General features: G+C 44.2%; 1 protein-coding gene across 1 annotated transcript; it reads left to right on the forward strand.

Moving 5' to 3' along the window:
* Positions 1-1,310: 1,310 nt before the first annotated feature.
* On the forward strand, positions 1,311-54,744 carry ATO (splicing factor-like protein). The gene is made up of 12 exons (XM_086518093.1): positions 1,311-1,609; positions 50,274-50,387; positions 50,826-50,930; positions 51,776-51,930; positions 52,216-52,312; positions 52,394-52,552; positions 52,665-52,736; positions 52,819-52,947; positions 53,040-53,117; positions 53,201-53,329; positions 54,008-54,154; positions 54,337-54,744. Exons 1-12 carry the CDS (start codon positions 1,436-1,438, stop codon positions 54,481-54,483), a joined length of 1,506 nt encoding a protein of 501 aa, XP_086374219.1. The 5' UTR covers positions 1,311-1,435; the 3' UTR covers positions 54,484-54,744.
* The last annotated feature ends 17,345 nt before the right edge of the window (positions 54,745-72,089 follow it).

Here is a 72,089-nt window from a genome sequence, read left to right on the forward strand (position 1 = left end):
TTAGCGGTGGTGATGGAAGATATAATAGCAAAAGTGAATGCGATAGTCGAGCAAAATTTATAGAAGAGATTATGATGGAGATTGTAATAGACATGATCAATATGATGATGGGGATCATGGTAGAAAACATCATGGAAGTAGTGGTGATGGTAGACATGATAACAGAAGTGAACGTGACGATTGACATGATGACATAATTCGTGGAAGAGATGATGATGGAGATTGCATTAGACATGATCGACACCATGATGAAGATCGACGTGAGACAAGGTAGGAAAGACGAATAGAGCATGCTAGAGAAGATGAATATAGAAGGGATTGTAGCCATAGAGATGGTGATTGAAGGACTCAAAGGGAGCACGATGATCGCACGGATAAATACAAAGGATATGCTGGCATGATGATGTTGATACTAGATGCAAACACCGAGGTAGGAGGAATTGAGATGGTAGCTCTTCAAAAAGGCACCACTCACATGAACTTGAGCAAGCTTTACTGATAGTTTAATAGTAATAACAACCTTTGGTCCCACTCCTACTTGCAATAGGCTCAATCATGGGTGCACTGCTCACTTGTTAACGACTCCAGCTTGACAATATTGCAAGGTTCATTATCTGTATGCAATTCCCCATGCCTATGCATTTGCTCGGTTCAACACATAAATCCTATGGGGAAGGGCATGACTTTCGTTTCTTATAATTTATGGAGAGACCACAATGCCGACTCTCCACCATACTTTTGTATGGCAATTCTCCATGACATGCACTGTCTATTTAGCATTTTCACTCTGTGACACTTCATTGAAAGACAAAATGTTTAACTATTTATATTGCTTTATGTAGCTTGACACAAACATTGTCCTTCAGCTTGCACAATTGAATGAAACCTGTACATGATTATCAAGTCGTTAATTTCTATAGTCTTTTGATGCTTTTTGTAATTTTTGAGTTTGTCAATGCTTCCTGAAGTTAATTTAGAACTCCACTCAAGAATCTATCGGAAAATGTACGACAAAGAGCAGTAGTGCCTTCGTCTCATTGCTCAAACAATTGTAGAGAAAGCCGTGAAATTGGACCATTTTACATATAGCTATAGAGGTAATCAATCATCATATCTGGAATTGTTTTCTAAAAGTTCGTTGACGCACTCTGTAAATGTTCACGTTAGTGCTAGATGCTTGATGTCCATGTGTATGTTTCATAGAAATTCAATAGCAATGCCCACCAAGCAAGACTACGACCAAGCAAGACTACGACCACGATTTGTAAGGCCAAACAAGTAATTTAAATTGGGGCCAAAATCCAACACCGTGTTAGAGGTAAAAGAGTCCCTGCCACATTGGCACACGTTTTCGATCCCCGCTCTGCGTATTTGCAAGGACCTGCTAGGGCTTCGGGATAGCGAGACTAGGCAGGTTTCCAAGCAATTGTGCGCCATGTCGGGAACACTCTTGGAACAGACGCGAGCTGACCACGAGGACGTAGAGCGCCTAGAACGGCTAATTGTGAAGGATTTGCAGCGGGATGCTAAAACACACAAGGAACGCCTGCACCAAAATCACAGAGTGCGCAATATGGTGGACTCAATCATGAATTCTACCTCCCGTCTTGTAAGTTTCCTATTTATTGCAGTGTGTAAGCTATGTTTCTGCTACACTTCTTTGGAACCTTTCAGTGGGTGCTTTGTTGTTTGGTTTGTGCCCGTATACAACATGCTGACTGGCTAGTAGGTTTGGCAAACAGCCTATTAGACGTTGCCCTAGCTGTGAAGCTCTATGTGCTTCCTGCTGAGAGCCCTTAAAACTTGCCTACTGTCTGGCTTTACTTTGTGATGTGCACTTGGTAGACCATGCATCGTACATACAAGAGTCCTTTTGGCTACTCCTGAGTCCTTGGACAATGTCTTTTGGCCACGTGCAACATGCGAGGGCTAAGAGAGCAAGTTTTTGCTATGATGGATACAACGGGGAGCTGTTCATGTTCATGTTCATGGGCACGGTATGGTATGTCTCTGGCCTTTAAACATTGATTAAATATATCCTATATACATCGTTACTTTGGGACTAAGCCTCATTGTGTAGGCTATTGGATTCTCTTTATATTATTTTTGGTTCTCACATAGACTATGGCACCACCCAACATTTCAGCACCCCAAGGCCAAGAGAACCAAGGCCAAATTCTAATGCAGGCTTAGTCTTAGATATCCTTGGAATCAAGGAAGGGAACGAGTCCTTAAACTTAAGTAAAGTTTGTGGCGACATAGATGAATAGAGACTGATTTTAGAGTTTTGGAGGTTACTCCATGGTTTCTTGTCTAGATCTAGGGAGAGAGGGCTTCTTTGTGGTTGTGCCAGACCTTTTGAGGATTCTCTAGTGCCTAGATGCCATAGACTTCGTCTGTCTTGACCGCCATCGCTATTTCTGTCCAGCGTCTCTTCATATTCTCTCATTTATGGGTCATGGGTTGTTTGAAGGGAGTCAGGTAGCCAGTGTGCACCCGTTGTATAGGGGAGTAGGGGCTTCCCCATATCTGGCATGTTTGCAAAGCATTGTATCCTCTTCTTAAAGAGTTTTCTGTGGGGCTTGTGCACATTCTCTCTCTCTCTCTCTCTCTCTCTCTCTCTCTCTCTCTCTCTCTCTCTCTCTCTCACTGCACTTTGACATAGTATTAGAGCCATGGCATCGACAATGCCGGCCTTGCAATTGGGAGTGCGTGAAGGGATGCATAAGTTGCAGATTTTCAGCCAGAAGGAGGGCGACTTGTTGCTGCTTTTCAGTCGCTGAGATCCCCCCCACATCTGCGTTTTTGCATTGAGAGGGGGCCGCGTGTTTTGCTTCGATTTTGTCACGAAGAACTTATAAGAACCTGCGTTTTCAGTAGGTAGAGGACAGAGGAGTGCTGCTGTGTTTTTAAGTAATGAGCTGGATGTCTTTACAGCATTGTTTTGAAGGCAAGAGGGACCTCATGTGCGGTAGTTTGTGCCTGATTTTGGCCTGAAACCTTTACTGATTTTCAGCCAGCCATTAATAGTATTTGGTGCGGCAAAGGGGGTTGTTTTTGGATCTATTTGAGGCGGCCCTTGTCCCTTGCAAGGGAGTCTGGATCTTCACGGGAGGTTGCTTGTTGCCTTGGTGGAGACGACATGGTTGATGACACTTTTGATGATACCTTGTCACAAGTGAGGACGTGGCACACATGGCGGCAAAAGAGGAGAGATTGGCAGTTGCAAATTATGACGTGGTTGGCTGTATGGTGCTGATGTGGAAGCCCGAGTTTTGTGATGCAATTTATGGCCTGCCGTATAACGATAATGTGGCAACTTTTACACAGTGTGAGCACCTTGGGCATCAATGTTTCTAGCAATTGCTTTTTGGGGCTAGCGCCAGCTTTTTGTACTCTGCTATCAATATAAAAAGAAGTACCAAGAGGGGCTCCTGACTTTTGGACGAATGCATTTGAGAGTGGAACTTTGCTACGTCATGTTGTGATTACTTTTGGTAAGTTCAAGTTCTTACTTCTGTTTGCGAGAAGAAGGATCGGATTTCCTGATAGCAGAGAAATCAGCTTGGCTCTGATACCTCTGTAACATACTTGGACACCCCAAGTCTAGAATGTGTCACGACACGAGAGAGAGATTCACTGAAAATACTTCACAACTTTAAATCACAATTCAATTCGAGACGTCATGGCCCGGCGTAGTTCCGTGCCCAGAGGTATGGGCCCCAAAACTTGGTGTTCCTTTCGGTAATCTTTATTATATTAAATCTTGACCAAAGTACAACTCCCATAGGGGTCCTCTGCTCTCAGACTCTGTGTCCAGATGCTCTGAGAAGTGAGGCCTCTAAGGGTCCTTTTATTCTTACAAGGGATGCCAAAAGGAGAGCCCCAAAAGTAGTTAAACTAAAAGCCATTGGATCCTAAAGCAATGAACCCCAAAAGCAATTGTTCCAAAAGCAAATGATCCCAAAAATTGCCAAAAGCAGTCAACACAAATTTTGAAAATTTTGTACAGTTGTCAGCGTGATTTACAGGTCTGTCTGTACAGTCTTCCACGTTAGCATGTCAGTGGAAAATTCGGGGGTTCCGTACTACTGCCACGTCATCATGTTTGTAAGTTCTGTTGCGTCATTTGTCCCGCCCGGGGTGGTCATGCCATGTCATCACTTTGTGACACCTAATCAATTTCTTTGTCAATGGCGTGTGCTGCGAAGTCTGACCAGATCGTCCATGGAAGAAGAATTGAATGAAGCTCTAATACCACTGCGACCGGCTTGGCACTAACAAGGTAGTAATCATAGGCACATGGATTCCGAAAAGAATCAGACGACTCTATCTGCCACCTTCGAAGTGGGAGGTGGTACGGAAAATTCAAGTGGATTAGCAGAGAACGAGTACGGGCCACCTCGACCTTGTAGTATCAACTCATGGAGATGCAACGTCAACAGCAGGTTGAGGAGTGCGCAAAGCACATGCTTTAGTTTGCCAAGGATCTACGGTATGCCAAATTTTTGACCCGGCACCCGATGGATGAAGTGCGTACTCATTGGCAAAAAGCCATGGAGTCACCATTAAAATCGGCAATCAAGAAACCTCTTGTCCCAAGGATGCTTACTACTGAAGATGAACTCGAGGACATTGTCAAAAAATGAGTCAACCAACTATTTGGGTCAAAGGAGAAGCAATTGAAGAAACGTAACAAGGGAATTGACTTCCTTGGTTATTGGGGCCGAAAATCCTCTTTTGAGAAAGCAAGAAAACAGAAGAAGCATGTACGCTTCGAAGCATTGTCCTCATCTTCTTCCGACAGCTCGGATAGCTCATCCTTTTTTGACTCGAGTGATGAGGACAGAAAGGGAAGAAACGACGAGCAGATTATACGTTTTATTAAAAAAGGAAGCACTTTTACAAAAAGGAAGCACTTCTACAGAGCCAATCAATATGATTTTCTCAATGACAAGGGCAAGAAGGCCAAGGAATTTAAAGAAATTGGACAAGTAGTAAAGTTTGAAACCTTTTCAAGGTTTCGAGATGCTCCTAAGGCTCTAGCCTTTATCCAACAGTTTGACACAACATTTTTTGGAGGCCCCTATACAGAGCACTCCTAGATTAGACGGGCAACATCCTTTCTGAAAGGCAATGCACGGACATGGTGGTCTACTCTTTTGTTACGGAAAGAAGCACTGACAGAATGGTTGAAATTCAAGAAACTCTTTATTTCTTTATGGATCACTCAAGAGTATGAATGAGATGTGAGAACCGATTGGAACCACCTTCGGATGATCAAAGGTGACACTTTGGATGATTATTGTGAAAGATTTTGGGATACTTTCCTTCCAACCTCTTCTTTCAAGAAGACAAGTTTTAAGGAGCAGATTGAGAGGTTTTGTTGTGGACTTCGCAAAGAAATTCGAGACTACTGTCTTGAAAAGAAGTCAGAGTCCATTCAACAATTGATGGGACATGCTAAGCAGGGATTCACTATGCATTCGGGTAACTTGACTTACCCACTAGACGAACCTTCGACAAGTTTGAACAGAAACAGACGACAGACAAATACATGAACTCGATTGATAGAAGATTAACTTACTTAAGATCAGAAAGATGAATATTTCAAAGCAGAAAAGTGTTTTGAATGTGGACAAGGACATATCGTTGCAGAGTGCCCCAACAATGCACAAGATAAGGGTGAGTGACATAATGGAAATACAGCGGGACGTGGAGATACTCGTTCTAGACTAGATTTTTGATAGAACATTATGGATGAATTAGCATTAATTTATGAAATAAGACTTTTCAAAAGAAGATTTTGAATTTTTGGATGAAAGCAATGTTGTATGGAAGAACTTGTTATTTGTGAGTATATAATACGATTATGAATGAGATGATGATGACGGCTCTGGAGCGGTGATAGCTCCCGGATGAACTTGAATTGAAAATGAGTGAGAAGATACTCGTTTAGGAACAGATACTGACTTTACAAGACAGGAAAGAGAAAGGTAAAGTGAACGGTCGTTCTTAGTTAAGCGAATTGGACGGAGGAGGAGGACTACCTGATACTCCTCAGATTTGGAACTTTACCTTGACGCTTTTGGTCTATCTATGGCTATTCCAAGAGTTCCCACAGATCAGTGATGAGGTGGCATGACCATCGGACAACTGTTGACGTGGCAATACGGACGTCTGCAAATCGCGCCACAAATTGCGCTGGCAGCATGTTGACGCAGTAGAACTGTATGGAATTCCGTGATTCGCGTTGGCACAAACTGGTGACTTGGCAGGCTTCCAGACACACACACAATGACCGCGGCAAAAATGCTATGTGGTAGTAGTACGGATCCTTGCATAATGCACTGGCAGGAGGTTGACGTGGCCAACTGTACGGAATTCCGGAAATTGCAGCGCAGAATACGCTGACAGAGCTGACGTGGCATTTCGTACGCTGGCTGATTTACGGCAGATGTTGGGGCTGGATGCTTTAATTTTTGAAAGCTTTTGGACAATTTCTTTTGAGTTTAAATGCTTTTGGGGCTCTGCTTTTGATCATCCCTTGTACCTTTAAATAAGTGGGCAAGGCCTCACTTCTCAGAGCATCTGGACATAGAGTCTGAGAGTGAGCACCTACCCGCTCTCATGTACTTTGAACACAGATTAATACTAAAAGAAATACCGAAAGGGGAGCCAATCTTTGGGGCCAATACCTCTGGGCATGGAACTACGTCGGGCCGTGTCAATTTTGTGAATTGTTTTGAGGTGAATCTCTATTGTGTCACGATAGAATCTTGACTTGGGGTGTCCAAGTTTGTTACAATGATATCAGAGCGCGGCCGATGTCTCTTCTACTCGGAAATCCGATTCTTTTCTTGCGGCACTTATGGATCATAACAAAAATCAGTCGACTTCTTCTACATCTGTGAATGCGGGAGGAGATCACAAAGAAGATTCTCATGAGCAATCAGAGGAAGAGTACGGCCCACCTCGGCCTACTCAGTTTGAGATTGAAGAGATGGAACGTCGACAATTGGTTGACGAGGCAACAAAGCAGATGATTAAAATTGCGAAGAATCCAAAATTTGCAAATTTTTTGTCTCAGCAATCCCTCGAAGTACACACCCAGTGGCAGAAGGCCACAGAACCACCCATCAAACCGGCAATCAAGAAACCTCCTTCTCCAAGGATGCTTACAGAGCAAGAATTACGAGAGGTGGTTCAGACACAGATTAGCCGGCTTTTGGACGCAAACAACAAATCCAAAAAGCATGAGAAAAAGTATAAGAAGGAACTGACTTCCTGGGTTATTTGGGTCGTAAATCTTCTTTTGCATCGGCAAGAAAGCAGAAGAAGCGTGTACGATTTGAAGGACTACCTAGTTCATCTTCTTCTTCTTCTTCTTCTTCTGACAGCTCTTCTAGCTCTTCGGACTCGAGCAAAGAAGACAGAAAAGGCAAAAAGCGAAGCAAAAAGCAAAGCTTTGGAATGGGCAAGAAAAAGGCAAAGAAGCCTAAATTTCGCCCAGTTTCTGACAGTTCTACAGAGGAGTCATCCTCAGACAGTTCGGACTCTGACGATCACATGTTTTATGCAAAGAAGAAGCATTTTTACAAAGTCAACCAATATGATTTCCTCGAAGATAGAAACAAGAAAGTAAAAGAATTCAAAGAAGGTGGACAATCAATTAAGTTTGACTCTTTTTCTGGATTTGGAGATGCTCCGAGGGCTTTGGCCTTCATACAACAGTTTGACATAGCTCTCTCTTCTGGGCATTACTCAGAGCACTCCAAGATTAGGAGGGCTACATCTTTCTTCAAGGGAAATGCTCGAACATGGTGGTCCACTCTTCTTCTGAGGAAGGAAGCTCCAATTAAATGGTTGAAATTTAGAAGGCTTTTTATTTCTTCTTGGCTGACTCGGGAGTACGAACGAGATATATACGAACTGCTTGGAATCATCTTCGGATGACCAAGGGAGATTCTCTGGACGCTTATTGCGAGAGATTTTGGGACTCTTTTCTACCAGCCTCTTCATTTAAGAAGGCCTCGTTTAAAGAACAGATTGAGCGTTTTGCTGCAGACTGCTTACAGAGATCCGAGACTATTGCTCGGAACAAAAGTCAAATTCTATTCAAGAATTGATGGGTCATGCGAAACGGGGTTTTGCGATACATTCGGGCAATTTGACTTACCCCATTGATGAGATCTTGACTCAGAGAACCCAACAGACTTCTAACAATGAAAGTAGAAAGAGAGAGTTCCCAAGAAAAGAAAGACAAGGATTCACGACCCCCGCTCACTCTTCGAGAGAGGGCCAACTACATCAAAGAGGGGAAGTGTTTTGGATGCAGGGAACATGGGCACGTCTCTGCGAAGTGCCCTAAAAAGGCATAGCAAGAACAAAATGAAGACAGGCTAGAGAGTTCGAGAGCAGTAGAGGAACGTGGCAAAAAAGGCAAGATGAAAGCACGACTGGTTCCAGATTGCATGGGTGCTGACCCAAGCAAGATTGATGAAAGTACAGAACTTTGCCGAGCTTGGGGCAAAGTGAAAGATCAAGAAGCCCTGATTTTCTTTGTTCGAGGAGCCAAGGCCAACTTCATTTCAGCTGAATTGGCGGCGCGACTCGAGATTACACCCGATCAGATGGGACCACAAGCAGAGTCAGTTCTAGCGTCACCCGGACGAGACATAGCCATTACACCTGTCATTAGCAAACTTCGGTTGCATTGTCAGGGGTATTTGGGGCACGAGAACTTTTACATAATGCCCTTGGAAGGTTGTGATGTCCTCCTTGGAGTCCCTTGGTACCATAAGAACAACGTCGTGATCGATTATCGGGCGAAGAAAGCGACATTGATGGATGAAAAGGGTCGAAAAATTGTACTTGATGTGAAACTGAAGGGCAAGTCTGTCCCTATTGTATTGGCTTCGACCGTTTCGAAATTAATGAAATCCAGTCTGTTTGTTTACTTGATCTATTTGAAAGAGTTAAATGATGAACATAGGAAAGAATATGTCTGAACTTGATAAAGAACGCCAAGATTTTCTCCACACTCATGCCGATTGCTTTTCTGAGGGCCTCTTAGGCGAGTTGCCACCATCTTGTCCTGAGGATCATACTATTTATCTGTGAAACCGGCCCGTGGGGTGGTAGGCTTTGGCTTTCACCCGAAATTCTTTACTTTAGACACACACAGAGAGAACGTGCAAAGGAAACTTGTGATGGGAATTAACACTTGAATACACACACGGCTCGGAAGCTAGAATGCCCCGAGCAGACGCCAACAACCTGTAGGCCCCAAAATTGGCGCCCCTTTCGGTATCTCTTTGTTCTTTGAGAGGGAAATTACAAAGTAAGGTCCTGGGAATCCTTTACCTGTATCACACTATATACTACCCGATTTGGCCAAATTTCGGCAGCATAACAGCCCCAAAACTTGCGCAAAATCGGTTCCCCTGCTGGATCTCACTTGCACTGGCGTAAACCCTCTGATTCCTGCCCAAAAACAGTAAATTCAGCTCGCTGTATTTACTGGTTTTTGCCCTGTTTCTAGCCCTAAACAGTCCTCGAACTGTTCTCTGCCAATGGAGCACGATTCCCAAAGGTTCTGGCGTCCGTATGGCTGAAAAACAGTCAATTTTCTGCGCATACACAGCGCTGAATTTGCACTTGTACGGTGAGGTTATGACCCTCACCGGTGCCGGCTTTGGAGTAGCAGCTAGCTACCCCTGTTCCTGCTCAAGGAGGCTCTTGCTTCAGCACAAAAGCATGAAACCACACAGCTGTACATCAGTCAAATGAAGAGCCCTCTTGTGGGGCATCACATAACTGCACGTAGGGGGGAGAGAGAGCAGTGTGTAGTGTGCAGGGATTCACTCCTAGCACCACACTCTACATGGGAGGGAAAGAAAGCACTCCATAGCTCTTAACCTGTGACAAAAACCCAAATGAAGCCTCTCCCAGCTTAAAAATCAGCGCCCTTTTTTTTGCATGAGGCAAGTTCATGAAAAATTGCCACTTGCCGCATTTACAAGCTTTTGCCCGTTTCGGGGTTGCAGCCTAAAAATCTCCCGACTGGTCGCCCAGTTGACTTTGCGGCAGAGTTGTAAAGTGTTCCCCTGGTCATACCGGATGTAATGACGCGAACACATTTCGTTGCCCAAAATAGCAGTTTCCTAAATTTTAGGAAATGATTCCGTTGGGCTCCCTGTGGTCATCTGACCATCTATTCTCATTGGGACCGCATCCAAAAATGCAATGTGGCCCAACTGTCGGATATTTTCGTTGGTAGTCCCACCTTGACTTTATGCCTTTATTGAGTTCACTTCCTAGTATCCACCAACTTGCTAAGTGCGACGGGGGGACCTATATGATCTTGCTCTGAGCCTAGACATCCTCTTACTATACGAATTCCAGTGCCGACCACTTCCCGTCTGCGAGTGAAACTACCGTTCACATTGGCCATACAATGTCCGATCGTTTGCTACTTCAAGAAGAGGGTCTCAAAAATAAAACAAACCCATTGGAAAGAAACCAACAACTAAAGTTAGCAGCTGCCACGTCCTCGTGACATAATTAACATCTGCCACGTCCTCGTGACAATCTGATACCTGGAAGCACACCGGCCACCTTACCGTGTGAGCGGAGCCTAGAATGAAGAGATTATGAACCAAGTGAAAGATGAAACCGGCTTCAATCCAAAAAGGGCGGTAGACTTTACTTTAAACCTTGATTTAGCTTTCACCCATTATTAGTTGTCTATTTTACCTGTACTTTCAAGACACAACAAAGGGGAGAGGGATACAGGCTGCTAGATTGCACCTGTATGAGTAGACGGACACCAGATTGGCCCCTAACTTAGGCGCCCCTTTCGGTATTTCTTTATTGTTCAAAAGAGGGAATAAACGCTGTGGTTCCCTACGAGCTGCCCCGCACAAACTCGGCTGAATTTCCACGGTTCCAGCCTGATTTCGGCAGCATAACTGTACTAGAACCCTTCACGGTCAGTATTCCCACGCATTGGCCGACTTTCCCGACGCATACGGGCACTTTGCAAAACCTGGCGAGAATCTGCAGCACGCTGAATTCTCTGTTTTCAGCCCTGAAAATGCGCCAGATCACCTGTACAGCGGTCCCCTTGCGTCCCCGAACCTCCTGGGGGTATAAGGGTCCGTTTAGGGCCAAAACCCTAAACCTGCAAAAATACACAGCAGGCTGTAATTCACTGTTTCGGGCTCCGTTTCGCGTGCCGGTCGCATCCGTAGCAAGTCCTCGAGCTCCCGCACCTGTAGGGCTACTTGCCCTTTGAATCGGACGAGATTTCTGGCGTGAAACCTCTCCAAATTCACATGTACCTGCGGGGGGATTAGCCGCTAGCTAATCCAGTACCTGTGCAAGAGGCTCTTGCCTCGGCAATCGCGCATGAACCCACACAACTGTACATTGGTCAAATGAAGAGCCCACTAGAGGGGCATAACATACTGCCAAAGGGGAGAGAGAGGGCAGTGCGTAGCGTGCAGGGCATCACTCCTGGCACCGCACTGTGCATAAGAGGGAAAGCAAGCACTCCATAGCTCTTAACCTGTGACAGGACCTTCTGTTGCTCTTCTGTTGACTGTACTAGAACCCTTCACGGTTAGTATTCCCACGCATTGGCCGACTTTCCCGACGCATACGGGCACTCTGCAAAACCTGGCGAGAATCTGCAGCACGCTGAATTCTCTGTTTTCAGCCCTGAAAATGCGCCAGATCACCTGTACAGCGGTCCCCTTGCGTCCCCGAACCTCCTGGGGGTATTAGGGTCCGTTTAGGGCCAAAACCCTAAACCTGCAAAAATACACAGCAGGCTGTAATTCACTGTTTCGGGCTCCGTTTCGCGTGCCGGTCGCATCCGTAGCAAGTCCTCGAGCTCCCGCACCTGTAGGGCTACTTGCCCTTTGAATCGGACGAGATTTCTGGCGTGAAACCTCTCCAAATTCACCTGTACCTGCGGGGGGATTAGCCGCTAGCTAATCCAATACCTGTGCAAGAGGCTCTTGCCTCGGCAATCGCGCATGAACCCACACAACTGTACATTGGTCAAATGAAGAGCCCACTAGAAGGGCATAACATACTGCCAAAGGGGAGAGAGAGGGCAGTGCGTAGCGTGCAGGGCATCACTCCTGGCACCGCACTGTGCATAAGAGGGAAAGCAAGCACTCCATAGCTCTTAACCTGTGACAGAGACTTGCAAAATGAGCCTCCCAGCTATAAATCACGTTTTTGCCTTCTCTATAAGTAGTAAACTGGCCTCAGAGTGCCAAGTGTCACTCATTTGTGCATTTTCCCGCTTTAGACCCTCGGGTCTAAAAATATCTCACCTGCAGCCTCTGTTGACTTGGCCACAGAGTAACAAAATGATCCCCATGTCAAACTGCACGTAATGACGCGAAGACATTTTCAGGTCCCAAAATAGCAGTTCCCTAAATTTTAGGAGATGCTGCCATTGTATCTTTCTAGGTCATCCGACCCTCTTTGTACACTGCGGCCACATCCAGAACTGAAATGTAGCCTCTGTAGCAAAGGATTCCACTTTGGCTAGTCAATGACCCCACTTGGCTAACCATAGTCCTTGTCCAACCTTAGTGCTCTCTTGCCCTCAGGCCTGGACTCCCTCTGGACAGTTCCACACTAGCTATGCAATGCAAGGCAGTTAGATTTCCCGAGGGGTGTTTCCAAAAAGTGAAAGTAAATAGATAATAAGAAAGAAATCAACAAAAAGGATAGATAGTAGTCACACGCTGGTGACAAAAGACCTCTTGGAAAAGGGTCTTATCCAGCTGAGTACTTCGCCCTATTGCTCTCTGGTGTTGTTGGTTTTAAAGAAAGACGGATCTTGGAGAATGTGCATTGAGTATAGAGCTCTCAATAAAATTACCATCAAGAACAGATTTCGGATTCCTAGAATCGATGATATTCTTGACAAATTACAGGGATCCTCTTGTTTCAGCAGGATTGATTTGAAAAGCGGATATCATCAGATTTGAATCGCGTCGGGAGATGTCTTCAAGATAGCTTTTCGGACGAGCTTCAGTTTACATGAATTTTTGGTGATGCCTTTTGTAACAAACCGTTGACGTGTCAAAGCCCCGAAGAATGGAGCCAACTTGCAGATGTCGGCCGAGGCGCCTAAACCCTAAGAAGAACAAGTAACAGAAGAAGAAGTCCTACCAACTAATGGGGACCCCGTTCGATGGGGCCCTAGTGACATAAAGAAACTAAAATAAAGCAGGATCCACACACAAAAACTGATGACGTGGCAGATTTTTGAAAATTGCGCTGGCATGATGACGTGGTAGGCTGTACGGATTTCCATAAATTACGCTGGTAGCTTTTTTGCTTTGCTTTTGGACCAGAAGCTTTTGAGTTTTGAAGGCTTTTCAATGTAATTGCTTTTCAGGGTAAAGATTCACAATCTAAGGAGTATCTGCTATGTTCTCCTCCTCCATCCACTTCGCATCCAGTGCAGGATAGTTCTTGAATTTAACCAAGAACGGCCTTATCACTTTACCCTTAATCTTTCTGTCTTTATGTGCCAATATCTGTTCGGGAACAAGGATCTCCTCGTTTTCTTCCACTTCGGGTTGTGCATCAGGCTCCCCATCTTCGGACACATCGCCTTTAAAAGGCTTCAAGAGACTCACGTGAAAAGCATTGTGAATCCTCCAAGTGTCGGGTAGCTTCAGTCTAAAGGAGACATCATTTATCTTTTCGGAGGTCTAGAAAGGTCCGTAGTATCGCATACTAAGCTTTGGAAAAAGCCTTTTTCTTTCTCAGGCGTGCCTTCTCAAAACTTAAAAGCACCCAATCGTTCTCCTTCAATTTCAAATCGCAACGATGGCGATCTGCTGCTTTTTTCTGTCTTTCTTGAGATTTCTGCAAAGCCTCGCGGACCTTGGCAAAAGCCGTGTCCAAGTCACGCGTGTACTCATCGGCTTGAAAAATCTTATCTTTCGTGCTTAGGAAGGGTGGAACCTTCGTAGCACCTTCAATAATCTCAAATGGCGCCTTCCCCATCGAAGAGTGTATCGTGTTATTGTAGGCAAATTCCACCCAAGGTAAATACTTTTCCCATTGAGTCTTCTGATCCGAGATGTAAGACTTCAATAAATCTAGTATAAATCTAGTACCACTTGCCCGTTAGTCTGCGGGTGGCAAGATGACGAGAACTGCAACTGCGTGCCAATGTTCTCCCAAATAGCCTTCCAAAACAAACTCGTGAATCTGGGGTCCCTGTTGGAGACAATCGTCTCGGGCATGCCATGTAATTTGAAGATGTGGGCCACAAACAGTCTCGCTAAGTGATGCGGCTTGACTGTTTTCTTCACTGGAATGAAATGAGCTTGCTTGCTAAATCGGTTAATAACAGTCCAGATACCATCGTGACCACTCTGTGTTCTTGGGAGATCAAAAATGAAATCCATTGCAATACTTTCCCAGGGGCCGGTGGGTATGGACAAAGGCTGTAACAATCCCTGTGCTTTATGCCTGTCAAACTTGACCTTCTGGCATACCAAACAACTGCGTACAAAATCGTCCACATCCTTCTTGAGTCTCGGCCAAAAGAAGTATCTCTCTACCCCTTTCAAGGTGGTAGTAATGCCGCGGTGACCCGTAAAAGGTGCACAGTGGCATTCGGTCATAACCTTTTCCCTCAACGGCTGTGTAACGCACAACATGGTTTTCCTCATCAAGTAGCCATCCCGAATGGAATATCCCTCTACTATCTCCCCATTCCGTATCCGAGTGAAAATATCTGCAAAATCTATATTTGTGGCATACTGCTCCTATGATGAATCGTGGAAATAGCCAGAACCAACGGCTTTTGGGACACAGCATCTGCCACCAAATTCTTCTGTCCTTGCACATGGATAATTTGGAAGTGAAACTGTGACAAGATGTTCGCCCTCCGCATCTGCTTTTCCGATAGCTACTTCTGTGACAAGAAGTAGTGTAAACTCTGATGGTCTGTGAAGACAGTAAAATCCGCTCCGAGTAGGTAATGTGGCCACTGAGTAAGAGCATGGATAACCGCCAAAAGCTCTTTCTCATAATTCTGTGCTGTCAATTCCGGCCTTGAGGACAGTCGGCTCTCGTAGGCAATGACATGGCCTTCTTGCATCAAGACCGCACCCAAACTACGACCACAAGCATCACAATATACTTCAAATGACTTTTGCAAGTCCGACAAAGTCAAAACTGGTCCTGTAGTCAATTTCTCTTTCAATGTCTGAAAGGCAGTCACCTTTGTGGGTCCCCATGAGCAAGGGACTCCTTTCTACGTCAACAAATGCAAAGGGGAAGCAACCGTTGCAAACTTTCTAATGAACCGCATGTAGTATGAACACAAGCCCAAGAAGCTTCTAACTTCATGGACATTCTTCAAATCGGGCCAATCACGGATAGTCTCTATCTTGGCCGAGTCCATCTGCACTCTTGCCGCTGACATAATGTGAAACCGGCCTGTTCAATCCAAAAAGGGCGGTAGACTTTACTTTAAACCTTGATTTAGCTTTCACCCATTATTAGTCGTCTATTTTACCTGCGCTATAGTGACACAAGAGAGGGGAATGGGATACAGATGCTAGAATGCACCTGTATGAGAAGACCGACACCAGATTGGCCCCTAACTTAGGCGCCCCTTTGGGTATTTCTTTATTGTTCAAAAGAGGGAATAAACGCTGTGGATCCCTACAAGCTGCCCCGCACAAACTCGGCTGAATTTCCACTGTTCCAGCCCGATTTCGGCAGCATAACTGTACTAGAACCCTTCACAGTCAGTATTCCCACGCATTGGCCGACCTTCCCGACGCATACGGGCACTTTGCAAAACCTGGCGAGAATCTGCAGCACGCTGAATTCTCTGTTTTCAGCCCTGAAAATGCGCCAGATCACCTGTACAGCGGTCCTCTTGCGTCCCCGAACCTCCTGGGGGTATTAGGGTCCGTTTAGGGCCAAAACCCTAAACCTGCAAAAATACACAGAAGGCTGTAATTTACTGTTTCGGGCTCCGTTTCGCGTGCCGGTCGCATCCGTAGCAAGTCCTCGAGCTCCCGCACCTGTAGGGCTACTTGCCCTTTGAATCGGACGAGATTTTTGGCGTGAAACCTCTCCGAATTCACCTGTACCTGCGGGGGATTAGCCGCTAGCTAATCCAGTACCTGTGCAAGAGGCTCTTGCCTCGGCAATCGCGCATGAACCCACACAACTGTACATTGGTCAAATGAAGAGCCCACTAGAGGGGCATAACATACTGCCAAAGGGGAGAGAGAGGGCAGTGCGTAGCGTGCAAGGCATCACTCCTGGCACCGCACTGTGCATAAGAGGGAAAGCAAGCACTCCATAGCTCTTAACCTGTGACAAAATCTGAAAATGAGGCTCTCCCTTCTTCAAATTCAGCGCCACTTCTTGTTGCATGAGGCAAGTGCACCAGAATGTGCCACTTGGCACATTTACAAGCATTTTCCCGTTTTGGGGTTGTCGCCTAAAAATATCCCAACCGGTTGCCCAGTTGACTTCACGGCAGAGTAAGAAAATGTTCCCCTTGTCATTCCGGAGGTAATGACGCCAACACATTTTCAGGTCCCAAAATAGCAGTTCCCTAAATTTTAGGAGATGCTGCCATTGTATCTTTCTAGGTCATCCGACCCTCTTTGTACACTGTGGCCACACCCAGAATTGAAATGTAGCCTCTGTAGCAAAGGATTCCACTTTGGCTAGTCAATGACCCCACTTGGCTAACCATAGTCCTTGTCCAACCTTAGTGCTCTCTTGCCCTCAGGCCTGGACTCCCTCTGGACAGTTCCACACTAGCTATGCAATGCAGGGCAGTTAGATTTCCCGAGGGGTGTTTCCAAAAAGTGAAAGTAAATAGATAATAAGAAAGAAATCAACAAAAAGGATAGATAGTAGTCACACACTGGTGACATAATGTGTCTCAAAAAGTGTATCTCTGGTAGAAAAAATTCACTTTTCTTCGCGTTAATCACCAACTTGTGATCTCGTAATGCCTGAAAGACCTGAAGTACATTTTCTCTATGTTCTTTCTCATCCTTGGAGAAAACAATGATGTCATCGAAGAAAGTGTCAACAAATAGTATGTACTCTTGAAAAATCTAGTCCATCATCCGGTTAAATGTCGCAGGAGCATTGGTTAGGCCAAAAGGCATCACCAAAAACTCAAATAACCCAAAAGTCGTTCGAAAAGCTGTCTTGTAGACATCTCTCGGCGCGATCCAGATATGATGATATCCGCTCTTCAAATCGATCCTGCTAAAACATGAGGATCCTTGTAGTCGATTAAGAATATCATCGATCCTAGGAATCGGAATTCTGTTCTTGATGGTGATTTTGTTGAGAGCTCTATAATCGATGCACATTCTCCAAGATCCGTCTTTCTTCAAAACCAACAACACTGGAGAGCAGTACAGTGAAGTACTAGGCTGGACAAGACCCTTTTCCAAGAAGTCTTTCACTTGGTTCATAATTTCTTCGTTCTGGGCTTGGCTCACACGGTAAGGTGGCCGGTTCGATGGTGTGCTTCCAGGTATCAGATCAATGGTATGATCCTCAGGACGAGCTAGTGGTAACTCGCTTGGCAGGCCCTCTGAAAAGCAATCGGCATGAGTGTGGAGAAAATCTTGGCGTTCTTTATCAAGTTGAGAGATATTTGTCCTATCCTCATCATTCAACTCTTTCAAAAAGATCGAGTAAACAAACAGACTGGATTTCATTAATTTTGAAACGGCCGAAGCCGATACAATAGGGACAGACTCGCCCTTAAGTTTTACATCAAGTACAATGGTTCGGCCCTTCTTTGCAGTCAAAGTCGCTGTTCTCGCCCGATAATCGACCACATTGTTGTTCTTATGGTACTTGGGAATTCCCAAGAGGACATCACAACCTTCCAAGGGCGTTATGTAGAAGTCCTCGTGCCCCAAATACCCTTGACAATGCAACCGAAGTTTGCCGATGACAGGTGTAATGGCTACGTCCCTACCGGGTGCCGCTAGAACTGCCTCTGCTAGTGGTCCCATCGGGTGTGATCTCGAGCCGCGCCACCAATTCAGGTGAAATGAAGTTGGCCTTGGCTCCTCCATCAAAGAAGATCAGGGCTTCTTGGTCTTTCACTTTGCCCCATGCTCGACAAAGTTCTGTACTCTCGTCCATCGTGCTTGGGTCAGTATCCATGCAATCTGGAACCAATCATGTTTTCATCTTGCCTTTTCGTCCACGTTCCTCTGATACCACTATAATAGACTCGGACACTCTAAGTCAAGATTCTACCGCGACACCACAAGAATTCACTTCAAAACAGTTCATACCGTCGGCGGAGTTCCGTGCCTAGAGATATTGGCCCCAAAGACTGGTGCCCCTTTCGATATTTCTTTTTGTACTAATCTGCAACTCAAAGTACAAGGGAGTGGGAGGCTCTCACTCTCAGACTCTGGTCCAGATGCTCTGAGAAGTGGGAGGCCTGCCCACACTCATAAAGAGATTACAAGGGATGCCAAAAGCAGAGCCCCAAAAGCTATCCCAAAAGCTTTCAAAAAAAATAAAGCAATGCTTCAAAAGCACTCTCTCTCTCTCTCTCTCTCTCTCTCTCTCTCTCTCTCTCTCTCTCTTTCTCATGCTTTTGCGTAAAGATTCAGCCGTGAATTTGCGTAGCCAAAATCAGCCTGCTTTTTTTCTTCTTCCGTACACTGTTGCCACGTGGCTGTTCGTACAGCCTTCTCTGCTTTCGGGCGCAATTTACGGAGGCTGACCGTACGGTAGTGCCACGTCATCATTTCAACCGGATTTTTCCGCGGGACTGTCCGTGCCAAAAGGGGTAGGTGTGTGTGTACAAGGACTGCCACGTCATTGGGTTGTGACAATGTCCAAGTTTGTTATAGAGCATTGGCCCCAAACCTTGGCGCCCTTTTCGGTATTTCTTTATATTGGTTGAATTCAGTACACTGTCACTGGACTGGCACCACGTGCCAACGAGAAAGAACAAATTGAACAACTTTAAGCACTCCAAATAACAATTGAACCGAAAGAGATAGAGAGTGCACGGCACACGAGACAGGGAGTTCCACCCCAAGAGAGACTGGCCCAAACCTTGGCGCCCCTTTCGGTATTTCTTTATATTGCTGGAATTCAGTACAATGCCGGCACTCGTGCTTTGCATCTTCACCTAGAAGCATGCCAGAGACTGAGCCCTTTGCACATATTTAAAGGCCCTTGGCCTTGGCCTATGAAAATGTAAGGTGCCGCGGAATGAATGTTGTATTTTTTTCAAGATTAGTGATCTATATTTGCTCAAGGTTCCTTTTAGTTCTTAGGGAAGGGGAGAGCCTTTCGTCTTTATGGAGAGTGCTATGATCACAACGAAGTGAATGGACACTGTGCGTGCAAGTGTATGAGACTGAGAGATAGAGAGAAGAGAGATACTATACCAGAGACGTTGTAAAACCCTCTTCCGAAGGCCCCACTCTCGTCGGCGAGAGTGGTCTACTTTTGATTGCACAAAGTGGTACAATGCGTATGCAATGGATTGATGCAACTTGGACTATGCCGATGACGACGACGGTGATGATGACGACGACTTAGGGCTGAAATCTGTGGTCTTCTATCTGCTGAATTTTGGGACTGTTTCGGTGGTTGAAAATGACTGTTTGGCTGCGTTTTCGAGGCTGAAATTGGGGGTGTATTTGTAAGGTGCAGCGGAATGAATGTTGTATTATCTCAAGATTAGTGATCTTTATTGCTCAAGGTTCCTTTGAATTCTTAGGGAAAGAGAGAGCTTTCCGTCTTATGGAGAGTGCTATGATCACGAACAAAGTGAGTGGTGTAACAGACTTGGACACTCCAAGTCAAGAATCAACCGCGACAACACCAAATAACCACTTCAAAACAATCCACAGATCACAATAGATTTGCACTGGCCCGGCGGAGTTCCGTGCCTAGAGATATTGGCCCCAAAGACTGGCGCCCCTTTCGGTGTTTCTTTTTATATTAATCAATCATCAAAGTACAAGAGAGCGGTTAGGGTTTCACTCTCAGACTCTACGTCCAGATGCTTTGAGAAGTGAGGCCCTCACCACTAATTTAAATGTTACAAGGGATGCCCAAAAGCAGAGCCTCAAAAGCTTTTAAAATCAAAAGCATCAGTTCTCTCTCTCTCTCTCTCTCTCTCTCTCTCTCTCTTTCTCTCTCTCTCTCTCTCACATAGAGTCAAAACATGAAAGCAAAAGCATTCTCTCTCTCTCTCTTTCTCATTTAAGTAGAGAAAAAGCGACATTTGCGTTGCTCATCATTTTCCATTTTTTTTTTAATAATCCGCCTCCGCGATTACCGGAAATTAGGGTTTCTGGCAGAAATTAGGGTTTGCAGGAATTTTAGGGTTTCTGGCAGAAATTAGGGTTTCTGCTGTCCGCCATGTCATCACTTTGTGACATACCCCCCTCTTGAAAGCATTGTAATCGACCGCGATTACGCCTGCAAAACCGACAAAAGCCATAAACCGTCTTAGCAGACACTGACTGTTAGTACCTACGTACTAGGAACGCACATCTAGCACATGTACAAAATCGACAGTCACATCACACGACATCACAGGACATCACCAGACATCACTGGACATCACATGACATTCAACATTCATTCGGATCTTAGACCATGATTTATCGGCAATGTAGCTAGCAATCACATCTAGGTCCAATCGGGACCTCATCGATGTCCGATTGACTAACCCCTATTGCAACCATGTCTATTCGAGATCAAGTAGACCAAAATGCTGCAGTCATTTCGTCTATCAGTTCCTGCACTCACAAGAAGTGAAGAAACAAATCAGTATCATTATCAGGAATTCCATTTCATAAAGTCATCCAGCAGAATATTGTCAGCTCTCAATATCCCTGAAGCTCAAAGAGACATCAGTGACTTTAGTATCAAAATCGAGGCATCTGTTGACAAAGGAGCAGAGTAACTCCCCTCTTGTGCATCCCACTGCACCAGATCTTCGACCAAGCTAAATTTCTGGGTTCCGTTTGGAGTAGACTATGCTAAACCAAAACATTGAGGTAAAGTTTCACAATCCGAGGAGTATCTGCTAGGTCCTCCTCCTCCATCCACTTCGCATCAAATGCAGGAACGTTCTTGAACTAAACCAAGAACCGCCTTCAGACTTTACCTTTCTTCGTATCGTTATGTGCCAAAATCTGTTCAGGAACAAGGATCTCCTCGTTTTCTTCCACTTCGGGTTGCTCATCAGGCTCCCCATCATCAAGCACATCACCCTTAACAGGTTTCAAGAGGCTCACATGCAATGCATTGTGAATCCTCCAAGTATCTGGCAGTTTCAATTGGAAGGACACATCATTTATCTTTTCAGTAATCTGGAAAGGTCCGTAGTATCACATACTAAGCTTTGGAAAAAGCCTCTCCTTTCCCTTTTTCTTTCTTAGGCGTGCCTTCTCAAAAGTAAGAGCACCCAATCATCCTCCTTCAGTTTCCAGTCGCGACGATGGCGATCCGCTGCCTTTTTCTGTCGTTCTTGAGACTCCTGCAAAGTCTCGCGAACCTTGGCAAAAGCCGTATCCAAATCTCGCGAATATTCATCCGCTTCAAATTTCTAATCTTTCGTGCTCAGGAAGGATGGAACCTTCGCAGCAGTTTCAACAATCTCACATGGCGTCTTCCCCGTCGATGAGTGTATCGTGTTATTGTAGGCAAATTCCACCAAAGGTAAGTTCTTTTCCCATTGAGTCTTCTGATGCGAGATACAAGACTTCAATAAATCTAAAATCACTGAATTGCCAATCTCAGATTGCCCGTCAGTCTGCAAGTGGAACGATGACAAGAACTGCAACCGCGTGCCAATGTTCTCCCAAATTGCCTTCCAAAACAAACTCATAAATCTGGGGTCTCTGTCAGAGACAATCGTATCAGGCGTGCCATGCAATCGGAAAATCATCGTGATCATTCTGTATTCTCGGGAGATCAAAAAATGAAATCCATTTCAATATTTTCCCAAGGGCGGGTGGATATGGGTAAAGGCTGTAACAATCTCTGTGCCTTATGCCTGTCAAACTTGACCTTCTGGCATACCAAGCAACTGCGCACAAACTCTTCCACATCCTTCTTCAGTCTCCGCCAAAAGAAATCTCTCTCTACCCCTTTCATGGTGGTAGCAATGCCGCGGTGACCCGTAAAAGGTGGACAGTGGCAATCAGTCATAATCTTTTCCCTCAACGGCTGTGTAACGCACAACATAGTCTTTTTCATCAAGTAGCCTTCCCGAAGGGAGTATCCAACTATTGTCTCCCCATCCCGTATCCGTGTGAAAATATCTGCAAAATTTGTATCTGTGGCATATTGATCGACCATATCCTCGAAGCTCCTATGATGTATCGCGGAAATAGCCAGAACCAACGGTTTCCGAGACAAAGCATCTGCCACCACATTATTCTGTCCTTGTGCATGGACAATCTGGAAGTGGAACTGTCACAAGATGTTCGCCCATCGCATCTGCTTTTCACAAAGCTGCTTCTGTGACAAGAAGTAGCGCAAACTCTGCTGGTCTGTAAAGACAGTAAAATCCGCTCCGAGTAGGTAATGCCACCACTGAGTAAGAGCATGGATAACCGCCAAAAGCTCTTTCTCATAAATCTGTGCTGTCATCTCCGGCCTAGAGAACAAACGGCTCTCGTAAGCTATGACATGGCCTTCTTGCATCAAGACCGTACCCAGATTACGACCACAAGCATCACAATATACTTCAAATGACTTCTGTAAGTTCGGCAAAGTCAAAATAGGTCTCGTAGTCAATTTCTCTTTCAATGTCCGAAAGGCAGTCACCTCTGTGGGTCCCCACGAAAAAGGTACTCCTTTCTGTGTCAAGGTATGCAAAGCGGAAGCAACCTCTGCAAACTTTCGTATGAACTGCTTGTAGTACGAACACAGTCCCAAGAAGCTTCTAACTTCATGGACATTCCTCAAATCGGGCCAATCATGGATAGTCTCTATCTTGGCCGGGTCCATTTGCACTCCTGCTGTGCTGACACAATGTGTCCCAAAAAGTGTATCTTTGGTAGGAAAAATTCACTTTTCTTTGCATTAATCACTAACGTGTGATATCGTAATGCTTGAAAGACTTGAAGCAGATGATCTCTGTGTTCTGCCTCATTCTTGGAGAAAACAATGATGTCGTCAAAGAAAGTGCCAACAAATAGCCTGTACTCTCGAAAAATCCTATCCATCATCCGGTTAAATGTCGCAAGAGCATTGGTTAAGCCAAAAGGCATCACCAAAAACTCAAATAACCCAAAAGTCGTCCGAAAAGCTGTCTTGTAGACGTCTCCCGGTGCTATTCTGATCTGATGATATCCACTCTTCAAGTCAATCCTGCGAAAGCACGAGGATCCCTGTAACCTGTCGAGTATATCATCGATCCTAGGACTCGGAAATCTGTTCTTGATGGTGATTTCGTTGAGAGTGCTATAATCGATGCACATTCTCCAAGATCCGTCTTTCTTCAAAACCAACAACACTGGAGAGCAATACGGTGAAGTACTAGGCTGGACAAGACCCTTTTCCAAGAGGTCTTTCACTGAGTTCATAATCTTTTCATTCTGTACTCGGCTCACACGATAAGGTGGCCGATTCGGTGGCGTGCTTCCAGATATCAGATCAATGGTATGATCTTCAGGCCCTCTCAAAAGCAATCGACATGAGTGTGGAGAAAAAAAATCTTGGCGTTCTTTTCTTCAGGTCAAAACATATTCAACTTTTATCCATCGTTCAGTTCTCCCAAAAGAATGAGTAAGAAAACTGAAGTTCATCAAGTACAATCTCTAAGCCCTTCATTTATCAAAGTCGCTTTCTCGGCCCGGTAGTCAACCACGGCGTAGTTCTTGTGGTACCAAGGGATCCCGAGTAGAACGTCACTCACGTGCCCTGAACACCCTTGTCATTGCAAACGAAGTTTGCCAATGCTCGGTGTAATGGCAACATCCCATCCGGGTGCCAGTCGAACTACCCCTGCCTGTGGCGTTAGTCTGTCGGGCGTAGTTCCAAACCGAGCTGCCAATTCCAAGTGAAAAGAAGTTGGCCTTGGCTCCTTCAAAAGAGCTTCCCGATCCTTCACTTTGCCCCGAAAGCGGCAAAGTTTGTACTTTCATTCATTAGATTCGGTGCAGGTCCCACGCCATGTGGTACCAGTTCTGCTTTTCTATCTGCCTTTTCTGCCACATTCCTCAGTTGCTCTCAAACGCTCAGGCCTGTTGTCGTCTTTATTATTCTGTTCTTTCTATGCCTTATTAGGGCACTTCGCGGAGATATGTCCGTGTTCCCCGCATCCAAAGCACTTCCCCTCTCTGATGAAGCGAGCTCTCTCCGCAAGAGTAAGCTTGGGTCGTGCATCCTTTTTTTTTTCTCTGGGTTGCTCTTTTTCATTCTACTTTCATTCCGAGAAGTCTGTTTGGCGTAATTCCGTCTGTCTGTGGCGTCCGTCTGTCGGGCGTAATTCCAAATCGAGCCGCCAATTCCAAGTGAAAAGAAGTTGGCCTTGGCTCCTTCAAAAGAGCTTCCTGATCCTTTACTTTGCCCTAAAAGCGGCAAAGTTTGTACTTTCATTCATTTGATTCGGTGCAAGTCCCACGCCATGTGGTACCAATTCTGCTTTTCTATCTGCCTTTTCTGCCACGCTCCTCAGCTGCTCTCAAACTCTCAGGCCTGTCGTCGTTCTTTATCATTCTGTTCTTTCTGTGCCTTATAAAGGCACTTCGCGGAGATATGTCCCTGTTTCCCGCATCCAAAGCACTTCCCCTCTCTGATGAAGCGAGCTCTCTCCTCAGGAGTAAGCTTGGGTCGTGCATCCTGTTTTCTCTGGGTTGCTCTTTTTCTTTCTACTTTCATTCCCAGAAGTCTGTTCGGCTCGTTGTGTCATGGCCTCATCTGTGGGGTAGGTCAGACTGCCAGAGTGAATGGCAAAGCCCCGCTTCGCATGACTCATCAACTCCTGAATAGAAGCTGACTTCTGTTCCAAGCAGTGATCTCGGATCTCTGTAGGTAGACCCAAGGTAAACTGCTCAATCTGTTCTCTGAACGAGATCTTCTTGAATGAAGAGGCGGGTAGAAAAGAGCTCCAGAATCTTTCACAGTAAGAATTCACTGTATCGCTCTTGGTCATCCGGAGATGGTTCCAAGCAACTCGTATATCTCGCTCAAACTCTTGAGTCAACCAAGAAGAAATAAAAAGCCTCTTGAATTTCAGCCATGTAACTGGCACAATCTTGCTTAATAGAAGCGTGGACCACCAAGTGCGAGCATTCCCCTTAAAGTAAGAGGCAGCTCTCCGAATCTTGGAGTGCTCTGAATAGCGTCCTCCCGCGAAAGCGATGTCAACCTGCTGTATAAAAGACACAGCCTTCGAAGCATCCGAGTATCCTGAAAAAGTATCAAACTTGATCAAGTGGCCCCTTCCTTAAACTCTCGGACTTTCTTGCTTTTATCTTCGAGAAAGTCATACTGGTTGGCTTTGTAAAAATTCCTCTTGTTTGCATAAAAGTTTCCGTTGTCAGAGTCTGAACTGTCCGTAGACGAGTCCTCTGTAGAAGTGTCACTCACTGGGCGAGACCTAGATTTCCTTGCCTTTTTCTTGCCCTTTCCGAAGCGTTGTTTCTTGCTTCGCTTTTTGCTTTTCCTGTCTTCTTCGCTCGAGTCTGAAGAGCTAGAAGAACTGTCAGAAGAAGAAGAATGAACTGGGTAGGCCTTCAAACTTGACGCGCTTCTTCAGTTTCTTTGCTTTGTCGAATATTGACTGACGACCCAAATATCCCGGAAAGTCAGTACCTTTGTTCTGCTTTTTGCCGTGCTTTTTGCCTTTCTTTTGCACGTCGAAAAGCTGAGCAATCCGTGCATCAACCACGTTCTCCAGTTCCTTCTCCGTATATTTCTTGGAGGCAGAAGGTTTCTTGAGAGCGGGTTTCGGGAGTGGTGTTGTGGTTCTCTGCCACTCCATCTGTACCTCTTCCAAAGAGGTCTGGTTCATATATTTTGCCATCTTCGGGTCCTTGGCAAAATTGAGCATCATCTTTGTTGCATCGCCGATCAACTGGCGACGCTCTATCTCTCGCCGCTCCGCCTAAGTAGGCCAAGGCGGGCCATACTCTCAGCCTGAATCTTCGTTGTGATCCCAGCCCGCATCTCCAGATGCAGAGGGAGTCGACTGATCATTGCCTGAAGCCATAGGTGCCGCGGAAAAAAAATTCGGGGATCGGATTTCCCGTAGAAGAGAAATCGGCCGTGCTCTGATACCACTGTAACAGACTTGGACACTCCAAGTCAAGAATCAAGGCGACAGCACCAAATAACCACTTCAAAACAATTCATAGATCACAATAGATTTGCACTGGCCCGGCGGAGTTCTGTGCCTAGAGATATTGGCCCCAAAGACTGGCGCCCCTTTTGGTATTTCTTTTTATATTAATCAATCATCAAAGCACAAGAGAGCGGTTAGGGTTTCACTCTGAGACTCTGCGTCCAGATGCTCTGAGAAGTGAGGCCCTCACCACTAATTTAAAGGTTACAAGGGATGCCCAAAAGCAGAGCCCCAAAAGCTTTTAAAATCAAAAGCATCAGTTCTCTCTCTCTCTCTCTCTCTCTCTCTCTCTCTCTCTCTCTCTCTCTCTCTCTCTCTCTCTCACAGAGAGTCAAAACATGAAAGCAAAAGCATTCTCTCTCTCTTTCTCATTTAAGTAGAGAAAAAGCGAAATTCGCGTCGCTCATCATTTTCCAAATTTAAAATAAAAATAAAAATAAAAATCCGCCTCCGCGATTTCCGGAAATTAGGGTTTTTGGCAGAAATTAGGGTTTGCAAGATCTTTAGGGTTTCTGGCAGAAATAAGGGTTTCTGCTGTCCGCCACGTCATCACTTTGTGACAAGTGGATATTGTGCGTGCAAGTGAATGAGACTGAGAGAAGGAGAGAGAAGAGATACGACACCCGAGAGTTTGTAAAACCCTCCTCTGAAGGCCCCACTCTCGTCGGCGAGAGTGGTCTACTTTGATTGCACAAAGGTGTACAATGCGAATGCAATGGACTGATGCAATGGGACTACGCCGACGACGCCGACGACTTGATGGCTGAATCTGTGATCTTCCTTGGCTGAATTTCGTGGACTGTTTTCGTGGCTGAAAATGACTGTTTTCGTATTGTGCTTATGGCTGAAAATGATCGGCTTGGTCGGGTGTCATGCTAAGGAAAACGCTGACCTGCTGTACATCTTGGGCTGCGTTTCCTGCTATTATTGAAGGCTGAGAAAAACGCTAGAATGGCATGTGTTTTTCCTTGCTAAAAGTGGCAGCAATAGGCAGCAGATGCTAGCGTTAGTTGTTGCTGAATTTGCTGAAGGAGAACGCTGAATTTCATGCATGGCTAGCGTCAGTAATTTGGCTGAAATGCTGATAAAAAACGATGAACTGGCTGATGCTTTGCAATCCCAAAAACGCTAGCTTTGGAGGTTGCTTGAAGGGGAAACGAACGCCAGGATGGGCTGATGATGGCGATGACTGGTAAGAGGGAAAACGCCAATGGTGGGGATCTGGCCCGGCGAGGATGAACTCCAAAAACGCTGGGTGTGCTGGGGGGTACTGCTGAGAAGTTGCGTGTTGAGCGGGAAGCTCCTACTGCCTCTTCTGCCAGAAAGTGCTAACTTGGGTTTGCTTATATATTAACTTAGCAAAATTGCCCTACCTACTTTTGTTGGAAAGTCACTTAAAAATAATAAGTGAAAATAACCAAAAATAGGAAAATAGGCTAAATGCACTGAAAAATTCCCCTAACTGATGCTAATGGATTCTGATGGGAATTCCGATGATCATGCTGTGTGCAAGCGGAGGATATGCATCTATGCTAAGTGACTGGGCATGCACGGTCTACGAATAGACTCACAAAAGTGCCAGATCACTGCTAATCTAGACTTGACTGAACTGACTGAACCCTGCTGTGGTGTAGCTTGTCCACGGACACATAGGGTTGGGATGCGTCACGTGACAGCCTCTTGCCATGCGTGGTACCAATTGATGGCATCACCGGCAAGGTACATTGCTGTCGTCAAAACTTTTCTATTTCCTGTCTTCTGAGTTGTCGCAAAATAAGCATTAAATTGGTGCAACCAAGAATGAATAACCGTAGTATCCATTTTACGGTCATACTTACTGAAAGTCAACTTCTCTGTGACTGGGTTGTTGGAATCCGCATCGTGGCTTGCACCACTTGAGGAACTCCCACGATCTTTGGGTGGTTCGATCTTCGAGGCTAGCACTTGGGAAATAAATTCTTGAGTGCGTAGCTCCCTTTGAGCTTCACGCTTGGCCTCCCTTTCTACTTTTCGTTCATTTCGTTCATCGTGCTCGCGTTCAAAAGCAAGGCGATTGGTTTCTTGTTGTGTCAACGCAACGCGATTCGCTTCTAAAGTGACGCAAGTCGCTTCTTGTTGTGCGAGCATCATGTCCATCATTGACTTGACCATCATCTCCATACGAGTTAGAACAACTCGTGGTGTGGATGGCGAAGGGGGAGGGTTGGAAAAATCTCCTAGTGGGGAGAATCCTTCGTCGCCTCTCTCATGCTCATCACCTGTATGCGAAGTATCCATTCCGCTTCGGGTGACGACCATGCACTAGAATCGTTGGTTCTTAAGTTCACGAGGAACTTGGGTTCTTGAGGGTCTTGGTTCTTGAGGTTTTCTTTCGCTTGCAAACCACGTTTGAGAAGGATCTTCTCTTCACCCGAGTTCTACTCTTTTCCGCGGGCGCACCCCTTGGCGGCCTTGCGCTCACACCAAGGTTGCTTTTTCCCACCTCACGTCGATTGGCCGGCCGCTAAGTGCACGGTCCGCTCTCAATTAGTGAAAAGAGACACAAGGGGAGGCTAGACAAGCCTTTCTTTCTTGGGATTCTTGTCACTCTTCAACAAAACACGATTAGGAATCGACACGCCCAAGTAAACTTGGGTTTGTGCGACCGCAACAAGCAAAAAAAATCTTGTGGTTCTTGTGGTTCTTTCCTTGAGTAATACAGAACACTTCCAAAGCTCTGATACCAATGTAAGGTGCAGCGGAATGAATGTTGTATTTTTCTCAAGATTAGTGATCTATATTTGCTCAAGGTTCCTTTTAGTTCTTAGGGAAGGGGAGAGCCTTCGTCTTTATGGAGAGTGCTATGATCACAACAAAGTGAATGGACATTGTGCGTGCAAGTGTATGAGACTAAGAGATAGAGAGAAGGGAGAACGACACCAGAGACGTTGTAAAACCCTCCTCCGAAGGCCCCACTCTTTTCGGCGAGAGTGGTCTACTTTTGATTGCACAAAGTGGTACAATGCGTATGCAATGGACTGATGCAAGTGGACTATGCCGATGACGACGACAGTGATGATGACGACGACTTAGGGCTGAAATCTGTGGTCTGCTATCTGCTGAATTTCGGGACTGTTTCGGTGGCTGAAAATGACTGTTTTGGCTGCGTTTTCGAGGCTGAAATTGGGGGTGTATCTGCAACCGACTAGGCTGAATCTGCTGCGCTTTTATCTGCTGCTGAGTCTGCGTTTGAATGCTGAAAATCTGCGTTTTTTGTGGCTGTTGTCGAATGCTGAAAACGCTAATCTGTAGCAGGTCTGGGACTGCTTTTTATGGCTGAAAACGCTGTCTGGCTGCAGGGCTTAGGCTGCGTTTTCATGGCTGAAAAACGCTACCTCTTGCAGGTTGGCTAGCGTTAGTAAAACGCTGAAGTGGGGCTGCTGCAAGGTTGTAAAAACGCCAATGGGCTGACTTGCTGGCGATGGCTACAGGTGGGGAAAACGCCAAGCGGGGAAGAGTTATGGCGCTATGCAATGATGGGGATGGCTCACCAAGGGATGGCTTGGGGAGGTCTTGTTGAGAGAGGGAGGGAGTACCTGTTGCTTGGAAAAGCCTGCTGTGCTCGTTGTTCATCTGCCCTATTGTGCTAACTTGGGTTTGCTTATATATAAACTTAGCAAAATTGCCCTACCTACTTTTGTTGGAAAGTCACTTAAAAATAATAAGTGAAAATACCAAAAATAGGAAAAATAGGCTAAATGCACTGGAAAATTCCCTTGACTGAATCTGATGCATTCTGAAGGGAATACTGATGATCATGCTGTGTGCAACCAGAGGATATGTATCTACACTCAGTGATTGGGCATGCACGGTCTACAAATAGACTCACAAAAGTGCCAGATCACTGCTAATCTAAACTGACTGGACTAACTGAACCCTGTTATGCTATAGCTTGTCCACGGACACATAGGGTTGGACGTGTCACGTGACAAAAAAGCAGCTAACGTAAATCATGGAAATTCGTACATGCTGCCACGTTAGCAGAGTCAACATGAAACGCGGAAATCCATACAAGTTGCCACGTCAGTAAGTCAACGCAAAATTCGGAATTCCGTATTGGCGTGCCATGTCATGAGGCTTCACCCAAGTCCTTGTGTGTGTGTGTGTGTGTGGGTCCCGCCTTATTTTAATGGCTTTAGGTCCCCTGGGCCCCATCGGACGGGATCCTGTAAGTTGGTGGGAACTCATCTTTGAAAATAGGCCACTCGGCAAAACTTTGCAAGTTGGTAAGCCTCTTCTGCTCCTTGTTCTTTGTTGGGTTAAAGGCCCAAATGGCCCCCTTTAATGTACATTTTAAAGGTTACTAACCTTTGGCCAAGTTCACATTGAACTTGGCCACTAACTTATTAAATTGGTCCTTATACAATAAAAGGGTAAGTGAGTTTTAGTCAACTTACTCACTTATTCCCTGTAAGATAGCGTGCCCTCTCTTCTTCTGCTAGGGCTTTCTCTACTGCTGCCCTTCGCCTCCCTTCTCTGCACACACTGCACTTCCTCGCGTGCTCTTTCACTTGCACACACCGCCGCGCGCTCATCAACTGGTGTCAGAGCCCGATTAGGGTTTGTCCCCAAACCTGCAAATGCTGAATTTCAGCCAAGAAGGTCAACTTTCACGCGAGATTTTGCAATTTCGTCGCTAAAGGACTCGTCCTCGGACACTAGAGAGCTCCTGGCAACCAAAATTGACCTAAAACAGGCTGAAATTAGGTCAAAAACAGGAAATTACAGGTTATGACAACAAAATACAGGTTTTGCAAATGATGTATTAAGGTGTGGGAATACTTTTGCTAAGTCCCCGCTACCCGAAAACCCTGAAATTGCCGAAAAACAAGCCCTAAAACAGGTGTTTTAAGCAAATTTCAGATTTACGCAGGTTTTTGCAAGTGTTTTTATGGTACGATTATATTCGAGAAAGTGCAAATTGATTCAATCTACGCACATTTGACAAATTTTGTCGATGTATGACCATTTGTGGCTCAATTTCATGCAATTTTGATGCTACAAATTGGGGCTTTTGTGCTTACATGCTTCTAAAGGCAGGCTGTGTATTAGCCTTATGTATATCTTCTGAGGCTAAAAACAACTAAATTTGTTGTTTTCAAGCACAAATTCGCTCGCTGAAATTTCCTGCGCATAAATTTCAGAAATTGAATTTTGTGCCCAAATCGTTCTATTTTGCCCAAATTGCTCCTGTGACCATTTGGAGCTGTAGTGCACATCTCTGTGAGGCTATACTCCGATTTTTGCGCATTTTGCCCAAAAATTCAGCGTATTATCTTCCTTATTTCGTGCAACTATGGCCTCATCTTCTTCGGATGTGAAGAACCTTTTCGAGATTAGGAGGTTTGATGGTACAGGTTTTGATCCTTGGAAAGACAGGATTCAAGGAATCCTATTCCTTAAGGATTGCGAAGGGGCACTTGAACAGGTGAAGCCACAGAATATGACGGATGAAGCATGGGTTAGCATGAACAGGAAGGCCGTTACATACATTAAAATGGCCATGACCGATGAGACCGTCATTGATGTGAAAGGTCTCACGACTGCTTTTGATGTGTGGGAGAAGTTGAAGGGAATGTATGAAAATACAACGCCTGTCAACCAGGTGCACTTGATGCGAAAACTTGTTGACATGCAACTAGATGAGTCCAAGAGCGTGGCAGAGCACTTGTCATTATTCGCAGGTACTTTGTCGTAGTTACAGGATTCTGGATTGCCCCCTTTTGATGATAAGCTGAAAGCTATCTTCTTGCTTATGACCTTACCTGAGTCATGGGAAACTTTGGTGGTTTCGTTGTCCAATAACCCCAATTTGACCTTTGATGGTGTTAGGGGTTCTATCTTGAATGAAGAAATCAGGAGGAAAGCAAGTGGAGAGGGAGGCAGCTCTGCCAACATGGTTAGAGGCAGGACAGAAAAGAAGAATGCTTATGAACAAAGGAGTAAGAGTAAGAGTAAAGAAAGGGGAAATGCAAGCAAAGACAAGGATGATGTGACTTGCTATCTATGTGGCAGGAAAGGTCACAAGAAACCCGATTGCAGGTACTATAAAGCTGAGTTAGAAAGGAAAAAGAATGGTGGAGACAAAAAGAAAGAGAAGAAGGAAGTCAAGGCAGATGCACAGGATAACTCAAAGGACAAAGAGAAGGCCAATGTGGCTTCTAGTGTCGCGATTGAGGAGCTGTCAGATGTAGAGGACATCTTGTGTGTCACTTTGTGATCTTATTGATGCTTTGTTGACTGTCAATGATGCATTGTCCCAGACTTGGATTGTTGATTCAGGTGCTTCTTTCATGTGACTCCTATCAAGGAGTGTTTCTCTACTTTTGATGCGAGCAAGCGTGGCCATGTATACCTTGGAAACAATCATGCATGTTCCATTGAGGGTATTGGCACTGTGCATCTCTCCATAGATGGCACAAATGAGCTTGTCTTGCATGATGTTCGAAATGTGCCGGGAATCAAGAAGAGTCTGCTTTCTGTTGGTCAGATGGATATGCATGGTTACAGCATCTTGTTTGAGAGAGGGTCATGGAAAATGACTAAAGGCTCAAGGTTGATTGTAAAGGGCACAAAGAAAGGGACACTTTACTGCATGCATGGAAAGGCCGTGTTGGGCAAGTTTAATAATGCATTGGCTGAAATTAACTCTCACATGGAGTTGTGGCACAAGAGACTTGGCCATATGAGCCAAAAGGGCCTTTCTAAGCTTTGTACTTTGAACAAGCTTGATGCTAAAGGCACAAAGCTTGACTTTTGTAATGAATGTCAATATGGCAAGCAAGTAAAGCGTTCTTATTACTCTGGTGTCTCTCGTAAATCTTGTGTGCTTGATCTTGTACATTTCGATGTATGTAGCATGCCTACTAAGTCTATGGGTGGTGCATGTTATTTTGTCTCCTTTGTTGATGATCATTCTAGGAAAATTTGGGTTTATTTGCTTAAGTCTAAGGATGAAGCCTTTACTGCGTTTAAGAGATTTCATGCATTTGTGACCACCCAAACAGGTAGAAAGCTAAAATGCTTGCTTACAGACAATGGGGGGGAGTACACAAGTGTTGAATTTAACAAGTTTTGTGAAAATTTGGGCATTAAGAGGGAGCTTACTTTTCCATACAGCCCCTCTTCTAATGGTGTGGCTGCAAGATTCAATAAGACACTTTGTGAGAGTGTGAGATGCATGCTGTCCACAGCTAATCTCTCTCATGGATTTTGGGGAGAAGCTTTGAAAACTGCAGTGCATATATGCAATCGATCCCCTCACATGTCTTTGAAAGGTGACATCCCTGAAGAGGTTTGGTCTGGCAAGCCTGCTTCATATGATCACTTACGAATTTTTGGTTGCGAAGCTTTTGTGCATGTTAGACCTGAGTTGAGGAGTAAACTAGATGCGAAGTCCATTAAAGGCCTCTTCATGGGATATGGTGAAGAAGGCGAAATGGGTTACAGAATTTGGTTACCTCATCTCAAAAGGGTTGTTCGCAGCCGGGATGTTGTTTTTAATGAGGCAAGGCTGCTTCAAAAAAATTGTGCCTCAAAGCATGACCATAAAAAGGTGAAATTTCAGCATGATGTCACAAAGTGATGACGTGGCAGACAACAAAAACCCTAATTTCTACCAGAAACCCTAAAAATTCCTGCAAACCCTAATTTTTCCCAAAAACCCTAATTTCTAGAAATCGCAGAGACTAATTTTTTTTTAAAAATAAAATAAAAATTTATGATGAGCGACGCGAATCTTGCTTTTTGGAGATTACGCTGTGAGAAAGAGAGAACTTGCTTTAAAAAAAAAAAAAAAGACTCTCTAAGAGAGAGAGAGAGAGCAGTTGCTTTTGATTTGAAGCTTTTGGGGCTCTGCTTTTGGGCATCCCTTGTAACCTTTAAATTAGTGGTGAGGGCCTCACTTCTCAGAGCATCTGGACGCAGAGTCTGAGAGTGAAACCCTAGCCACTCTCTTGTACTTTGATCTGATTAATATAAAAAGAAATACCGAAAGGGGCGCCAGTCTTTGGGGCCAATATCTGTAGGCACGGAACTCCGCCGGGCCAGTGCAAATCTATTGTGATCTGTGAATTGTTTTGAAGTGGTTATTTGGTGCTGTCGCGGTTGATTCTTGACTTGGAGTGTCCAAGTCTGTTACAGTGGTATCAGAGCACGGCCGATTTCTCTTCTACGGGAAATCCGATCCCCAATTTTTTTTCCGCGGCACCTATGGCTTCACGCAAGGATCAGTCGACTCCCTCTACATCTGGAGATGCGGGTTGGGATCACAATGAAGATTCAGACAGAGAGTATGGCCCGCCTCGGCCTACGCAAGCGGAGCAAAGAGAGATGAAGCGTCGTCAATTGATCGGCGATGCAACAAAGATGATGCTCAGTTTTGCCAAGGATCCGAAATTGGCAAAATATATTAGCGAGACTTCTTTTCAGGAAGTGCATGCACAGTGGCAGAAAACCACTATACCACCCCCGAAATCTACTTTCAAGACACCTTCTGATCCCAAAAAATATTTAGAGAAGGAACTAGAAGAGGCGGTTGATGCACGGATTGCTCAACTTTTTGACGCACAGAAGAAAGCCAAAAAGCATGGCTAAAAGCAAAAGAAAAGCACTGACTTTCCAGGTTATTTGGGTCGTCAGTCGACTTTTGACAAGGCAAAGAAACAGAAGAAGCGTCTTCGATTTGAAGGAGTACCCAGTTCTTCTTCTTCTTCTTCTTCTAACAGTTCTTCTAGCTCCTCGGATTCGAGCGAAGAAGACAGAAAATGTAAAAAGCGAAGCAAGAAGCAACGCTTCGGAAAGGGCAAGAGAAAGGCAAAGAAGGTTAAATCTCGCCCAGAGACTGACAGTTCTACTGAGGACTCGTCTACAGACAGCTCAGATTCCGATGACGGAAACTTTTATGGGAACAAGAAGAATTTTTTTACAAAGCTAACCAGTATGACTTTCTTGAAGATAAAAGCAAGAAAGTTTGAGAGTTTAAGGCATAGTTACCAGGAACGGGAAACCGGAACGGGGAACGTGGAACGGCAACTGCCACAAAATGCCATTCCCTGTTATGGATACTCACGTTTGAAACACGGAACGGGGATTCGGAATGGGAACCTATAATGGGAACGGGGAACGTAGACGGCTATTCCTTGTTACTATGGTTTAAGGAAGGTGGCCACTCGATCAAGTTTGATACTTTTTCACGATACTCAGATGCTTCGAAGGCTTTGTCTTTTATACAGTAGTTTGACATCGCTTTCGCGGGAGGACGCTATTCAGAGCACTCCAAGATTCGGAGAGCTACCTCTTACTTTAAGGGGAATGCTCGTACTTGGTGGTCCACTCTTCTTTTAAACAAGACTGCGCCAGTTAAATGGCTGAAATTTAAGAAGCTTTTTATTTCTTCTTCGTTGACGCAAGAATATGAACGAGATATACGAGCTGCTTGGAACCATCTTCGGACGACCAAGAAAGATACAATCAATGCTTATTGTGAAAGATTGTGGAGCTCTTTTTCTACCCGCCTCTTCATTCAAGAAGATCTCGTTCAGAGAACAGATTGAGCGGTTTACCTTGGGTCTACCTACAGATATCCGAGATCACTGCTTGGGACAGAAGTCAGCTTCTATTCAGGAGTTGATGAGTCATGCGAAGCGGGGCTTTGCCATTCACTCTGGCAGTCTGACCTACCCCACAGATGAGGCCATGACACAACGAGCCAAACAGACTTCTGGGAATGAAAGTAGAAAGAAAAAAGAGCAACCCAGAGAAAAAGGATGCACGACCCAAGCTTACTCTTGAGGAGAGAGCTCGCTTCATCAGACAGGGGAAGTGCTTTGGATGTGGGGAACATGGACATATCTCCGCGAAGTGCCCTAAAAAGGCACAGAAAGAACAAAATGATAAAGACGATGACAGGCCTGAGAGTTCGAGAGCAACTGAGGAACGTGGCAGAAAAGGCAGATAGAAAAACAGAATTGATACCACATGGCGTGGAACCGGCATCGAATCTAATGAATGAAAGTACAAACTTTGCCGCTTTTGGGGCAAAGTGAAGGATCAGGAAGCTCTTTTGAAGGAGCCAAGGCCCGACAGACTGACGCCACAGGCGGAGGTAGTTCGACTGACACCCGGATGGGATGTTGCCATTACACCGAGCATTGGCAAACTTCGTTTGCAATGACAAGGGTGTTCAGGGCACGCGAGTGACGTTCTACTCAGGATCCCTTGGTACCACAAGGACTACGTCGTGGTTGACTACCGGGACGAGAAAGCGACTTTGATAAATGAAGGGCTTAGAGATTGTACTTGATGAACTTTAGTTTCTTACTCATTCTTTTGGGAGAGAACTGAACGATGGATAAAGATTGAATATCTTTTGACCTGATCAAAAGAACGCCAAGATTTTTCCCCACACTCATGCCGATTGCTTTTCAGAGGGCCTCAAGATCAAACCATTGATCTGATACTCAGAAGCACGCCACCGAATCGGCCACCCTATCGTGTGAGCCGAGCACAGAATGAAGAGATTATGAACCAAGTGAATGACCTCTTGGAAAAGGGTCTTGTCCAGCCTAGTACTTCACCGTATTGCTCTCCAATGTTGTTGGTTTTGAAGAAAGACGGATCTTGGAGAATGTGCATTGATTATAGAGCTCTCAACAAAGTCACCATCAAGAACAGATTTCCGATTCCTAGGATCGATGATATACTCGACAGGTTACAGGGATCCTCATGCTTTAGCAGGATTGACTTGAAGAGTGGATATCATCAGATCAGGATAGCGCCGGGAGACGTCTACAAGACAGCTTTTCGGACGACTTTTGGGTTATTTGAGTTTTTGGTGATGCCTTTTGGCTTAACCAATGCTCTTGCGACATTTAACCGGATGATGGATAGGATTTTTCGAGAGTACAGGCTATTTGTTGGCACTTTCTTTGACGACATCATTGTTTTCTCCAAGAATGAGGCAGAATATAGAGATCATCTGCTTCAGGTCTTTCAGGCATTACGAGATCACAAGTTAGTGATTAATGCAAAGAAAAGTGAATTTTTCTTACCAGAGATACACTTTTTGGGACACATTGTGTCAGCACAGCAGGAGTGCAAATGGATCCCGTCAAGATAGAGACTATCCGTGATTGGCCCGATTTGAGGAATGCCCATGAAGTTAGAAGCTTCTTGGGACTGTGTTCGTATTACAGGCAGTTCATACGAAAGTTTGCAGAGGTTGCTTCCCCTTTGCATACCTTGACTCAGAAAGGAGTACCTTTCTTGTGGGGACCCACAGAGGTGACTGCCTTTCGGACATTGAAAGAGAAATTGACTACGGGACCTATTTTGACTTTGCCGGACTTGCAAGAGTCATTTGAAGTATATTGTGATGCTTGTGGTCGTAGTCTGGGTGCGGTCTTGATGCAAGAAGACCATGTCATAGCCTACGAGAGCCGTTTGTTCTCTAGGCAGGAGATGACAACACAGATTTATGAGAAAGAGCTTTTGGCGGTTATCCACGCTCTTACTCAGTGGCGGCATTACCTACTCGGAGCGGATTTTACTGTCTTTACAGACCATCAGAGTTTGCACTACTCTTGCCACAGAAGCAGCTTTCGGAAAAGCAGATGCGTTGGGCGAACATCTTGTCACAGTTTCACTTCCAGATTGTCCATGTGCAGGGACAGAAGAATGTGGTGGCAGATGCTTTGTCTCGGAAGCTGTTGGTTTTGGCTATTTCCGCGATACATCATATGAGCTTTGAGGATATGGTCGATCAATATGCCACAGATACAGATTTTGCAGATATTTTCACACGGATACGGGATGGGAAGACAATAGTTGGATACTCCCTTCGGGAAGGCTACTTGATGAAAAAGACTATGTTGTGCGTTACACAACCGTTGAGGGAAAAGGTTATGACTGAATGCCACTGTCCACCTTTTACGAGTCACCGCAGCATTGTTCCACCATGAAAGGGGTAGAGAGAGATACTTCTTTGGGCCGAGACTCAAAAAGGATGTGGAAGAGTTTATGCGCAGTTGCTTAGTATGCCAGAAGGTCAATTTTGACAGGCATAAGGCACAGGGATTGTTAAAGCCTTTACCCATACCCACCCGCCCCTGGAAAAGTATTGAAATGGATTTCATTTTTGATCTCCCGAGAACACAGAATTCTCTCGATGATTTTCCGATTACATGGCACGTCTGAGACGATTGTCTCTGACAGAGACCCCAAATTTATGAGTTTATTTTGGAAGGCAATTTGGGAGAACATTGGCACGCAGTTGCAGTTCTCGTCATCGTTCCACTTGCAGACTGACGAGCAATTTGAGATTGCCAATTCAGTGATTTTAGATTTATTGAAGTCTTGTATCTCGGATCAGAAGACTCAATGGTAAAAGAATTTACCTTTGGTGGAATTTGCCTACAATAACACGATACACTCTTCGACGGGGAAGACACCATGTGAGATTGTGGAAAGTGCTGCGAAGGTTCCATCCTTCCTGAGCACGAAAGATCAGATATTTGAAGCGGATGAATATTCGCGAGATGTGGATACGGCTTTTGCCAAGGTTCGCGAGACTTTGCAAGAGTCTCAAGAACGACAGAAAAAGGCAGCGGATCGCTATCGTCGCGACTTGAAATTGAAGGAGGATGATTGGGGACTCTTACGTTTTGAGAAGGCACGCCTACGAAAGAAAAAGGGAAAGGAGAGGCTTTTTTCCAAAGCTTAGTATGCGATACTACGGCCATTTTCAGATTACTGAAAAGATAAATGATGTCTCCTTCCGATTGAAACTACCACATACTTGGAGGATTCACAATGCATTGCATGTGAGCCTCTTGAAACCTGTTAAGGGTGATGTGCTTGATGATGGGGAGCCTGATGAGCAACCCGAAGTGGAAGAAAACGAGGAGATCCTTGTTCTTGAACAGATTTTGACACATAACGATACGAAGAAAGGTAAAGTCCGAAAGCGGTTCTTGGTTTAGTTCAAGAACTTTCCTGCATTTGATGCGAAGTGGATGGAGGAGGAGGACCTAGCAGATACTCCTCGGATTGTGAAACTTTACCTCGATGTTTTGGTTTAGCATAGTCTACTCCAAATGGAACCCAGAAATTCAGCTTGGTCGAAGATCTGGTGCAGTGGGATGCACAAGAGGGGAGTTACTCCGCTCCTTTGTCAACAGATGCCTCGATTTTGATACTAAAGTCACTGATGTCTCTCTGAGCTTCAGGGATACTGAGAGCTGACAGTATTCTGCTGGATGACTTTATGAAATGGAATTCCTGATAATGATACTGATTTGTTCTTGACTTCTTTTGAGTGCAGGAACTGATAAACTAAATGACTGCAGCATTTTGGTCTACTTGATCTCGAATAGACATGGTTGCAATAGGGGTTAGTCAATCGGACATCGATGAGGTCCCGATTGGACCTAGATGTGATTGCTAGCTACATTGCTGATAAATCATGGTCTAAGATCCAAATGAATGTTGAATGTCATGTGATGCCCTGTGATGTTTGGTGATGTCCTATGATGTCGTGTGATGTGACTGTCGATTTTGTACATGTGCTAGATGTGTGTTCCTAGTACGTAGGTACTAACAGTCAGTGTCTGCTAAGACGGTTTATAGCTTTTGTCGGTTTTGCAGGCGTAATCGCGGTCGATTACAATGCTTTCAAGAGGGGGGTATGTCACAAAGCGATGACGTGGCGGACAACAGAAACCCTAATTTCTGCCAGAAACCCTAATTTCCAAAAATCGTGGAGGCTATTTTTTTAAAAAAATAAAAATAAAAAATTTTATGATGAGCGACGCGAATCTTGCTTTTTGGAGATTACGCCATGAGAAAGAGAGAGAACTTGCTTTAAAAAAAAAAAAAGACTCTCTAAGAGAGAGAGAGAGAGCAGTTGCTTTTGATTTGAAGCTGTTGGGGCTCTGCTTTTGGGCATCCCTTGTAACCTTTAAATTAGTGGTGAGGGCCTCACTTCTCAGAGCATTTGGACGCAGAGTCTGAGAGTGAAACCCTAGCCACTCTCTTGTACTTTGTCTTGTACTTTGATATGATTAATATAAAAAGAAATATCGAAAGGGGCGCCAGTCTTTGGGGCCAATATCTCTAGGCACGGAACTCCGCCGGGCCAGTGCAAATCTATTGTGATCTGTGAATTGTTTTGAAGTGGTTATTTGGTGCTGTCGCGGTTGATTCTTGACTTGGAGTGTCCAAGTCTGTTACACATGACCAACCACCTGTTATGCCTAATTTTGACCCTCAGGATGCACCACGAATGGTTGAAAATGTAGATGATCCAGTGGTGTTTGAGCCAGATGATGTTGGACAACAAATTGAGGCTCCTGAAGGGCATTTGCAGCCAAGAAACTGTGGGGGAGCAGGAGAGAGAGCCCACTTGCTACTCTATGCAATGAGAGTGAAGGAGAAGAGGAGAGGCGCAGAAGAAGCTCACGCAGAGAAAGGCGTGAGAGAGAGAGAGAGAGCTCGTTGAGTTTTTTTGGGAAAAGCCACGCTAATAACATTTGGGCCTGACCTTTGAGTATATGAGTAAGTGACTAGGGGGCCATTCACACTTGGGCCCCCTCACTTATAAGTCTTTTAACTTATAAGTTAATAAGTACAAGGCACTTAGGCCTTTATTCCCTAACAACCTCCCACCTAAAGGCAATGTACCTTGGGAGATCAAAGAATCAACTAACTATAATACATCAGCTGATCATGCACTTACTCATCCAACACCCATCATCTGACGGCAATATGCAAACCGCTCTGCTGGAAGACTCTTGGTCAAAAGATCTGCAGGATTGTCATCTGTGTGCACCTTGACAAGTGTAATGCTCTTGTCATCAAGCACACTCCTGATAAAATGATACTTCACCTCTATGTGCTTTGTCTTGGCCTGAAAAACAGGATTCCTTGCAAGCATAATAGCACTCTGACTATCACAGTGTAGCACAGGAACCGGTGACTTAATGCCAAGCTCTTCTACCAAACGCATGAGCCACAAAGCTTCTTTGCATGCCTCAGTGGCAGCCACATACTCAGCCTCAGTGGTAGACAAAGCAACACATTTTTGCAGCCTAGAAATCCAAGAAACTGCACCTCCTGTGAATGTAAACACATATCCAGAGGTAGACTTCCTGCAATCTGGATGTCCAGCAAAATCTGCATGTGTAAAGCCATGCACAGATGTCTCACTCTTCCCAAAACAAACGCACAAGTCTTTAGTGCCTTTCAAGTATCTCAAGATACACTTCACTGCTTCCCAATGCTTTTTGCCAGGATTGCTCATGTACCTGCTTACCACTCCCACCGCAAATGCTGTTAGGGAATAAAGGCCTAAGTGCCTTGTACTTATTAACTTATAAGTTAAAAGACTTATAAGTGAGGGGGCCCAAGTGTGAATGGCCCCCTAGTCACTTACTCATATACTCAAAGGTCAAGCCCAAATGTTATTAGCGTGGCTTTTCCCAAAAAAACTCAACGAGCTCTCTCTCTCTCTCTCTCACGCCTTTCTCTGCGTGAGCTTCTTCTGCGCCTCTCCTCTTCTCCTTCACTCTCATTGCATAGAGTAGCAAGTGGGCTCTCTCTCCTGCTCCCCCACACGTGGTATCAGAGCTTTAGGGTTTCCAAGAGAGCCATTTTCGCAACACAGATCAGAATTCTGTTCTTGCTCGCTGCGGGAAGGATATTCAACCGTTTTCGATCAACTCTGTCGCGAAGGGATCCTCTCACCGTGTAGAATCGACCTCCGGTGACAGTTTTCCCAAAATTAGGGTTTCAAAAACTGGCGAACAGCAGCCTTTTTCTGCTGAAATTGACCAATTTCGGGGTCAATTTGATGCAATTTCATTGGGGCAAGTCTCACAGGTCAATCTTACAGGTGTTTCCGCCAACGAGGTTCTGAAAATTCAGCAAAACAAGTGTTTACAGGTCTGATTTTTGCCCTAAAACAGGGAATTTCAGCAAGCAAATGATGTATACACCTTGTGGAAACTTTTGGTAAGGGTTTGGCAGTGAATGTACGCCGTTTTGGGGTGATTTCACGTGAAATTTGCTCGCTGTTTTTCTGTAACAGCAAGCTGTTTTTTGCCCGATTGCGCACATTTGGGCGTGTTTAGGTCGGCAAATCAGGGTTTCAGTGTTTGCAATCACTCAGAATGGCTTCTAGCAGTGAAAGTGGCAATTTGTTGCACATTCGCAAGCTTGAAGGGGCCCATAACTTTGCTATATGGAAGAAGCAATGTTATAATGTGATGTTGCAGAAGAAACAGGCGAAACCTATTAAGTTACAGGGTGTGAAACCGGTTGATATGGAGGTTGAAGAATGGGAAGAAGTGGACGAGTTGGCTCGCTCCACGATCATGCTTTCGGTGTCTGACAATTTACTCTTCAATGTAGAGAATGAGCAGACAGTATGGGGCATGTGGAAGCGTTTAGACGAGTTGTATGCACAGCAGAGTGCTGCCAGTAAAGTGTATTGGCTTAAGAAGCTTATGGATCTCCGCATGAAGGAGGGCACGCACATGTCAGTGCACCTCAATGAATTCAATTCTATTTTCAGCCAACTGACAGAGCTGAAATTCACAATTGATGAGGAGTTCAAAGCTACTTTTCTGCTATGCACATTGCCCGAGAGTTGGGATGTATTCCGGACAGCTCTTAGTAACTCAAGTGCGTCACTTAAGTATGCAGATGTAGAGAGTTCTCTCTTGATGGAAGAGATGAACAGAAAGAACACCACAGGTGGGTCTTCTAATGCATTGCACTTGAGAGGCAGGTCTCAACAGAGGGAGAAATCTGACAGTAAGGACAGGGCACGCAGCAAATCTCGTAGGAAAGATGTTGTGTGTCATCATTGTGGAAAGAAAGGGCATTATAAACGGGAATGCTATGAGTGGAAGAAAGAGAAGAACAAGGGTGCTGAAACTGATGCAAAGGACAAGGGACATGCCAAGAAGAGCACTGTGTTGATTGAGGAAATCAATGTTGCTAGTAGTTGTGACAGTGACAGCAGCACTGATGTACTCAATGCCTCTTCTGTGGATACACATACCCTTGCTATGGGTTCTGATGTGGACATGCATACTTGGATTCTTGATTCAGGTGCCTCCTTTCATGTAACACCTCATAGGGATTGGTTTACACAGTACTCAGGTGAGGTGCAGGGCACTGTTTATTTAGGAGACAACTATGCATGTGACATTGCAGGTATTGGCAGTGTCCAATTTTCCTTTGATGATGGTATGACTTTTGTTTTGCACAAAGTGCGCCATGTGCCACAACTCAAGAAGAGTTTGATTAGTACAGGGCAGCTAGATGATGCAGGCTATCACACCACTTTTGGTGATAGCAAGTGGAAAATTTGTAAAGGGGCCCGGATTGTAGCCAAGGGTTGTAAATCGGACACTTTGTATCCTTTGCATGTATCTAGTGTGCGTGACCATGTTGTCGCCGTAACCGAGCAGCCAAGTGTTTCTTTGTGGCATGGCCGGTTGGGACACATGAGTAAAAGAGGAATGGAAACTCTGTCTCGTTGTGGTTATTTGCCGTGTTTGAGGTATGCTGATTTTTCTCATTGTGAGCATTGTATTTATGGTAAGCACAGTCAAACACCGCACAAAAGGTCACTTTCTTTGAGGTCTGACAGGTTAGACTTAGTGCATTCCGATGTATGTGAAATGCCACAGTTGTCCTTAGGGGGAAAGAAATATTTTGTCTCGTTTATCGATGATGCTACACGTAAGGTGTGGGTGTATCCAATACGTGCTAAAAGCGATGTTTTGGATACTTTCAAGAAGTTTCTTGCGTTTGTTGAGAATCAAACTGACAAGAAGCTTAGGTCTTTGCGCTCAGACAATGGGGGGGAGTATGTATCAAAAGCATTTATTGACTTTTGTGCTACTAAAGGTATTAAAAGAGAGCTCACGGCTCCTTTTAATCCCTCTCAGAATGGAGTTGCAGAGAGGTTGAACCGGACTATCCAAGAGAAAGTTCGGAGTATGCTGTCACATGCTGCATTACCTCATGGTTTTTGGGCAGAAGCTGTGCAAACAACTATTCACTTGATTAATCGCTCACCTAGCAAGGCTTTGGGTGGAAAGGTGCCTGAGGAGGTGTGGTCTGGCAAGCCACCCTCATATGCACATTTAAGAGTGTTTGGTTGTGAGGCCTATGTTCACATCCGGAGTGAACTGCGCACCAAACTAGAACCAAAGTCTCATAAATGCATTTCCTAGGATATGGTGAGGATGGTGAAATGGGGTATAGATTATGGGATCCCGCATTACGAAAAATCATACGCAGCAATGATGTCATCTTCAATGAGAATTGCATGCACAAACAGCCCACAAAGGTCGAGGAAGTGCGCCGGGTTATTTTTCGTGAAGATGTTACGTATGGACAGCCAAGAAGGCCCAATGTTCAGCAGCCTTTACATGCTGAAAATGGTGCTGAAAATCAGCCATTAGCTGCTGAAAATCAGCCCCAACAAGTTGCCATTGATGCACCACAGGTAGGGGAACAGGTTGATGCTCCTAGACCGCCCGTTGTTGCGATGCAACCGGCTGAACAGCCTGCTGTTTTTGATGGTTTACAGGCTGAAAATCCACCTGTTATGGATCACTGGGTGCGTAGGTCTACTCGGGTGACAAGGCCCCCCGATAGATATGAACCGTCTTTGGACTATGTCATGCTTACTGATTGTGGTGAGCCGTCTTGCTATAAAGAGGCTATGCAACGGGAAGACAGTAAGAAATGGTTCAAAGCAATGGTTTCGGAAATGCAGTCTTTGGAGAAAAACCATACATGGGACTTGGTTGATTTGCCTAAAGGGCATAAGGCTCTGCCATGTAAATGGGTTTACAAGACCAAGGTCACATCTGATACTTCTTCAAAGTACAAGGCACGTTTGGTTGCTAAAGGGTACAAGCAAAAGATGGTGTTGACTTTGATGAGATTTTTTCTCCTGTTGTAAAGCTTGCCACATTACGTCTTGTTTTAGGCCTGGTTGCTTCTGAAGATATGGAGTTAAAGCAAATGGATGTCAAAACAGGGTTTTTGCATGGCGATTTGCTTGAGATGATCTATATGATGCAGCCAGAAGGTTTTGTGTCAAAGGGGCAAGAGAAGAAAGTATGTAGACTCTTGAAGAGCTTGTATGGTTTGAAACAGTCTCCCCGTGCATGGTATCACAAGTTTGATACATTCATGAGGTCTCAAGGATACAAAAGAAGTAATTCTGATCACTGTTTGTATATCAAAACGGCAAGTGATGGATCTCTTCTATTGCTGATTTTGTATGTTGATGACATGCTTATTGCGGGTAACAATGTCACGGAGTTGGATGCATTACAGCAAAGCTTAAAGAATCGCTTTGACATGAAGGATCTTGGTGATGCTAATCATATTTTGGGCATGCGTATCTCTCGAGATAGACCTAACAGGCGTCTGTATCTATCTCAACGAGATTATGTTAATAAGGTGCTACATCGTTTTCATATGGATGGGGGAAAGGCACTTGGTACTCCGCTGCCTCCATATGTAAAACTGACTGCACATGACTGCCCAAACACAGATGTATGCCATTCCTTATGGCATACGATATGTTGATAGCTGCAAAGAAAAGAAGCATTGTTGATGCTCTTAAAGGGCAGCTGAAATCTGCGTTTTCAATGAAAGACCTTGGGGCAGCTGAACACATAAGACAAGCGCCTATTGTATTTGTCGCAAGAAAAGTACATTGAAAAGGTGCTGGACAGATTAAACATAGCTGAAGCAAAGCCGCTTGGTGTGCCATTACAGCCATATGTTAAAATCTCCAAGGATGATTGTCCCAAGTCAAAGGAAGAAGCAAATGACATGCAAAGTGTGCCTTATGCTTCAGCTTGTGGCTCACTTATGTATGCTATGGTTGCTACTAGGCCTGACATAGCCCATGCAGTGGGAGTTGTGAGCCGGTTTATGGCTAATCCAGGCAGGTTGCATTGGGATGCAGTGAAGTCCATTATGAGGTACTTGAAAGGGACTAAAAACAAATGCCTCTGCTATGGTAAAGGACCAATGGAGTTGAAGGGATTTTGTGACTCTGACATGGCTGGTGATGTGGATACACGGAAATCCACAAGTGGCTATATATTTACTCTTGTGTAAATACGGGAGGTGCTGTTTCATGGTGTTCTAGATTGCAAAAGATTGTTGCATTGTCTACGACAGAGGTTGAATATATTTCAGCCACTGAGGCTTCCAAAGAAGCTATTTGGTTAGCACGCCTATGCAGTGAGTTTGTCTTGCCTGCCAAGGCACCTATGCTTGGTTGTGATAGCCAGAGTGCCATATGTCTGGCAAAGAACGCCATGTTTCATGCACGCACAAAGCACATTGATGTGCGGTATCACTTCATACGAGAATTGCTTGAGGATGGCCTTATTACATTGGTTAAGGTCCATACATCACAAAATCCAGCCGATGCTCTCACTAAGTCCCTACCCGAAGCACAACATCATCTATGCATAAAGATGGTGGAAGTCACGTAGCTTAAAGGCGCCATTTATGCCTTTAAGTGGGAAGTTGTTGGGTTAAAGGCCCAAATGGCCCCCTTTAATGTACATTTTAAAGGTTACTAACCTTTGGCCAAGTTCACATTGAACTTGGCCACTAACTTACTAAATTGGTCCTTATACAATAAAAGGGTAAGTGAGTTTTATTCAACTCACTCACTTATTCCCTGCAAGCTAGCACTTTCTCTACTGCTGCCCTTCTCCTCCCTTCTCTGCACACACACTGCACTTCCTCGCGTGCTCTTTCACTTGCACACACCGCCGCGCGTTCATCATTCTTCTTAGGGTTTAGTGTCACAAGACCAAGGTTGGATCAAAACGTACGTACTGATCCGTTCCGTACCGTACGGACGTTATGCACAGATCCGTACCGCACGGAACAATTCGTACGCCGTTTTTTTTTTGTGTGGTTATGGTTGGGTGTGTGGGAAGCCCGTACAATACTGATTTAAAATAAAAATCCAAATCTCTTGCAATAGTTACACAGTATATGGTTGTCTTGTAAAACGTGTCTTTGAATGTCTCTATAAGTTGTTGGCTTCTCTCTTGTTTTTTATTGGAAATGTCCTAGAAAATTTAGTACTTTGCGGTGTTTTTACAAGAGTACGTATTTTTACGTACGTAAAAATTTTTCCTGTACGGAACAACGTACAGTACGTACATATACGCCACGTACAGTACGTTTGGTACCACCTTGCTCAAGATGGGCACCACGTGCCAATAGAAAAGAACATAGTGAACAGACTTTAAGCACTTCAATAACAATTGATTTGAAAGAGAGAGAGCCAGATTTCATGTGTTGTGCCAGATTCCCGACTTGGGGTGTCCAAGTCTGTTACATGCTCCTAATGGGGACCAAGGGGTTTCTTATATAGGTTCTTTTGCGATTTTCCCTACGTGCTTTTTATAAATGTCATGTCAAAGTCACTTATCAATTAAGTGGTTGGTCATATGTCTATATACTTAAGTGATTATAATGTGCAAGGGGTATGCAACTATGACCTGCTTGATCATGCACGTCCTTCTAGAGGCTAACAAAATTGCTAGGCTAGATCTTAAGCTAACTAAGGTTGATGTTGACCTGTAGCAGTAGCTTGTCCATGTGGCTCATGTGCAACGCGCACGTGACAATTCATTAACTTATTTATAAGTGACATTTTAGCAAGCAATTAAAATTGTGAGGTTTATCTGAGCATTGTCCGACCCATCATTACTTACCTATGAATGTGACGCTGATGGTCAATATTCTCATTATAAGTTAGCACCACGAGTATAATACCAAGGACAACACCTTGATGTTTGCCATAGCTTCAGAACCCTCACGTTTTGCCCATCTTCATCAGCATACGCATCCCCAGCCTTAGCGTTTTCAGCATAGAGTCGCGACTCGCAGGTTAGACTTGCCCTACCAGATCAGCACCGCGATATTCAGCCTCTCATTGTTTTCAGATTTCAGCACTAGATCCATGGCGTTTTTGCATCCCAGATCAGCTAGGCAGATTTCAGCCATACCGTCATTAGAACTGTCGTAGATCCAAGTCATCTTCACTAGTGTTTTCAGTTTTCAGCCCTTAGCCTCACAGATCCAAGCACCCATAGCTAGATCCCAGCCCTTAGCCTCGTAGATCCAAGCAACCATCGCCATATCCTAGCCACATCTTAGCAAGGTTGCATCCGTATGTATGTACTGAACCATTCAGTACGGTACAACCGTACTGTACGGTACAATACATACAATACCGTACAACCGTACTGTACGGTGCAATACATACAATACGGTACTGTACAGCCAACCTGAAAAATTTGGGGGAAATCAACACACTGATTTTGGCGGACAGTTTTGGCGAGCCCTTTTGTGTGGCTTAGGCTTATTGAAGTGTGTGCCAAGGCTTAAAACTTTGGGGCGCACCTGTTACGATTCCCAGAGAGCAGATTTGTGCAGGCCTCCACTGACAATCACACAATTGCACGTACTCTTTGCGACCCCCCGCCCTCTCTAAGCATTGGTTCTCCTCTCGCATTCCTCATGTGTGTCTATTGTAATGTTAATTTGTTTATGAGTCTAATTTTTAAAAGCTCTGTGAAATTAATTTCAATATAAAATGGTTTTTTTACAAATGGTACGTACCTGAAAGGTGGTTCAGTACGGAAGTACGTTCCGTACGTACCTTAACCATGCGGTACACTACACCTTGCATCTTAGCATCTAGGACCATTGTATCAACATTTGTGCACTCTAAAGCAAATACCTCTTTAGTGTTAGAGAGGGGGCCCCATGGAAGGGGGTTCGGACCCCATCTGGTGCTAGTCTCCCTTCTCTCTCTGTTTCACTCACAGAACTCTCACTCTCAGTATCACTCTCTCTTCTCTTTCTAGTCTTTTGCACATCTCATGAAGTAAAAGGAACTCTATCATAAAGTAAAAGGAACCTTGAGTACGCATCGAGCATTCATCTCGAGTTATCACCATAAAGCATTTCCGCTGCACATTACAATCATTCGTCTAGCCTATCGCATCGTCAGAATTAGGTTTGAGTCCCTCCACCTTAGTGGGAAGTCAATACCCTTTTCTATACACAAACAAATTTTGCCAGGGGCTCCTACCTTGGGGGCCAGTACTCTAGAAGGGAACTCCCCTTCTCTGTGCAAGTGATTGTACTCCATCTCTGAAGTTACGTTGTTATTTTAAGTTCGCATGCTTCAAGCCTTTGCAGTACTTCATGGTCTCTTTTGTTGTGCCAGTACTCTAGAAGGGAACTCCCCTTCTCTGTGCAAGTGATTGTACTCCATCTCTGAAGTCACGTTGTTATTTTAAGTTCACATGCTTCAAGCCTTTGCAGTACTTCATGGTCTCTTTTCTTGTGCCAGCTGGTTTCTGTAGGTATGGTCATTGGTGTTGAGGAGGAGCCGCAGCAGCTGCCTGTCAGCTTTGCTGCGTCTGTTGGCAGCTGGCAGCTGTGCAGTCGCGTGGACCAAGTGCATTTTCTTATCTTAGTTGGAATGGGCCGTATTTCACCGGCTTTATGGGCCTTTCAAGAGTCTAATTGAACTCATGCTTAGGTTTCAACATGTGAATAGTTCAGGGCCCAGCATCCTCTGAGACTAGCTGATAAAGAGCTGTCCCATACGCTTTCTTCTAGTCGTATTTTTCAATTCATAGAAGATTCTGTTATTTCAGTTGATGTTTGTGGAACTCTATTGCTTTTTGTAACTGAATTTTGAAGTGTTCTCTAGTCTTTGGTTTGCTTGCTTACATCTGGGGAGAACTGTGTGCAGATTGATGTCTATGAAGACAAGGATCATGCCCGGCAAGATGAGATTGCTTTACTTGGAGGACAGAGTATCAGTGGTCAAAATGTGTTTAGCGTGTTCTATGATCGCCTAAAAGAGGTATGCAACCTAAGTTTTTACTTGCAGTTCATCTTTAAGCTGGCTGTAGCCAAAGGCTTTGGGGTGTCCAATACTTGGCTAAAAGAACTACTTTTTGTGTGTTAGTGTTAGATTCCATTTTACTCATGGCTTAGCTTGGATTGGTTGAGCTGGTGGTAAGGTGTATAAATGTCACCAGTTAAGGATGATTGCAAGGCATTTTGGGTTTGCTTTACATATATAGGGGTTTAGTTGTTTCTTATTATCAAAATGTACTGACACTTTGGTTGTTGATTTTTGTTATCTCATATTGGCACTTCTAAGGTACAAAACTTTGTGAAGTTTTGTTATCTTAACTTCAGGCTATTACATCTGGAGGATCACTCGTTCAGTATCTGCTAGTTAATAAATATTGGTTGTGAAATGTGCTGATATTTCTATGCCTTTGAGCTGTTGCAGATTCGTGAATATCATAGAAGGCATCCTAATGCTAGGGTGATCGATGCAGGGGATGATCCTGAAGAGGTGCTGAAGGAAGAACCGTGGGTTGACTTTAGTGGAGAGGTGCGTTACCCTGATGCCTTTTTTCTGAGGTAGTTTTACTTGCTCAAAAAAAGCTGCATGGTTTGCATTGAGTTTGATTGTTGCCTCACGCTGATGTGCTATAAGTTAGTAGTTTTCCTGAGGTAACCTGGCATTACATGGGTAACACTTCGAATCCCAATAATCATCCTCAATGGAAGATTTTTGCAACGCTTTAATTTATCACTCTGCACCACTTTTTTTGAAGACAATTCTGCAACATGTCTGCATAATTTCACAGAAGTAAAGTTTCGTTTTTTCAACATACAAAACCAGACACTAGCCTGGTGTTGTGCCAAAGTAAGACCCTATGGCAGAGGATGTGCTTAGGTGGAGTCTGTTTTGGCAAAGAAGTTAGGTTACTGCATTTCTTTCATTGTGATACCCTGTCAAGGGTGCTGACGTCTGGGTCCTTTTACATAGGCAGATTGAGGATGATGCCAAGTGTTGGTATGATCAGTGGAAATGGATAACAGGCAGAGCCTCAAGGCATATTCTCCTTGGGACTTTGTTATTCACTGCCAAGGGTATAGGCAGTAAGTGCGATGCTAGAGGTGCTAGTTTTTGTTCAACCAGGGCAATTCCAGGTGTTCATATCATCACCTCAAAAAACGCATCACCCAAACTGGGGGAACACTCCCTTTTCTGCTAGAGATATATCATGCCTTTTTTAAAAACTTGTTGGTTCTGTGACACTAGATTCCCCTGCTGCCCCGTTCTCCTCTCTATTCTAAATTTTAGAGTTCACAGTACTTTAAAGAAACATCTTTTTGCCAACATGCTTATGCTATTTGACCTGCTAAATCAATCACTTGATGGTTTTGCAGGAGGCTAATGGAAGGTTTTTGGATTTGCATGAGCTGTACAACCAATATTGCAGCAACAAGTTTGGCCAGTCAAATGACCAGCAAATCGAATATTCAGCCTACCTTAACGAATTTCCACAAACTCACAAGATTGCTCGAAAACACAAGCTTACAAAGTAACCCGCTATGTTCATAATATGGATGTCTCTTCTCTTTTGGTGCTAAAGTTTCAGAGAGATTTGTAGACAGAGTACTTCAGATTTTGTTTGTAGAATTTTGCTTCAGATAGTTGCACAGTAGAAGGTGACCAAGTCACAAAGTTATAGGTTGAAGGGTAGTATGTAATATTTGACTGTGCATACTTGATGGATTTTTTATTTGCATGTTTAATGTATAATTCCCATAAACACAGGCTATGCTATCTGTTAATTTGACCTTGCTGCTATTCTTTTAATTTACAGGAAGTACAAGGCTTATCTCTCGGACTTGACGAATTATCTCCTTTCATTTTTTGAACGTACTCAGCCTCTGCAGGATGTCGAGAAGGTGCTGTCAAAGGTACTATTTTATCGAGCGCATTGTTAATAACTATGTAGTAGGAGCAACTGTAGAAGTCTGATGGTGCTATGGCTTACCCAGGTGGAAGCTGATTTTGAAGATCGTTGGAGAGCTGGAACTATACAAGGCTGGGAGGATAGGGGAGTTGGATCTGAAAGCTCCATTGAGCTGTCTATTGACATGGATGACTATGAGTCGGTGGATGAGCTTGTGGAACTGGGGCCCGAGAAGCTAAAGCAGGTAAGCTGAACTCAAAAGCTGTAGCTTGACTGATTGTTTTATATAAGTTTTTGGCTTGGAGCAGGGGCTTGGATGATTTCAAAATGTAAAATTTGACTTCTCTTTTGGCAAGGCTTTGGCAGCTTTAGGTCTGAAGACAGGTGGTACAGTTCTACAACGAGCAGAGAGGTTGTTTATCACAAAGGTATCATTTCATCTCTTTCAAAAGTTTTTGCACTTTTGTGCCCGTGCCTCATTGTTCGAGTTTTTTTGTGATTTTTGAGCAGTATACCCCACTAGAAGAGATGGATCGTAAGCATTTTGTCAAGGGGCTTATACTAGAAGATTTGCAAGCTGCTAAAGAGATCGCCCTGGCTGAAACAAAAATGCAGCGCCTTTGTGAGCTGCTTCATGATGTATGTTGTGATTCGAGCTCTAAATGTTTGTGTTTTCAGGTTCCTCGTGTTGTTCATGGCTGATTTAGTGCTGTGTGGACTCTTCTTGGTAGGCCATTGAAGAGACCAAAGGACATGTAGAGAAGAAGCAATCTTACACGTATGAAGAAATGGAGGCAGAAAGAGAGGAGGTTTGTGTGGCAGTCTTTGTGAAAGGTCTTTAAATTGCAGGCTTTGGGTCTATTTCATATGACCTGCCTTTTTTTCATTGCAGGAGGAAGTGCAAGCAGAAACTGATTCTGATGAAGAAGAGCAGCAAATTTACAACCCCCTCAAGCTACCAATGGGTTGGGATGGAAAACCAATTCCATATTGGCTATATAAACTTCACGGATTGGGTCAGGTAAGCATTTTGCATGCTGTTGGGATCTTAGCTTGTACCAAAGCACTCTTGCGTGCACTTTGAATATTAAACTTCTCAGATAGGTTAGATCTTTGTACTGTGTTCTTTCAAAACTTCTTAATCGTTATGGTCAGTGCAGATCTTCAGTATGTAGGGATGAATCCCTTCCTTTTCTTACTAGAGTGACGTATCCAAGACCACATTACCTTTACATAGATGAGTCTATGACTTGGATACATCTCTGATCTCACTTACATCGCGTCTCATTGTATCCATCTTTTCCTCTTTCAATGCATAATTGTTCTCAACTTTGCTCAAGCCCTCTTTTAAAGCATTCATGTCCACAAGAGAGCGCTTACATTCTAGCATTTGATGCTCAAGTTGCGCCAAGTGTATTGTTTGCATTTCAAGCCCCTTTATGAGGTGCTCATTCTCAACAACTTTTTGAGTTGCTCATTCTTGACTTCTTTCAAAGTGCCTTTCTCCATTGCAAGTGCACGTAGCTTTTCACCTTGCTTGTTGATGTTCTCTTTCAATGAGACTATTTGAGTGGCACATTTTGGTGATCTCTTTCTCCTCATCACCTCCTACCCCAACACCAGTTGTAACAAGAGCGATGGCTTCAATTGACGGCCGCTTAATGATGAATGAATATTGTATTTTTGTGAATATATGCAGGAGTTTAAGTGTGAGATCTGTGGAAACTATAGCTATTGGGGCCGTAGGGCTTTCGAGCGGCATTTCAAGGAATGGCGACATCAGCATGGGATGCGCTGTCTGGGGATTCCTAACACGAAGAATTTCCACGAAATAACCATTATCAAGGTGAGCTTTGCATTTTTTAAAAACTTGCCTTCAGATGTGAGCTTGGGAGGCTTAGAATTCAATCCGAACTTGAAGATTCAATAGGGATCTTCTATAATATGCTTTCGTTCTTCAAGTTTAGTGAGTAGTGTAGCCTACTGTATTTTACAGCTTGACAAATCTCTTTTGTGTGTATGCCACAGGATGCCAAGCAATTGTGGGAGAGAATACAAGAAAGGCAAGGAGTGAACAAATGGAGGCCAGATCTGGAGGAGGAATATGAAGATCAGGAGGGTAATGTGTATAACAAGAAGACGTACACAGATCTTCAGCGACAAGGCCTTATATAAATTACAGACTATGTGCATTAGCAAGGCATTTTCTTCGATCTGGTCTTTGATATCGGTAGCAACCGGATCCTGCTCTGTGTATCACATTCTTTGGCAAATGTAGCAGTGATTCAGCGATTGCTAAGTCACCTTGCTAAACCTTGTTTGTCTCTTCTCATGGTGTATGTCATTGGTCCTGAAGGACTGGCAATTTTTCCAACACGTCCTTGGATGCGGGGTATACTTGTGCTTTAATATTCTAGATTTTGATAAAGTTCCTCACTCATTTATGGTTGTAATCCGTCAATTCTGTGGTCTTGCTTGTCAGATTGCGCTTTTTTTTAGAGATTGCAATAAATAGTTTCAGTGTTTCATTGTGACCTTCAAAGCAATTGCAAGTGCCCTTTTCGAATCCTATCGAGTATTGCACAATGATCATTTGACTGTTGTTGTCTTGTATGATCCCATGCATGGGTTCACCAAAATATTTTAGATCAACAACGTGATCATTGTTCAAGGAAAAGCCTTTTCCTAAACATACACAATTCCTCTCCCTGTTTTTCAAAGAGGAAATGTTAGAAATTTGACTACTTTTTTCACATTTTCTCGCTAATTTTCCTAGATTTGAGATGTAATAATTCCCTTTCCACTTTCTCATGTTTGGGCAGGTAACTTCCATCTCTCTCTCTCTCTCTCTCTCTCTCTCTCTCTCTCTCCCCTGTGTCAACAGGTCTTGAGGGGATTTTTTGAGATCTTTTTTTTTGTGTGAGATTCTGTCCTCTTTCTGTCTCTCGTGCAGAGTAGGGGGGAGTTTATTCTTAAACACTCGGTTGCAAATCTGCAACCGACCAACTGTTGACAATCGTATTACTTTTTTTACACGTCGCCCTTGCTTCCCATGTTTTTGTGGCGTCTACATTTAAACTTTCAGGGTTCAGACCAGGCTCACCATTCTGAGGTCTTCTCCTGGCAGATGTGATCCACGGGTGGGATGAATGAACACCATCGATCGTGGGCAAAGTAATCTCGCATAAAAGTAATTTTGCATGCCCGAGATTATATCAACCCCCTTGCTCGCCTCCGAGGATTGAACCCACAACTTGAGGCACGTCCTATCCACGTTACCCGTGCATATCCTTGTCAGTTGCAGGAGTCCATGGTCGGTTTTGATGTCCGTGCTGCGAGACACGAGAAATCTCGATACCCGAGAGTAATTTCATTTGAAAGTAATTTTGTACCCCGAGATTACATTTAAATGAAATTACTCTCTAGTGCTAGCGATCGCTTTTGTCCCTCCATATTATATTTAAATGAAATTACTCTCGAGTGTTAGCGATTACTTTCATGACGAGCTACAACACCGGATTGATGGTGGGACCCTAAATGGATACGAGTCCTTGATTTCATCTTCCCATGTCCATGTGAATTATAGCTGAGGTATGGAGTCTCACGATGGCATAATAATCTAAGGTAGATGCCGCTTTGTGTTAAAACACTTTACCCAAAATCATGTGCAAGATTGCTTACATATATATGTGTGATAAATAAATAAATAAATAAATATATAGAGAATCCACAAAAAGAAGAAATGTGTTTGCAAAGTATGCACAATTTCTTCTTCACTGGTAATATACACATATACTTTTAGTACATATAGAGCTACAATTCTCCATGTGGCTATCAATGGAAATATTTGCAAGTGGGGGACAAAGAGGCTCCAACTACTTCCACAAACTCTAACTAGAGTGCTTCGTTAGCTGTATTTGTACTGAATCGAAGTGAGGGTTGTCACCTTAAGGTAATAGGATTTGTGGAAATCAAAGCACAAACTCTCTCTCTCTCTCTCTCTCTCACACACACACACACACAAGCTTTTCTTTTCTATGTTCTTGTTTTCTTGTGTTTACAACGTCCGATGTCTCAATTTTTATATGTCGAAATATGTCGCTAGCTATTAAATTGTATTAATTCTTTGATTCAATCTCGTTTTCTTTTGTGCATTCTTGTTATTTGTGTAAGCATGGTTGTGTCATTCAAAGATTCAACAAGTATATATATTCTTGGAGAAGAAAATGGAGAGAGAGAGAGAGCTTGTTACTTTTCGTCAAAGCAATTTTTTTTGTTTCTTGATTGGTACTGTCTCAAGTGCGTTACGATTGTGATGCAACAATTTTGAGTCGTGTACCTCGCAAAAGAATCGTAAGAAAGGTTAGGATTTATATAAAGTGATATGGATCATTTAAAATATGTTCATTTTTAGATGTTGTCCCCTTTTTATGTTTGGAAGAAAAAGAAAACATGCAAGTCTCCTTGCATGGGGGAGTTCGCACAATCCTCCCCAATTTTAATAATACGAGGGAACGTGCCATTCCCACGGTAGTGTGCAATTTTCAGTGTGTTCGTTTCACTGTGTTCTCAGGAATACAAAGTATTTACATACCTTCTGTTTCTACATTCATTTGTCGATTTTCCTAACCAACAGAATGATGTCAGCTAAAGCTTCCTTTCCAAAGAGTCTCCTTGTCTTCGTTGCTTCCATGGATCACACCATGTGTCTCACAAGAAGTCTGCACGTCTTTGCCTCTGTTAAAAATAGCAAGAAAGATAAAGAGTTTGCCACAGCCATGTTGAGGATATCCTGCAGTCAACACATTCCAAGAGATAACATTTTAGAAAAAGAACTTTTCATGCTTTCATGCGGGTACCAGATTTGGCATATGAACTTCAAAAATGTGTTCCCCAAAAATTGGTGAAGCTCTGTTTGTGCTGTTGGATTGGTTCTGACAGCTCATCGCTTTTGACGCTCTGTCTGTCTATGCTGTCAACCATAGTATCACCAATCACATCTTTGTGCACATTCAACAATCTTGATGTGAAGTCTCCCACATGTAAGTGTCTTGCATTAGGCCATAAGTCTTCATGGTGCAAGCATAGGAGATTGCGGTAGGAGAAAGGCCTTCCCTTCACATCTGGTTAAAACCACCCAGAGCTTCCTTGTCCTAGCCATGTTGGACATATCTTGCAGTCAATACATTTCGAGTGATAAAAGTCCAGAGAGAATGAACCAAAGCGTCCTTTTGCATATGGAAACATGCCTTCCCTTTGCATCCAATGTGCATCTTTGCCACAATCGTGTAGGGCATATCAGCCATGACATTCAGGGCAAGAAGCCTATCGAGAGAAAACTTGTGCTTTTGTGAGCTTTGTAAATTTATGTCTTTTTTAAGTAGCATGTTGTTGAGGAGCTTACTATTTATCCTCCTGATCTAGTATAAATCCTTCCTCTGAGCTCTCGCATTTTCTGCAATCAACACACTCCAAGAAATGACATAAGAAATAATTTTGATGGAATGCCCTTGTGTTACATCAAAGAAAAAGTTTAGAGCTTTCTTAGTAAGATCGAGCTAAGCATCAAACTTCTATATGAGCACTCCAAGATTTTTTGCCTGGTGAGAAATCATCAAGATGAAAGTATAGGTGACCCAATTTGGAGAGATATACTTGCTTTGCATTTGCTGAAAACAGCCTAGAGCTTTTTGGCCCTGCTCTTGTCGTGTGTATCCTGCTATTAGTGCATTCGAAGAGGCGACATTCCAGATAGGAAGCTCGTAAAGCAAGCACACCACATTTGGCATACATATCGACCAAGGTAGTGGCAAGCACGACATCCTTTTTCACGAGCCTCTGACTGACAATATAATTGTGAATTTTTGTACCCATATTAGCATCTTGCATAGAGCCACATGCCTTCAAGATGCATGCGTAGGTGATTGCATTTGGAGAGAGGCCGCCGCTTCGCATCTGCTAGAGCATTTTGGCCCTGCCCCTATGGGTCAAATCTTGCAATCAGTGCATTCCAAGAGTCCACACTCTAGACAGGAAGCTCTCCGAGCACTTGTGTAGAGCCACATGCCTTCAAGATGTAAGCATAGCCTTCAAGACCAAAGTTTGACTGACTAAATTTGGAGGGGTACAGTTGCTTTGCAACCACTGAAACAAGAGTTTTCTGTCCCTACTCATGTTGTGGGTATCCCCCAATCAGCTGATGTCATTTCGGACAGTAAGCTCCTCAAGCACCCGCTAAAGACAACCCAAAGCTTCTTGGCCTGGCCCTTGTCGGGCATATCCTGCAATCAGTGCGTTCCAAAAGACGACATCCCACACCACATTTGGCATACATATCGACCACGGCATTGCCAAGCATGGCAGTTTTTTGCAAGAACGCTTGACTAACAATATGAGAGTAAATTTTTAAAGCCCATATCGACATCTTGTGTACCAACACATGCCTTCAAGATGCACGCGTATGTGACTGCATCTGGAGAGAGGGCCTCACTTTACATCTGTTGAAAACAATCAAAGCTTTTTGGCCCTGTTGCTATTGCACGTATCCCGCAATCAATGCACTCCAAGAGACGTCATTCATAGGAAGCTCCTTAGGCATGTTTTGTGCTTTTTGAAGTGCACCACATTTGGCATACATATCGACCAAGGGTAAGTGAGACTACGATGGAACATAATAACACTAGGAAGGTCTGAAATTTAAGTAGGATGCATGAATCCGGTGATGAAATGATCCCAGAAGTGAAGTGCTAGCAGCTTGATGCAAAAACGTTGACCTGATCTGCAAAAACGCAAATTGATCTGCTTCTTGGGAGTGCAACATTCCAGACATCAAGGCAATGGCACATGCCTTCAAGCCAAAAGCATAGGTCATTGCATCTGGAGAGATGCCCTCGTTTTGCATCTTTTGGAAACAGCCAAAGGCTTTTGGCCATCTCAAAATCTTCCAACAACTTTGCAATGAACTCTAACTCGCACCAACTCCTCCATGCGAAAAACATAAGTCGAGGTTTGAGCTTGGATCTGCGTAAACATGTAACAATGTTGTGTCGGAAATTGGAGGCCAAAAGTTACAAAGCAAGTGAGAGCTAGAGGAATGAATTGGCAAGGCAAGTCTTAGCTGATCCAAAAAGGTTTAAATTGTTTTCAATAGCCCCTTACTAACAATATCATCGTGAATTTTGTTGCCCATATCAACATCTTGCATAGCGCGACCTACATTCAAAGATGCCAGCATAGGTGATTGCATCTAGAGCAATTTCCTCGCTTTGCATCGGCTAAAAACAGCCCAGGGTTTCTTGGCCCTGCCACATTTGGCGTACACGAAGGACCAAGGCAAGCATAACATTTTGTTCTCGACAGCCGCCGCTGAGTAACAATAACATCGTGAGTTCTTTTTCCATCTCGGTGTCTTCCTAATTGCTTCACATCAGGTGAAAACAGCCCAGAGCCTTCTGTGTTGAGCATATCCGCAATCAGTGTGTTCCAAGAGATAACAGTTCGGACAAAAAGCTTCTCAAGCACTTTTTGGTGCTTTCTCGAGAGCATCGCATCTCGCATATGTGATCATTGCTCCCACGTAGTGCCACATGCCGTCAAAATGCAAGCATAGGTGATTACATCAGGAGAAATGTCCCCGCTTTGCATTTTTGTTGGGCATATTCCACAATCAATGCACTTGAAGAGACGACATTCGCCAACTAGCCATAGCATCTTGGCCCTGTCCCTGTTGCGCATATCTCGCAATTAGTTCACCTAAAGAGACAACACTCCGAACATCAAGGCAGTGCCACATGCCTTCAGGACAAAAGCATAGGTGATTGGCATCTATTGGAAATGGCTTTTGCCCACCTCAGTATCCTCCAAAAACTTTGCGAAGAACGATAACTCGCTCGATCATTGGCACCAACTCTCCATGCGAAAACATAAGTCGGAGTTTGAGCCTAGATCTGCATAAACCTGTAGCAATGTTGTGAGGACATTGAAGGCCAAAAGTCGCGGAGCAAGGATTGGGTTCTGACATATACCAAGAGGAAGACAAAGACTGATGTTGGGAATAGGAAGATTGAATTTCGTTGCTCATATCAGCAGCTTGCATAGCGCCACCTACCTTCAAGGCGAAAGCATAGAGTGACGTTCTTGCTTCCCATTAGCAGAAAATAGCCTAGGGCTTCCTAGCCCTACCACATTTGCCATTCATGTCGACCAAGGCGGTGCAAGCAAAACATTTTGTTTTCGACAATCGCTAAGTAACACTATCATTGTGAGTTCTTTGCCCAAGTTGGCGTCTTCCCAATTGCTTCGCATTCGCTGAGAGCTTTTTGTGGTGAGCATACCCACAATCAGTGCGTTCAAAGAGATGAAATTCCTGACAGAAAGTTTCTTGAGTGCTTTTTGGTGCTTTCTCGAGAGCATCACATCTCGCATATGAGATTATTGCTCCTATGTAGTGCCATGCCTTCAAGATGCAAGCATAGGTGATTACATCAGGGGAAATATCCTCGCTTTGCATGTTGAAAACAGCCAGCTAGAGTTTCTTGGCCCTTTCCTTGTTGGGCATATCCCACAATCAATGCACTTGAAGAGATGGCATTTGGACAACCAGCCACAACAACTTGGCCCTATCCCTTGTTGCGCATATCTTGCAATCAGTGCACTTGAAGAGACAACTCTCAGAACATCAAGGGCCAAGGCAATGCCACATGCCTTCCAAGACGAAAGCATAGGTGATTGTATTAGGAGAGATACCCTCGCTTTGAATCTGTTGAAAACAGCCCACGGCTTTTGCTCATCTCAGCATCCTCCAACAACTTTGCGAAGAACACTAACTCTCTTGATCATTGGCACCAACTTCTCCATGCGAAAAACGTAACTCGGAGTTTGAGCCTGGATCTGCATAAACATGTAGCGATGTTGTGAGGGAAATCGGAGGCCAAAAGTGTGGAGCAAGTAAGGATTGGGTTCTGATATATACCAGGAGGAAGAAAAAGAAAGGAAAACGAAAGATTGAATTTTGTTGCCCATAGCACCATCTTGCACAATGCCCCCTACTTTCAAGCCGAAAGCATAGGTGATTATAGCTGGAGCTATGTCCTCGCTTCCCATTGGCTGAAAACAGCCCAAGGGTTCCCGGCTGCCACATTTTCCATAAATGTCGCCCAAGGCAGTGCAAGCAAAACATTTGATTTTTGACAGCCACTACGTAACAATATCATTATGAGTTCTTTTGCCCAACTCGGTGTCTTCCAAATTTGTGTTGAGCATATCCGGCAATCAGTGCGTTCCAAGAGACGACATTCCTGACAGAAAGTTTCTTTTGCACTTTTCGGTGCTTTCTCAAGAGCACCACATCTTGCATATGTGATCATTGCTCCTATGTAGTAGTGCCCCATGCCTTCAAGATGCAAGCACAAGTGATTACATCAGGAAAAAGATGTCCTCGCTTTGCATGCTGAAAACAGACCAGCCAGAACTTCTTGGTCATGTCCCTGTTGGGCATATCCCACAATCAATGCACTTGAAGAGACGACATCCCGACAACCAGCCACATCAGCTTGGCCCTGTCCTTGTGCATATCTCGCAATTGCACTTGACGAGACAACACTCTGAACATCAAGGGCCAAGGCAATGCCACATGCCTGCAAGATGAAAGCATAGGTGATTGCATTTGGAGAGATGCCCTCGCTTTGCATTTGTTGAAAACAGCCCAAGGTTTTTTCCCATCTTAGCATCTTCCGACAACTTTGCGAAAAAAGCTAACTCTTTTGATCATTGGCACCAACTCCTCCATGCGAAACCGTAAGTTGGAGTTTGAGCTTGGGTCTATGTAAACCTGTAATGATGCTGTGAGGGAAATTGGAGACCAAAAGTCACAAAGCAAGTAAGGATTGGGTTTTAAGGAGGAAGACTAACACTGAAGTTGACAATAGGAAGAGTATTTATGTGACGATGAATGGCCAGATTTGGTTGTCTATGTTAGGATGTTGAGAGCTAGAGGAATTCCCAAGGAAAGTCTTAGACTATTGGAGTAGAGAAGCGGGTGCTTTGGACCCGTTAGAGTGTGAGAGCCAAAGGAATTCCCACGGTAAGTCTATGTTAGGATGTTACGGAGCGTGATAGCCAGAGGAATTCCTAGGGCAAGTCTTACACTATTGGAATAGAGAAGTGCATGCTTTGGAAGAGTATTTACGTGGCTGGAATGGTCAGATTTGGCGGAGTCTATGTTAAGATATTCCGGAGCATGAGAGCCAGTGGAGTTCCCAGGGCAAGTCTTAAGACTGTTGGAGTAGAGAAGCGGGTGCTTTAGACTATTGGAGTAGAGAAGCAGGTGCTTTGAATTCTGATGTATACCAGGAGGAAGACTAAGACTAAAGTTGGAAATAGAAAGAGTATTTACTTGGTGGTAAATGGCCAGATTTGGTTGAGTCTATCACGGTTAGGACGTTATGGAGCGTGAGAGCCAGAGGGATTCTCAAGGCAAGTCTTAGATTGTTGGAGTAGAGAAGCGGGTGCTTTGGACCCCTCTAGTAAAAAATTCTCATGGGCCAAAATGCCATTTTCAAGCTCCGAGCTGAAGGTTTGTGACATGTGTTGAAATTGAGATACTTGTCTCAAACATGCGCACATCTAACATGTAGGACACTGATTTGTTTAGCAGCCCTTGACTAGCATTATCATCGTGAATTATGTAGCCCATATTGGCGTTCTACATAGTACCACATGCCTTCAAGATGAAATCATAGGTAATTGCATCTAGAGAAATGGCCTCTCTTTAAAGGCATTCACTGAAAAAAGCCCAGAGATTTCTATGTTAAGCATATTCTGCAATCAATGCATTCCAAGAGATGACATTCCGAACAAAAATCTCGCATACGTGATCGTTGCTCCTAGGTAGTGCCACATGCTTTCCAAATGCAAGCATAGGTGATTACATCAAGGGAAATACCCTTGCTTCGCGTCCTGAAAAGAGCCGACCAGAGCTTCCTGGCCCTGTACCCTATTGGGCATATCCCATAATCAATGCACTTGAAGAGACGACATTGCTGAAGAGATGCCCTCACTTTGCATCTGCTGAAAACAGCCCAGGGCGCCGTGGCCTTACCAAATTTTCCATACATGTCAATCAAGGCATTGGCAAGCATTACATATTTTTTTAAACAATCCCTGGCTAACAATATCATCATGAACAATTAGTCGTTGTCTCTGCTTAAGCTGTTGAAAATCCACTAACCAGTTTACAAGTTTCACTAAATGACTTCAAAGAGAGAGAGAGAGAGAGAGAGAGAGAGAGAGAGAGAGAGAGAGAGAAACGTAAGAGCACCCAATCATTATCCATCAATTTCAAATCGCAACGATGGCGATCTGTTGCCTTTTTTTTGTCTTTCTTCAGATTTCTGCAAAGCCTCGCGGACCTTGGCAAAAGCCGTGTCCAAGTCACGCGTGTACTCATCGTCTTCAAAAATCTTATCTTTCGTGCTTAGGAAGGGTGGAACCTTCGTAGCACCTTCAATAATCTCAAATGGCACCTTCCTCGTCAAAGAGTGTATCGTGTTATTGTAGGCAAAATTTCACCAAAGGTAAATACTTTTCCCATTGAGTCTTTTGATCCGGGATGTAAGACTTCAATAAATCTAGTACCACTGAAGTCGGCAATCTCAGATTGCCAAACAGTCTGCGGGTGGTGTTATGAGCGCGTATAGAGCTAGAAGAGAGCAAGAGGAGGCGCTCACAATGTACAAGAACTTGGATTTGATGGTAAGCTTAATATTGATTACAAAACTTAATACTTTATTAAGAGAGCTAGATACAAGACTTGGATTACATGACTTGAGTACAAGACAAGGCTTGATTGCAAGGACAAGACTTAAACATAAGAACTAGAAGAGGGATTTCCTCATAGGAGGCTCACAACTGGTGTTGGCAAGACTGAGGGGCTTGTGGCCCAAGACCCCTATTTACACTAGTGCTTGAGGAGGTTACTTGAGGAGGTTAGGACTTTCTAGGTTCTTCTTGAGGAGGTTAGAATCTTCTAGAACCTTCTTGATCCTTCTAGTTCTTCTAGAACCTTCTGGATCCTTCTTCAACTTCCTAGAGCTTTCCAGAAACTTCTGGATTCTTCCGGAATCTTCTCCAAGCTTCTAGAAACTTCTTGATCCTTCTAGTTCTTCTAGAACCTTCTAGATCCTTCTTCAACTTTCTAGACCTTTCCAGAAACTTCTAGATTCTTCCTGAATCTTTTCCATGCTTCTAGAAACTTCTAGAATCTCCTTGATACTTTTAGAACTTCTAGAACCTTCTAGAGCCTTTTAGCGATGATGTATGTAACAGACTTGGACACTCCAAGTCAAGAATCAACTGCGACAGCACCAAATAACCACTTCAAAACAATTCACAGATCACAATAGATTTGCACTGGCCGGGGGAGTTCCGTGTCTAGAGATATTGGCCCCAAAGACTGGCGCCACTTTCGGTATTTCTTTTTATATTAATCAGATCAAAGTACAAGAGAGTGGCTAGGGTTTCACTCTCAGACTCTTCGTCCAGATGCTCTGAGAAGTGAGGCCCTCACCACTAATTTAAAGGTTACAAGGGATGCCCAAAAGCAGAGCCCCAAAAGCTTCAAATCAAAAGCAATTGCTCTCTCTCTCTCTCTCTCTCTCTCTCTCTCTCTCTCTCTCTCTCTCACAGAGAGTCAAAACTTGAAAGCAAAAGCATTCTCTCTCTTTCTCATATTGTAGAGAAAAAGAAAAATTTGCGTCGCTCATCATTTTCAAATTTTCTTTTTTTTAATAGCCTCCACGATTTCCGAAAATTAGGGTTTTTGGCAAAAATTAGGGTTTGTAGGAATTTTAGGGTTTTTGGCATAAATTAGGGTTTCTGCTGTCCGTAGCCACGTCATCACTTTGTGACATACCCCCTCTTGAAAGCATTGTAATCGACCGCGATTACGCCTGCAAAACGACAAAAGCCATAAATCGTCTTAGCAGACACTGACTGTTAGTACCTACGTACTAGGAATACACATCTAGCACATGTACAAAATCGACAGTCACATCACACGACATCACAGGACATCACATGACATTCAACATTCATTCGGATCATAGACTATGATTTATCGGCAATGTAGCTAGCAATCACATCTAGGTCCAATCAGGACCTCAACGATGTCCGATTGACTAACCCCTATTGCAACCATGTCTATTCGAGATTAATCAGACCAAAATGCTGCAGTCATTTCGTCGATCAGTTCGTGCACTCAAAAGAAGTCAAGAACAAATCAGTATCATTATCAGGAATTCCATTTCATAAAGTCATCCAGCAGAATACTGTCAGCTATCAGTATCCCTGAAGCTCAAAGAGACATCAGTGACTTTAGTATCAAAATGGAGGCATGTGTTGACAAGGGAGCGGAGTGACTCCCCTCTTGTGCATCCCACTGTACTAGATCTCGGGCCAAGCTGAATTCTGGGTTCCGTTTGGAGTAGACTATGCTAAACCAAAACATTGAGGTAAAGTTTCACAATCCGAGGAATATCTGCTAGGTCCTCCTCCATCCACTTCGCATCAAATGCAGGAAAGTTCTTGAACTTAACCAAGAACCCGGCTTTACCTTTCTTCGTATCGTTATGTGCCAAAATCTGTTCAGGAACAAGGATCTCCTTGTTTTCTTCCACTTCGGGTTGCTCATCAGGCTCCCCATCATCAGGCACATCACCCTTAACAGGCTTCAAGAGACTCACGTGCAATGAATTGTGAATCCTCCAAGTATCCGGCAGTTTCAATCGGAAGGAGACATCATTTATCTTGTCAGTGATCTGGAAAGGTCCGTAGTATCGCATACTAAGCTTTGGAAAAAGCCTCTCCTTTCCCTTTTTCTTTCGTAGGCGTGCCTTCTCAAAACGTAAGAGCACCCAATCATCCTCCTTCAATTTCAAGTCGCGACGATGGCGATCCGCTGCCTTTTTCTGTCGTTCTTGAGACTCCTGCAAAGTCTCGCGAACCTTGGCAAAAGCCGTATCCAAATCTCGCGAATATTCATCCGCTTCAAATATCTAATCTTTCGTGCTCAAGAAGGATGGAACCTTCGCAGCACTCAACAATCTCACATGGCGTCTTCCCGTCGAAGAGTGTATCGTGTTATTGTAGGCAAATTCCACCAAAGGTAAGTTCTTTTCCTATTGAGTCTTCTGATCCAAGATACAAGACTTCAATAAATCTAAAACCACTGAATTGGCAATCTCAGATTGCCCATCAGTCTGCAAGTGGAACGATGACGAGAACTGCAACCGCGTGCCAATGTTCTCCCAAATTGCCTTCCAAAACAAACTCATAAATCTAGGGTCTCTGTCGGAGACAATCGTCTTAGACGTGCCATGTAATCGGAAAATCATCGTGATCATTCTGTGTAATCGGGAGATCAAAAATGAAATCCATTTCAATACTTTCCCAGGGGCCGGTCGGTATGGGTAAAAGGGTGTAACAATCCCTGTGCCTTATGCTTGTCAAACTTGACCTTCTGGCATACTGCGCATAACTCTTCCACATCCTTTTTGAGTCTCGGCCAAAAGAAGTATCTCTCTACCCCCTTCATGGTGGTAGCAATGCTGTGATGACCCGTAAAAGGTGGACAATGGCATTCAGTTATAACCTTTTTCCTCAACGACTGTGTAACGCACAACATAGTCTTTCTCATCAAGTAGCCTTCCCGAAGAGTATCCAGCTGCTGTCTCCCCATCCCGGATCCGTGTGAAAATATCTGCAAAATTTGTATCTGTGGCATACTGATCGACCATATCCTCGAAGCTCCTATGATGTATCGCGGAAATAGCCAGAACCAACGGTTTCCGAGACAAAGCATCTGCCACCACATTATTCTGTCCTTGTGCATGGAAAATCTGGAAGTGGAACTATCACAAGATGTTCGCCCATCGCATCTGCTTTTCACAAAGCTGCTTCTGTGACAAGAAGTAGCGCAAACTCTGCTGGTCTGTAAAGACAGTAAAATCCGCTCCGAGTAGGTAATGCCACCACTGAGTAAGAGCATGGATAACCGCCAAAAGCTCTTTCTCATAAATCTGTGCTGTCATCTCCGGCCTAGAGAACAAACGGCTCTCGTAAGCTATGACATGGCCTTCTTGCATCAAGACCGTACCCAGATTACGACCACAAGCATCACAATATACTTCAAATGACTTCTGTAAGTTCGGCAAAGTCAAAATAGGTCCCGTAGTCAATTTCTCTTTCAATGTCCGAAAGGCAGTCACCTCTGTGGGTCCCCACGAAAAAGGTACTCCTTTCTGTGTCAAGGTATGCAAAGCGGAAGCAACCTCTGCAAACTTTCGTATGAACTGCTTGTAGTACGAACACAGTCCCAAGAAGCTTCTAACTTCATGGACATTCCTCAAATCGGGCCAATCATGGATAGTCTCTATCTTGGCCGGGTCCATTTGCACTCCTGCTGTGCTGACACAATGTGTCCCAAAAAGTGTATCTCTGGTAGGAAAAATTCACTTTTCTTTGCATTAATCACTAACGTGTGATATCGTAATGCCTGAAAGACTTGAAGCAGATGATCTCTGTGTTCTGCCTCATTCTTGGAGAAAACAATGATGTCGTCAAAGAAAGTGCCAACAAATAGCCTGTACTCTCGAAAAATCCTATCCATCATCCGGTTAAATGTCGCAAGAGCATTGGTTAAGCCAAAAGGCATCACCGATTAAATGTCGCAGGAGCATTGGTTAAGCCAAAAGGCATCACCAAAAACTCAAATAACCCAAAAGTAGTCCAAAAAGCTGTCTTGTAGACATCTCCTGGCGCTATCCTGATCTGATGATATCCACTCTTCAAGTCAATCCTGCTAAAGCACGAGGATCCCTGTAACCTGTCGAGTATATCATCGATCCTAGGAATCAGAAATCTGTTCTTGATGGTGATTTCGTTGAGAGTGCTATAATCGATGCACATTCTCCAAGATCCGTCTTTCTTCAAAACCAACAACATTGGAGAGCAATACGATGAAGTACTAGGTTGGACAAGACCCTTTTCGAAGGGGTCTTTCACTGGGTTCATAATCTTTTCATTCTGTACTCGGCTCACACGGTAAGTTGGCCGATTCGGTGGCGTGCTTCTGAGTATCAGATCAATGGTCTGATCTTGAGGCCCTCTGAAAAGCAATCGGCATGAGTGTGGAGAAAAATCTTGGCGTTCTTTTGATCAGGTCAAAACATATTCAAACTTTATCCATCGTTCAGTTCTCTCCTAAAAGAATGAGTAAGACACTGAAGTTCATTAAGTACAATCTCTAAGCCCTTCATTTATCAAAGTCGCTTTCTCGGCCCGGTAGTCAACCACGGCGTAGTTCTTGTGGTACCAAGGGATCCTGAGTAGAACGTCACTCGCGTGCCCTGAACACCCCTGTCATTGCAAACGAAGTTTGCCAATGCTCCGTGGAATGGCAACATCCCATCCGGGTGTCAGTTGAACTACCTCTGCATGTGGCGTCCGTCTATCGGGCGTAATTCCAAATCGAGCCGCCAATTCCAAGTGAAAAGAAGTTGGCCTTGGCTCCTTCAAAAGAGCTTCCTGATCCTTTACTTTGCCCTAAAAGCGGCGAAGTTTGTACTTTCATTCATTTGATTCGGTGCAAGTCCCATGCCATGTGGTACCAGTTCTGCTTTTCTATCTGCCTTTTCTGCCACGCTCCTCAGCTGCTCTCAAACTCTCAGGCCTGTCGTCGTTCTTTATCATTCTGTTCTTTTTGTGCCTTATAAAGGCACTTCGCGGAGATATGTCCCTGTTTCCCGCATCCAAAGCACTTCCCCTCTCTGATGAAGCGAGCTCTCTCCTCAGGAGTAAGCTTGGGTCGTGCATCCTGTTTTCTCTGGGTTGCTCTTTTTCTTTCTACTTTCATTCCCAGAAGTCTGTTCGGCTCGTTGTGTCATGGCCTCATGTGTGGGGTAGGTCAGACTGCCAGAGTGAATGGCAAAGCCCCGCTTCGCATGACTCATCAACTCCTAAATAGAAGCTGTCTTCTGTTCCAAGCAATGATCTCGGATCTCTGTAGGTAGACCCAAGGTGAACCGCTCAATCTGTTCTCTGAACGAGATCTTCTTGAATGAAGAGGCGGGTAGAAAAGAGCTCCAAAATCTTTCACAATAAGCATTGATTGTATCTTTCTTGGTCATCCGAAGATGGTTCCAAGCAGCTCGTATGTCTCGTTCATATTCTTGCGTCAACCAAGAAGAAATAAAAAGCTTTTTAAATTTCAGCCATTTAACTAGCGCAGTCTTGTTTAAAAGAAGAGTGGACCACCAAGTACAAGCATTCCCCTTAAAGTAAGAGGTAGCTCTTCGAATCTTGGAGTGCTCTGAATAGCGTCCTCCCGCGAAAGCGATGTCAAACTGCTGTATAAAAGACAAAGCCTTCGAAGCATCTGAGTATCCTGAAAAAGTATCAAACTTGATCGAGTGGCCACCTTCCTTAAACTCTCGGACTTTCCTGCTTTTATCTTCGAGAAAGGCATACTGGTTAGCTTTGTAAAAATTCTTCTTGTTCGCATAACACTTTCCGTCATCAGAATCTGAGCTGTCTGTAGACGAGTCCTCAGTAGAACTGTCAGTCTCGGGGCGAGATGTAGCCTTCTTTGCCTTTTTCTTGCCCTTTCCGAAGCTTTGTGTCTTGCTTCGCTTTTTGCTTTTTCTGTCTTCTTCGCTCAAGTCTGAAGAGCTAGAAGAACTGTCAGAAGAAGAAGAAGAAGAACTGGGTAGGTCTTCAAACTTGACGCGCTTATTCAATTTCTTTGCCTTGTCGAATGTCGATCGACGACCCAAATATCCCGGGAGTCAGTGCCTTTCTTCTGCTTTTTGCCGTGCTTTTTGTCTTTCTTTTGCACGTCGAAAAGCTGAGCAATCCGTGCATCAACCACGTTCTCCAGTTGCTTCTCCGTATATTTCTTGGAGGCAGAAGGTTTTTTGAGAGCGGGTTTCGGGAGTGGTGTTGTGGTTCTCTGCCACTCCGTCTGTACCTCTTCCAAAGAGGTCTGGTTCATATATTTTGCCATCTTCAGGTCCTTGGCAAAATTGAGCATTATCTTTGTTGCATCGCCAATCAATTGACAACGCTCCATCTCCTGCTGCTCCGCCTGAGTAGGCCTAGGCGGGCCATACTCCGTGCTGGAATTTTCGTTGTGATCCATGCCCACATCTCCAGATGCAGAGGGAGTCGACTGATCATTGCCTGAAGCCATAGGTGCCGCGGGAAAAAAAATTTCGGGGATCGGATTTCCCGTAGAAGAGAAATCGGCCGTGCTCTGATACCACTGTAACAGACTTGAGACACTCCAAGTCAAGAATCAGCCGCGACAACACCAAATAACCACTTCAAAACAATTCACAGATCACAATAGATTTGCACTGGCCCGGCGGAGTTCCGTGCCTAGAGATATTGGCCCCAAAGACTGGCGCCCCTTTCTGTATTTCTTTTTATATTAATCAGATCAAAGTACAAGAGAGTGGCTAGGGTTTCACTCTCAGACTCTGCGTCCAGATTGTCTGAGAAGTAAGGCCCTCACCACTAATTTAAAGGTTACAAGGGATGCCCAAAAGCAGAGCCCCAAAAGCTTCAAATAAAAAGAAATTGCTCTCTCTCTCTCTCATCATAGAGAGTCAAAACTTGAAAGCAAAAGCATTCTCTCTCTTTCTCATATTGTAGAGAAAAAGCAAAATTTGCGTCGCTCATCATTTTCAAAATTTTTATTTATTTATTTATAATAGCCTCCACGATTTTCGGAAATTAGGGTTTTTGGCAAAAAATTAGGGTTTGCAGGAATTTTAGGGTTTTTGGTAGAAATTAGGGTTTTTGTTGTCGGTAGCCACGTCATCACTTTGTGACAATGTAGGCGATGACATAGGTGATGATGCAGGCAGCGACCGACTCTCAAGCATCCATGACATTACCCCCTCCTCTAGGGACGAGCTCCACGAGGAGCAGTGGTGTTCCTTGAGTTGGGCTTCCATGGATGTTGTTGATGGAACTCTTGGACTTTGAGAGATGCATGCTGTAGATTGTGTGCTGGTTCCTATGTTTGTTCACTAACATCATAGCCTTTCCAATGCACCAAGTACTGTAACCTCCCATGCGAAACTCGAGAATCTAGGACTTTCTCGACCTCATATTCGTCATGTCCTTGAATCTCAACCGGAGGAGGTGGTTGTAGGGCTCTTCCTGGGATCTTAGATGTGTGACAATGTTCTAGGACTGAGACATGAAAGACCGGACGGATTTTCATGGATGAGGGCAATCGGAGTCGATAGGTGACTGGATTGACTTGACAGATAATTTTAAACGGGCCAAGCCTTCGATAATCAAGCTGTTGACAGGGACGACATGAACGCAGATCACGTTGGAGGAGCCACACTTTATCCCCTTCTTTGTATTTTGGATGCTGCATGCGATGGAGATCTGCACTTTCCTTATACTTGGATTGAGCTTCTTTGATATGAATCGTAAGTTCTTTGTGAATTACAGATAATTGTTGTATAAGATGAATAGCAGTTGGATTCTTGACTTGATAGTGTCTGTGGATATCCTGTTTGGGATGTTGACCATAATTAGCAAAGAATGGAGTGTGACGGGTGGAGGCATGAAAACTGTTATTATAGGAGAATTCTGCTAGCGGTAGGAGCTCGACCCAATTATCATGGTGATAATTGATAGTACAACGGAGATTCTGTTCCAAAACTTGATTTACTCTCTCTGTTTGTCCATCACTTTGTGGGTGGTTG

This window comes from Adiantum capillus-veneris, chromosome 8, assembly GCF_014529385.1.
Source record: "Adiantum capillus-veneris isolate H3 chromosome 8, ASM1452938v2, whole genome shotgun sequence".
In the NCBI taxonomy this organism is placed as follows: domain Eukaryota; kingdom Viridiplantae; phylum Streptophyta; class Polypodiopsida; order Polypodiales; family Pteridaceae; genus Adiantum; species Adiantum capillus-veneris.

Excerpts from the sequence above, each read along its gene's own strand:
- ATO (XM_086518093.1), top strand. The coding sequence starts at position 1,436 with ATGTCGGGAACACTCTTGGAACAGACGCGAGCTGACCACGAGGACGTA. Across the intron at positions 52,313-52,393 it reads TCGAGAAGGTGCTGTCAAAG|GTGGAAGCTGATTTTGAAGA; the intron begins GTACTATTTTAT and ends TGGCTTACCCAG. Across the intron at positions 53,330-54,007 it reads AACTTCACGGATTGGGTCAG|GAGTTTAAGTGTGAGATCTG; the intron begins GTAAGCATTTTG and ends GAATATATGCAG.